A 58,056-nucleotide genomic window follows, 5' to 3' on the forward strand; every position below is an offset into this window, starting at 1 on the left:
CACTATTAATTTTCGCAAAACGATTTTTTGGACAATTTATTTTTTTATGTCCACTTTCATTACAATTAAAACATAGTATTTTTGAACCACCAGATCGTTGTTTAAGAGTGCTTTTATCTGGTTCTTTTGATGCATAATCGTTACCGCGTAAAAATGTGAATAACTGATCTAAACACTTATAATTATTGCTAAAAGCTAATTGTTTAATTACTGGGTTAACTATACCACTAGCTATGATATTAACTTTGTCACATTCCGGAATGTCCCATGAAAGTTTATTTATTAATAATAATTTTTGTTCAAAAAATTCTATTAAGTTCTTGCTAACAAAACTTACAAATGTTGCTGCATTTTTAAATACTACTATGCTTTGCGGATCAATATCGTACACTTCACGAAAACGTTTTTTAAAATCGTTAAAAGATATTCCGGCAAAACTAGAGTTTAAAAACCAATCACGAGCACGCCCACTTAAATTATTTGTTACGTTTCTCATTAAAGTAACATCGTCCCAACGACAAAAATATGCTTTTTGTTCGAAAAGTCTAAGCCATTTATTGGCGGAAATGTTATGGGCCGGATCAAATGGTGGAATTTCTTCCCAGGTAAAAGAATACTGTTCATCGCTTACCTTATTGGTTTGTTTTTCTTTTAATGCTTTCACTTCATTTACCAAAACCTTTATTTGATCCTGTAAGGACAAGCTCTCCACCACTTCGACAACTTCCACAGATTGATTTTGTGAAGGGAATGGAGGTGTGCAACTCCTTTCCAACATCGTGGCTGAACTTCACAATCACTACACCACAACAATAAAAATCTTTTGATTAGTACTTATGCACACCACTCACACACAGGAGCGTCCCGACGTCAACGTCACGAACAAATTAAATTTTTAAACGCTTTTCAGTCTTATTTCAAAATTTTAAAAATAAAATTCAAATCCCCTCTTCTGATGACTCAATAATACACGGATGTGCTTTTTAAGACTCGTCTATTAAAACTAAAACTCAATATATTTTCTTAGCCTGTTTCTAAACAAAATCATAGAACTAAAAGTCTTTCATCATCACATCAATACGATTCCATGAAACCCATCTTAAGTACCGAAATTAATAACCAGCCTAACTTTCAATAAATATCGGGTTACCACTTGAGTACCGTGGGTCGGTGTCGGGCCATATTTTACTTTGCCTGACATACTCATAGCCAAAAAAATTCCCTGGAAGACCAAAAATTACCTCAACTGTACACGTGCTAAAGTAAATAAAAACAAGTTCAATTGACCGGATAAATATCTGGAAAGGACTATAAATTACCTCAACTGCCTGGAATAAACAGAAAATTAGTAATAGTTCAATTGCCTAAAAAATTCCCTGGAAGACCAAAAATTAACTCAACTATACACGTGCTAAATTAAATAAAAGTGAATGGAAAATAAAAACAACTCTCCTGGAAAATATATATGTTTTATATTTAGCGCAGGTGTCTTACAATGCAAAACTATTATCTGTAAATAAATATTAAAAAAAAAAATGAGGTTACACTTAATACTTACTGAAAACCAAATAAAAAATATACCAAGATATTTCGAGAGTATATCTACTTACATAAAAATTGACCTACTTAACCTAAAAAGACATAAAGTATAGTATAGTATTACATTAAATTAATCCCAAGTTATGAGACACTAAAATTGGTTAATAATAAAGAAAGTATTTGCCTTAAGGAGCACCTAAGAAGTTCCTGCTTAGATAGAAGTAAATAATTATATTTAAGTACTGACCACAAAATATGGTAGAAAGTGGTTCGATATTCGAGCGAATTTACATAGCAAAAGCGTAAATATTTACTTTAATCATAATACTTTACGTGTTAATATGGCACCACGTGAATATAATCATAGATACTGACATTAAATAGTGATAAAAAATACTAAGAAAACGTGTTGGTTTTTCATACAAAAAAATATTTGTATAGATATGCATATAAGGCAATAAATTGCGTATTCGCGCCTTAATACCAATTAAATACAATAAGCAATAGATACGTTAAAATAAAATCTATATTTGGAATAGCTTCCAACGACCCTGATAATGAAATAAATAATTATTATAAAAACGTTAGTGTATATATAAAGTTTGGTCTGCGCTGTAGGACAACCTTAATATTACATCACATTTTTTCTTTGTTTTTATGGTACAGTCCAACTATTGATCCTTTTTTTCGGTTGTATTGCCGTTTTGTACTATCAGCTCGGTGGTTTCTTCTTCTTTTGTAACACTGTAAAAAATTTTGAAGAAATTAATGGTTCTGTAGGGTTTTTAAAAATTAAATAAAAGTTTATTTTAATTTAAAAAATCATAATTTGTTTGTAGTTTAAAACGATGCTTACTTATTAAATTTAAAAATATACACACACCAAAATAAATTGTGTCTAATATTTGTTTAACATTGTTTATCCCATTCATAAATTTTTAGTTATTCTTGTTAATATGAAATAAATAATTAAAATTTTTTCAAGATGTCTTATTTGGGAAACTGAAAAATGTATTCAGTGGGTTAAACGTAACAAATCAATATGTAAAGAAAATTTCTTGAAACGACAAAAATCATTCATACATTTGATAATGCGACATAAAGCAAAGAGTTTCTTGTTTCCGTACACTCTACACCAAGTCCTATAATTTTCTAACCTGTTTCAATTTTTCACATCTCTTAATTGATCAATTTTCAATAATAATATTTATATTTTAGGTGACTTTAACATGCCAGGTTATATTGATTTTATAAATTTCAATACTGAAGAAAAGCGTTCTATGATTCTGTAGGTCGTTCTTTAAACATAATTCAAATTAACAATTTCTCATATTCTCATTGAATACTGCACTGTTAAAAAATCACTTGGCCTACTATTATCTAGAGATGACCATCATCCGGCCCTTAAAATTTTTTCAAGATCTTTATTGGTAATTAATGAGATATTACTGAAGTAACAAGGTGGTGGCATTACTTCCATTCAATACATTATTTGTTCAAATATCAAATAATGTTTATAACTCCTGCTTATTACTTGGTTGGATGTCTAGAATCTATTGTACAACTAAAAACTGTGGTTAGCAAAATCAAAAAAGCATAGATTTTCCAACCTATTGAAAGACTTCTCAAGTTTTGAGAAATGAGTACAATTAACAGGCAATCAAGTTAAATAAAAACAACAAATTCTGACAAAATGTAGAATGGTTCTTGAGTATCTTCAGATCACTTTGAAACAAATAATTTTAGTCCTAATAATGTGCTATTATAATCAGCTTTACCATCTTTAAACCTACCTAGTAAGTATCAATATACAAATGCAATGTCACAAACAGGTTTGGTCAAATAATTTTTTTTTATGCCTTGCAGAACCTTTGCCAAATGTTAAATTTGGAATAAACGTAGGTAATACAGGTGAAAGCAAGGATAAAACGAAAACACTCTACAGAAACCTCTGGAAATGCTACTCCAGAGCCAAATGGATGTCAAACTGTAGAAAAAAGAGAAATTTAAGTCCCATTAGAGAAGGATAGTTTATCTATGACACTTCTAAGTTTAAATGATTTTTTTCTGGGTATTATGTTCAAGAATATATCAATACATTTAAAAATATTTCTGTTTAAAGTTATTCATTTTTTAGGATCCTTCTGGATTATTAAATACGGTTGACGTCAACCGGTCAGTACAGTGGACACCAAAAGCTAAGAATCTTTATTTGACCGCCCAACATTAAAAAAGCGCACAGCTAATCTGACCTAAGCCTTTACCCGCATTTATAAATCACTCTTAGTAAAAAATCTTTTCACCTCTAAACATTAAGTATCGGCTAACTTGCGAGCCGAGCGAGGATGGTGATTTAGAAATATTTTTGACGGTTCAGAGACTGGTTTTTGCAAGTAAGTAATTTTTTAAAGAAAAACATCCAACTTTATATTGCATACTAATATTTTGCAGGGCTTACCTGAGGAGGAGAAAACTAATGGCGAAGACATAGAATTCATACAAATTCCTGAAGACTTGCCCTTTAAGCAGAAAGTCTTAAAATACGTATATGGATTTTTAACGAAAACATTCAAAGAGTAAAATACCTGATTGTTTTTGGTCAAAGATATATTTATTAAGGGAGAAAGAGGGTGATAATGTGGATGATAAAATAACTTTGAAGAGAGAATATTGTTCGAATTATTGACCCAATTATTTATCGGCGTAATTTGAAGAGACCAGAAGAAATAAATGCAAGCTAAGCAATCGAAAGGTCCGCGGCGAGACACTCGGTTTAGTTTTATTTCTTTTTCTAAGAACTGTTGTGTATGCAAAGGGGGATCGCGGTCGATTTTGTCACGTAGAACCAACCGTTTTTGTGGTTGTGTTTAATATTTTATATAGTCAGTATAAATTATTAGACCTTAAGGCTAAACGGAGCGCTGGGTTCTTTTTAATTAAATGACGTAAAATTGGTCAGAACTTTTTTGATTTAAGACACCTAACGCAATACTACAAGTGGCACACAAGTGGTTGCGTCAAAGTGCGTCTTACGCGCAAAACAAATATGACACTCAAAAAAACAGGCTTTATTATGTAAATAAGTATTTTTTAATGAAAATAGGAAAAGCCTACTAAATTATTAAATTTGTTCTAAATAAGGACCTACAGAAAAAAGGTATTTTAATTTTTTTATTAAAACAGCTTCAAAAAAAAGTTGCTGCTCACAAATACTATTATACATTACTCTATATTTATATTTTTAATATTAATGCCTTTAACTACATAAAAGAATTAAATAATATTTCAAAAGGGAAAATTTTAAAACCTTTACCAAACAATAGTCCTATTTATTTTCAGAATGCTAAACAAATGCAAATAAAGCGTTTTAATTATAAAAAGTTAAATAAACGATGATGATCCCTTATAGTATAATTCCTATTGTTTCATTTAAACTAACCGAAAACAAGCAGCAATAAAATTACCGTTATCGCCAAAGAAAAATACTGCTGCATGTGCGAAAACTCTTTTAGTATTTATACCTTGCCAATAGAGGCCGCCTTAATTTGGATCAACTAAACACGGAGAGTGGCCATTCTAGTTAACCCCCCTATATACAGTGTGTTCATTTAACTTCGCACCATATGGAAATGGTATGTTCTATTTGTCACAATTAAACGAAGAGCTTTGATGTTTCTGTTTGCCCTGAAGAAGGCCTAATATAGGCCGTAACGTTGGCCAATTTTTTTAAATAAATAAATTTGTCTTTATTTGGTATCAAATGCACATTACATTACATTTGCCCAAAAAGGCGAAGATTAGCTAAAACTACAATTAAACAAACTAAAAACAAAACTAAAGGCAATTAAAGGAAAAAATTTGAAAAGCTTGGATTTTATTTGACCATTTATCCAAACAGACCCTTAAAAATTAAAAAAATGGGCTGGGTCATTAAAACAACACACAAAATTATAAAACGTGAAGCAGCTGAAATATTTAATAATAAACATCCAGCGAAAAATATACACCATATGTACATCAATCAAAGGAGAACAACACAAAGTCTCGGTCTAAAATATAGGTATTTCAGTTTACGAGTTAACTACATTAAGTGACCTATAATGTTGTTTAATCTCTTCCTTGATCCACGTCGTTTTTGCTAACTTCAGAGCTTTTTCGGATGCTGTTGTTTGTGTGGTGCACTTGATATTAATGAATTTAGGTGTTAGTTTCTGAGAAAGGCATCGTTGTAGGAACCATATTTCCAGGCAGAGGTTCTTTCTTGTAATCAAGTTTGATCTGTACATCCGGACGAGTTTGGCCTGACTGGCATTTTCAAATTGAAAGAAGTCGTCCATATTCTCAAAGAGACCCTGATATAAATAAATCAAAGGAGAACAACACAAATTGATTGACCGAGACTTTGTGTTGTTCTCCTTTGATTTATTTATATCAGGGTCTCTTTGAGAATATGGACGACTTCTTTCAATATGTACATCAGTAATGAGAATGTTGGAAAAATTCAAATCACCTCGAGATGTTAATAATAAATGCAGCAACAAGCGTCAAAAAACAGTTACAACTGATGATGAAGATGAAGTTACAGTAGTGGCCATAATTATAGCAACAAGTACATTTTTCCTTCAAATTATATGATGTGGTAGATTAGAAAAAAAACTAGTATATATTATGATGTATTTTTTACAAAGATTTTTATTTATGTTTATTTTTTTGTTACTTTATAAAAGAAATAAAAAATGGGAATTTTTTTTAGGAAACGGGTTGGACAAAATTATAGCAACACATTTTAGAAAAATCAATTTATTTATTCTCCAAAGTCAAAATAAGATTACAATACAATAATATTCTTCAGTATTTAGTATAGTACCCTTTAGCCCTTATAACAGCAATGCATCTTTTTGGCATGGATAAAATAAGTTTGTTTATAACATCATGATCGATTGACAACCAAGTATCCTGAAGAGCTTCGAAAAGTTCTCCACCATTTTTGAAATTCCTGGTTCTACACCTGTTATCCACAATTTCCCAAAGATTTTCTATTGGATTTAAATCCGGAGATTCGGAGGGCCACTTCATAACATTAATTTTTTCATCATGGAGAAACTCTTTTATTAGCCTTGAAGAATGTTTTGGATCATTGTCATGTTGAAATTGATATAACAGCGGCATATTTTCTTCAGAATAGGGTAACATAACATTCTTTAATATATCCTTGTACATAAATCGATCCATAATCCCTTCTATTCTGTGAAAAGGTCCCATACCATACCCCGAAAAACAGCCCCACACTAAAACTAAACTACCACCATGCTTAACTGTAGGAGAAGTGTACCGAGGATTAAATCTTTTGCCTACAGGACGTCGAACGTATGCAGCACCATCACTTTTAAATAAATTGAATTTTGATTCATCGCTAAAAATAACTCTGCGCCACTGATCAATAGTCCAGCCCTGGTGTTCTCGAGCAAATTCAAGTCGGGCCTTCACGTTCTTCTTGGAAAGAAGAGGCTTTTTTGCTGGTCTGCGTCCAAACAACTTATTTTCAAATAGACGCCGCCTTATGTATGGATCGTTCACTAAGATCGGAACACCCACTGCCATCCAAAAGCCCTTTAATTTTTGAAGAGGACAAAAATGGGTTTTGCCTGGAAATCCGAACAATCATTTTGTCACTTTTTTTTAAAGTTTTCCGGGGACGTCCCGAATTTTTTTTGGGTACTACCAGCCCTGTGTTATTGTATCTTTCCACTATACGTGATACAACTGATCTGTGAAGAGCAAAATTTTTTGCAATGGATGACTGTTTGATGCCTGACTTATACTGATTAATTATAAGTTGCCTCACTTCAACAGACACGGTTTTACCACGACTCATACTGTTATTTAAATAAGTTAATAACTACCAAGAAATCACAATATAAATTGTTTCAATATTGCACTTCAACAGATTGAAAGAGCACTAAATTTCAAATGTTGCTATAATTATGACCAGGTGAAATATTTGCAATGACAAACATTTATTGTCAGCAAAAAAACAGGTAGGCTTTTTTTTATTTGAATGAGAAAATTTGTTTAAATATTAAGAGGCCATCTAAACCAGTCGCGTGTTTTTACGATTAAAACACACATATAATAGTTATTATTAAATATTAGTAAAATTCAGATTTGTTGCTATAATTTTGGCCACTACTGTATATGTAATGTATCTGCAGTGGAAAACCCTAAAGCGTCTCTGCGAAAAAGGACATCTTCGCTTCCAGATAAACTTGGTAAATCCACAATATCAATCATTGTTAAAGAGAACAAGTTTAATCCATATAAACCACAAAATATCGCTTTAAAACCTGGAGACTACGATAGACGGCTAGAATTTTGCTCTCTTATCCAAGGAGAATTATCGAAGAAGATGGTCTTTTTGGCTAGAAAAATAATTTGTTCTGTCTAAGCTACCGTTCGTCTAATGGAACAGTGTCTTCGCAAAATTCTCAATGGTGGACTGACTCCTATCCTCACTTTACGAATAAAACTCGCGATCCATATTATTTTAAAATTAACGTTTGGTGCGGCTTTTAAAGGATTAAATAATTGTCCCTTTTTTTTCGACAATCTATGACTTCTCAACGATATTTAAATTTTTTACAAAATCAGTTGCAAGATTTTCTTCATGACCTTCCAAGACATAAACGACAACAGGTATGGTACCAGCAGGACGGCACAACATGTCATAATACAATGGAAGTAAGGCGATACTTTGAAAATATCTTTAATAGAAGGTTAATTCATAGATATTCCGATATTTTTTGGCTAGCTAGGTCACCAGATTTAACCTCATTAGATTTTTTCTTATGGGGTTACTTAAAATAACAGGTCTATCAACACAGGTCATTCACAAACATAGAACATTTGGAAACAATTATAACTCCGAATATAATCAGAAATATATCGAGGGAGTTTTTTTCTAAAACGGAAACCTGGATTGTAAGAGAAGGCAGATACGTTAAATATTGAATTGATAATTAACTTACAAGCTTGTGAGGCAATTAACATTATTAGCACTGTATACAATGTAATTATTGTGAAATAAATAACTTGGTATTTATCAATTATTTTAATGCAGCATAGAGGTTAAGAGACGTGAAGTTTATCAAATAAGGAGATAACTGATTAAAGTTTTTGATTCTGTCAAAAATAAAGGTACTTTATTCTTGAGCAAAATTCATAATTTCTGATATACCTCGTATATCAGAAAAAAATAATATCTAATGGTTGCATGTTAGGTTCTGGACCAAACAGAACTTTTTATAAAGAGGAGAATATATATTAAGAATATATGTAAAAAAATATATTCTTTCTCTCTAATATTTATAGAGAGAAAGAATGTTTTTTTTTTAAATTAATAATAAAAAAGTTTACCATATGGTGCGAACTTGTGGACACACTGTATTCTAGGCGCCAGACTAAGGAAGCTTACTTTATGAATGCGCCCTACTAACAAAGACCTGAATATTTTGCTTCAATAAACAAGAACATATTGTCCGATTCTCTAATAACTTAAAATTTTTTTGGTTAAACATATAATTAAACAAAAAATGTTCTAGCAAGACAAATTTAATTTAACAATTATTTTATGGTTAATATTACTACGAAGGTAGATTTAGGCATCTTTATATGCTCCTTTTGATTAATTGCTCCTATTGATGTAAGTTCGAAAACTCACCCATCCGACTGTTTCATCCTCTCATAAGCTTCCCTAGCGATCTCCTTCAACTTCCCTTCCATAACCGGTCCAGTTTGCGCGACCATTTTAGCAAAATAACCGTTAGGGTTCTCCAAAAGTTCGTGCGGGGGAGCAAACTCAACCGCTTTACCCGCGTCCATCACCAACACCTTATCGTAGTCCGCGATAGTGTTCAACCTATGGGCGATCGTGATCACCGTGCAGTCTTTGAAAGCTTCCCGGATCGTTTTCTGGATGAGCGAGTCCGTTTGTCTGTCCACGTTGGCCGTCGCCTCGTCCATCACCAGGACTTTATTGTTACGGACTATGGCACGTGCGAGACATATGAGTTGTCTCTGGCCGGCACTGAAGTTTCCCCCGCCCTCGCTTACCGGTGTGTCTAAACTGACGCCGTTTTGTTTTAGCTCGACACGTTCCAAGGCTTTCCATAGTTGTTCGTCTGAGCATTTTTCGAATGGGTCCAAGTTGTATCTAGAATAAAAGATTCAATTGTGAAAGATGCTAGAGCAACGGGAACTGAGCTGTACCACTTAAGATGGATACAAGCCAATATCTTGGTTGTTTGTTGAGCGATCTTTTTTATTTTGGGAGGCTGCACGAGAGGCCTAAGGCGCACATTTTGTCCAGGGTAAGAAATGCGATACCTCACACACGTACTTTTTAATGAGGTTTATAATTTTTCGATTCAAAGGTAAACTACCTTTAGGACACTATTTATTACAAATCGGTTTGATTATATTGAATCCTCCTTACCCAAGATACTTAAGCTGTAATTTTAATAAAATTATCGATTAATTAATAATCGATTTAAATTTCAGATGGCTTTCTTAGTTTTCAATTCTTCTAATGTTCGTGGACGGGTTAAATTTTATTTTTGATAGAACCGTACAGAAAAAAATCCAGCATCATGCTACAAAAGTATTATTTGGTCGCAGATATAGAAAGTAAATGTGTGGTGTGGTATTTTAAAAGACCGTATTATTGGACCCTTCTTTTTCAGTACGACTTTAAACGGAACGAGATTTTTGGTTTTCTGCAAAATGAATTTCGGTTCGGCTGTTCATTAAATCCAAAAATGTCTCCATTCTCTATTCTCTCATCCATTATTCTCTAAGAGACCAACATACAAAATTGACGAAAAACAAAAAAAAGCACAAAGTCACGGTCTCACAACATGTATTACATGTTTACTTCGTTTATGCTGTTCATTATTTGACGTTAACTTGTATATTTAGCTAGATCGGTTGCAATAGTCCATTTGTACCAAAGGGCTCTAAGAAATAAGTCCCCCTTAAGAAAGATAAATTTACGAAAAATGCATTAAAAATTATAGCATAAAATTATAAATTACTTCAAAAATGTGTCATGAAAAGTCTTCATATTCATGGAATTAAATGAAAAATTCCTCCGAATACCTGGAATAGAATAAGACACATTTCAATTCAAAGAAAAACAGTGAAATGGCTTCAAATGTCTGGAATACAATAGGATTTTTTTTTAGTAATTAAACCGACAATTTCTCCCAAAGTGTGTAACATCGAAAAAATTTCTTCAAATACTTAAATGGCTCCAAATAGCTAATATATAATAAGCAGAATTTAAATTCCAAAAAGCACCATAAAATGGCTCTCAGATGCCTTGAATTAAAAAGGGTACATAATGACATTTTATAAGATATTAAACGGAATGTATTACTGTCCTAATATTTCTCCAAATTTTTCGCACTTTTCATCTTTCTGCAAACACCAGATTTACCATAATTGCTTCAATAAAGATCCTATAATAGTAAATATTTCACTTAAATTGTAACTTTTGAAAGAGTAATTTTATGTAAAAACTAAAAAAAAAACCTTTTTAGTAGAGCATTAAATTCCCTTTGAGAACCTACATTATTCTTTTCTATACATTTATTTGTTCATTAGTTCCAAAATTCCACAATAAAAGAGATAAATCTAACATTTAAATATACTTACAACAGAAATATCGTCATGTAAGTATATTTAAATGTTTAATTTTAATTATAACTCTCAATTTTTTTTTTGATAATTTGTTATCTCTGTGTTTTAAACAATTAAAGTTGTCATTGAAGAGTGTAAGATTTTACTTATAATATACTTATTTAGTTTGCTTTTAATGTATTTTTAGTGTATTTTAATTGGTGATAATAATTTTTTTGACCACTGTATAACATACCGTTTTAACTTGTCTATGTGTGCTTTTACTATACATACAGATATAATCATTTAAACCTCGTCTATAGGAAATAGTCTATGAGCGTAAGCGAGAGGGGACATATGGAGTCCGCATGAGACAGACAGAGGGCACAATACATCCCATTTCCAAATTAATACGTTTGGCAACACTGATATTTCTGCCGCACGGCTCTCTGCTCGTTCATCGAAAAACGAGACAATTCTTATCCCCACCACACTGCACCGCCAATATAAGATTGCATTTTAAAGTAAACGTTTAACGTTATTTTTATTCCTAGCTTCCTGCTTAATCAGCAAAGATCAAATTTAAAACCGCTTGCTACTTTCTTGTTAAAATGTGTTATCTTAAAGAAAAAAAGCAAATTAGAAAGTGGTATTATGCCGGCAGTTCTGTCGATGAAATATCAGGCAGAATTGCATTCACGTTCGAAAATCGGCCCATTCCCGTACGCCGCACAATTTTCGCAATTATCCATAGGTTTGAGACCTTTGGGTGCTTGCAAAATTGCAGGAAATGCTACGCAAATGAGCAAGCACCTATTGTTAGACCGCTAGGCGAAAAAGGGGAGCTTCGAGAGGTTAATCTTTGTGCTGTTGATGAAATGAACTTTCCTTGCAATACTACAACCATTGCCAAAGAAACGGGTATTTAGTATTTAAGGGTTAGAAGAATTTTAAAAAGAAATAAATACAAGTGCTATAAGTGGCAAAAAACCCAAGAAATTTTCCCACAGGACCATGAGAGACGGATGGAATTTTGCCATGAAGTATTGGAAAGGGCAAATCGGGACGAAATTTTTATTAGTAACATTTTGTTTTCAGATGAGTCCCCTTACTTTACTTGTGGTAAATATAATCCGTCTATTACAGTGGGTTATTCGAGGGAAAATAAGCACATAAGCATACCAACACGTACACAATACCCTCAAAAGGTTAATGTATGGGCTGGCATTTTAGGTGATTCGATTATAGGCCCTTTTTTTATCAATGGAATACCATAATCTTTTGAGGGATGAAGTTCTTCCTGCTATTCGAGGGCTCAATATCAATTTAGAACAAGTTTGGTTTCAACAGGATGGTTGTCCCGCTCATAACGCATTAGTGGTACGTCAATTTCTCGAAACGTCTTTCCCTGATCGAACAATCAGTGGAAACGGTACTATTAAATGGCCCGCCAGAAGCCCCGATTTAGCCCCCAATGATTTTTTTCTTTGGTGATACAAATGTACTAAAAGAATAAATTTATAGGCACGAAAATGAACGGGCTACTAATTTAGAAGAGCTTAGTGTTAAAATTAGGCGAGCATTTATTAGTATCTCCATTGAAATGTTGTCGAACACGAGAAGGTCGTTTTATGATCGATTGACGCACTGCACTGCTAAAAAGGGCGGCCTTTTTGAACCTATGATAATTTTAATTTTTATTTAATATTATCAAATTACCTTAATTTTGAATTAATTTTTTTATTTCCTGTCCAATATTTAGTTAATTTATGTTTACAACATTATTGCAGTCGGTTTTTAGTTTATTTTCTGCTGTTAGGACAGGCAGTAGCAAAGACTCAAACGAAACAATTTTTTTTTTTAATTTGCCACAGAGCAGTTCATTCCCGCTTAGACGCCTTTAAAAATACTGAATGTTTCCGTTTCGGGCTTCGGCGGGGTCCGCTGCTTGTCCGAGTATGTTGTCACAACGTTGCTAGACCTACCGAGATATATAATTCCTATAGGCGAAGTTAGAATGATCATAAAATTTTGTGAAATTTACCAAGATAAAAAAATCTCTACTTACTGAAAATGTTTTAAGTAGCTTTTACACAGGGTGTTACAAAATTCGGCGCAAATATTTTAAAAGCGTATTGTTGGAGTTAAAATAAGACTTTTTTTCCCTATAAACATATATCTTAAAATGCACCCTCTCAGAGCTACAGCCCGCGCAAATTGCACGAAGAAAATCGATTATTTGAAACACTGACTATAGTTATACGTCAGATCTTTTGTAAAATTGCAAGTCCTAACTGTTTTGGGTCCTCTTGACATTTTTCGTCCCGAAAATCATCTTAACCCAATTTTAGACAACAGTCACAGCTCACTTCGTTTTTTCTAATTTAATAGATTAGTCGGGTTTAATAATGCTCCCTTTCGTTTATCAGCGATTTTCTCAAAAACCTGCAATTTTCCAAAAGATTTGACGTATCATTGTAGTTAGTTTCAAATAATCGATTTTCTTCAAGTAATTTGCGCAGGCTGTAGCTCTGAGAAGGTGCATTTTAAAATACATGTTTATAGGGAAAAAAGTCTTATTTTAACTTGAACAATACGCTCTTAAAACATTTGCACCGAATTTTGTAACACCCTGTATATTAAGCTTGTTATATTAATTAGTTTTTCTTAAAAATCAATGAATGTCCACCCACAAGTTCTATGAATTTACTGTGCACCTATTTTGATATCTTTTGAATTACAATAATAAACTTGTTTGAAATAAATATTTTTTTATATGATCTTGGACCTACTTAATCTGCACTCTTTAAAAGTTCTATTCCGTACACTTTAAGATATTATTGCTGATTTGTTATTGAATTGCCGATCATTTCTTTGAAATTTTATCAGATTTCATATACATTCAAGCCCCTGGTGTATTATAAATGCTACAACAAAACCAATCTAATCTTGAATTCCTTAAAGAAAGTCTTAAATCTTTTTTTCTCTCTCCTTTTCTTACCTTAAAGTAGCAGAAAACAATATAGGCACTTGCGGAATAATTGAGATGGCAGTTCTAAGGATCCTCAATCCCACTTTGGCGGTGTCTATCCCGTCTATTGCGACCACCCCGTCAACTTGAGCCAGCCGGAATAAAGTCGCGACCAGTGACGACTTACCAGCTCCGGTCCTGCCTACCACGCCGATCTTCTCACCCGGTTTGAATTCCACATTTAAATCTCTTATGGAGGGCGGACTCTCGCTCGAGTAACGCAAGAAGGCGTGCGTGAACGTTACTCGGCCCTTTTGGGGCCAATCGAGGGGCGGCCTATCGCCCGGCAAAGGTTCCCACGGCCCCTCGTAGTCCAGTTTCGTGTATTGTAACACGCGTTCTACGCTCGTCATCGTTGAGGAAACTTCGGCCGATTGACGGACTCCGTATTGTAACATACCTGTGTAAGAAATGGCGTTTTATTTTAGTTTTTTTAGGAGATATTGGGAATAAAAGCATACTTTTTTACAAGCAAGAAAATAAAAAAAACGTAAGTTCAAGAAAATACAAATGAAAGAAAACCTAAATTTTACTCTTCTCAAGCACTTTTTTTCTGAAAGCAGTGCCCTAATGATAACCAAATATACAGGTTGTAGACTTAAGTTGGCAACACATGGGTTTTTTATTATTTCATTCACGAAAAAAGTTATTCTTTATAAAAAGTTATGCGAAACCTAAAATGCAATAATCAATTGTCAAACTTTATGAGTCGAATATGAGGTTTGTCAAAAAATGTGAGTTTTCCTCAAGAGTAAATTACTTTTATTTTTGGCAATAGCGAAAACTGTTGTTTAGAACTAAAAACTACATTCAAATATGCAATTATATCCTGCTACTTACAATTTTATCCCTATTTACAATGCTACAAACAAGGCAAATGTACATTGACAACAAATGACTTGTTTATAGCAAGCAATGTTTCTCTATTAGTTGTATTTAGTATTTGACCAAAAGTATTTATATAATTTAGTAGAAATATCAGCAATATTAATCACTCAAGATAAAATTGAAATTGTGTTAATTTGCTATCATTCTATTCGTTTTTCTATTGTGGTTTATCCAATCAGGTACGACGACACTCATTTCATAATAATTCTTCGCCTATTATTAAACTGCGTCCAGGATATAGGTCTTAGGAGAGCCAAAATCTGGACTTTTGCGGACATGTCTCTGTCTCAGTTCTTTAATATCTTCAGTATCATTCTAGAATTGTGTTTTTCTATTGTGGTTTTTCCAATCACGTTTGACGACACTCAGTTTATAATAATTCTTCGCCTATTATTAAACTGCGTCCAGGATATAGGTCTTAGGAGAGCCAAAATCTGGACTTTTGCGGACATATCCCTGTCTCAGTTCTTTAATATCTTCGGTTTCATTCTAGAATTGTGTTTTTCTATTGTGGTTTATCCAATCACGTACGACGACACTCATTTTATAATAATTCTTCGCTTATTATTAAACTGCGTCCAGGATATAGGTCTTAGGAGAGCCAAAATCTGGACTTTTGCGGACATGTCTCTGTCTCAGTTCTTTAATATCTTCAGTATCATTCTAGAATTGTGTTTTTCTATTGTGGTTTATCCAATCACGTACGACGACACTCATTTTATAATAATTCTTTGCTTATTGTTAAACTGCATACAGGATATAGGTCTTAGGAGAGCCAAAATCTGGACTTTTTCGGACATATCCCTGTCTCAGTTCTTTAATATTTTCGGTATCATTCTAGAATTGTGTTTTTCTATTGTGGTTTATCCAATCACGTATGACGACACTCCGACAATTCTTCGCTTATTATTAAACTGCGTCCAGGATATAGGTCTTAGGAAAGCCAAAATCTGGAGTTTTGCAGACATATTCCTGTCTCAGTTCTTTGATATATTCGGTATCATACTAAAATTGTGTTTTTCTATTGTAATTTATCCAATCACGTAGGAAGACAGTCATTTTATAATAATTCTGCTCTTATTTTTAAACTGCGTCCATAATATAAGTCTTAGGAGAGCCAAATTCTGGACTTTTGCGGACATATCTTTGTCTCAGTTCTTTAATAACTTCAGTATCATTCTGAAATTCTATTTTTTTTTCTATTGTACTATCGTTTTTAACTCTTTTTCTACATAAACTGAAGTGCTAATTGTTCTCAATGCACTGGTATTCATTATATTATTGAACTGTTAATTCCAAGAATGTTAGCCATTTCACAACATGATTGCAACAAATCTAAAGTACCATGACCAATGGTTTGAAATAGATTTTAAAATGTTTGCATTTAGTAGTGTATTAATAGGACATCAGATAAACTCACTAAACCGAAAATAGACACTTCGAACTTTCAATTATCATCAATATTTAAGTCAATTTCTCATAAATTAGTATGCTTTTATTAATTTTCCCAACGCTATCAATAAAATAAGAATCAAATCCCTAGAATAGCCCTCAGCTCAATAAATTTTCTTTTCTTAAAAGTCAAAAGTTTGTCTTACCAGTTAACGCTAAAGTTTGCGAAATAACCAGACCAACATCGGCAGCTTTCAGCTCCTCATTGCCAACCAATAGAAACTGGAAAGTAGTAAAGGCCAAAAATATCGTACTTATCACATCCAAGTAAAACCCTAAAGATTCACTGGTAGCACCGAACAAAAACCACGTACCGGTATGCTGATCCTAAAAAAAAAACCCAGGCAATCGGTGCAGAAACATGGAGAAATTCAACGTCAAAACTCACCTGTAGCGTGTCAAATTCCTTCACAATCAAACTTTGCGCCTTAAAAGCCCTAATGGTGGGCAAACCGTATAAACTGGCGGACACGTGAGAAAACACCGGAGCCCTAGTGGCCCCCTCTAACCTCTTGATGTCCTGTCCGGACTTTAAATAAATCACCCGGGCGTACCAGAAGATGCTTCCCAATATAACCGCCGGTATTATCATGTAGGGACTTTTGATGAACACCATGGCCAATATGCCCACCATAATGAAGAATATTTGTAACGTTTCCAATACGACTTTCGGTAAAACTTCGTCCACCGCTCCCATATCTTTGGAGAACCGATTTAAGATTCTACCGGAGGGGTTTGTGTCGAAGAATTTCATGGGGGCCTTGAGGATGCAGTTGAACATCTTGTTGTGTAGCGCTTTGGAGGCGTTCATGCACACTTTCATGAATAAACTTGACCTAATAGAGATTTAACATTATTATTAAGTTTTTTTTTAAGGTAAAAGGTGTTTCAGAATAAAGTGCGAATCCTTAAGTAATTTCAAAGGAAAGAACACTTTTTAACTTTTGAACTACAGTCATTAAAGTTTAAATTGTTCTTTATATTACAAATTATAATGATTTAGAGTGAAATGAAACTCGTTCTGAATAAGGGAGGCTACTTACATGTATTTCAGATCATAAAAAATAAGAAGCCAATACTTGCGACGCTTAATATATCGTTACATCGATTTGTCTAAAATTAAATCCCGTATTTTGAAAATTTAACATTTGACATTAATCTTCACGAGCCATTAATTATATCACATTTATTATCAAAATTTCAAGAATTAAAATTATTCTTGAGCAGCCAATCGACTTACAATTTTATTACGTGTTCAACTTAAGTACGTAATTATTATGGACCAATGGGTGTATCCCTGTTTATATGTTTTTATTACTATTAGTGATATCAATTTTCAATTTCAATTTTTCTTTCTATTCTGCTATGTAAAATGATTTTCCTTACATTTGTTAGAAAAGGTTAAGTAGATTAGCATTTGGCTTATCTTGGCCTATTATTATACAGGGTGATTTTTAAGTTGATACTTAACTGTGTATAGAACTCGGTAAAATGTACATTTTTTTCAAATAACTTTTCGATAAATTCAAAAACAAGGGACATACAGAATAAAAAAAGTGAATATGGGTTTGTTTTTCATCGTCTGTATGTTTAGTTTTTGCTCGAATTTTTGTATTATCGATCACGCATTGCACCGATCAGTTAGTCTTTTGGTTTATTGTTGTTAATTTTAAATTTGCAAATCCTAAAAATGGCACATCGTTATAAAAACAATGAATTTGTGGATATGTTGCTTATTTATGGAGAGTGTCTTCAAAGTGCTGCTGCTGCTTCGGTATTATACGCAGACCGCTTTCCTTTGCGGAATCATCCTACACCCAGAAGTTTCATAAATCTTATTCAACGGGCTAGGGATACTGGCGATTTACGGGAACATCGTGGAGGGCATGCAGGAAGAGGAAGGAGACCTAAAAATGTTCATAGGGAAGAACAAATTTTAAATCTCATCGAAGAAGATCCAACAACAAGTACTCGAGTTGTTGCAGGGCAGGTCGGATTAAGTCAAACAAAAGTATGGACAACATTGCGCGAGAATCAATTTAATCCCTTTCACGTTCAACGTGTCCAAGCGCTACTGCCTGAAGACTTCCCCCGCAGAGTTCAGTTTTGTGAGTGGCTCCTACAACATCATGAAAATGATCAACATTTTTCGAACAAAATTTTAGCCATGGACGAGGCAACATTCATCCGAAACGGAATTAACAATTTTCGAAATACGCATGTTTGGTCTGTTGATAATCCCCATGCAATTCGCAGAACCAATTTTCAACACCGCTTTTCTGCTAATGTGTGGGCAGGAATTGTGAATGGGATACTTGTTGGACCATTTATCTTACCAGACCCACAACCTTCCTTATCTCTAGCCAGGAACATCATCACATCGGCAACATAGCGAGTCGATCGACGCCGCCATCTTGGAAACCCCATAACCCCATATATTAGGAGGTAATCGCAGCGGTTTCCGTGGGTGTTTACCTCGTTTCTCTCTTAAAATTCCGGATTTTTGTGCTTAAATTTAAATTACTAACGTTAACACTCAATTTTAAAAACCTACTCTAAATTCTAGTTATATTGTTTAATGTGGATTTTGCGTAGTTATTTAAATATTCGAACTTAAAAGTCGAACAAAATTTACCAGCCGGCTAGCTAAATGACGTTTTAAAAGTGGGTTTGTTATTATTGTGTGTTTCTTGGCTTTCTTGCTTAAAATGGTTTTGTGACTTGTATTTTGAACTTGTGGTAGTTCATTTATTTGGTTAGTCTGTGGATAATAATATATTGCTTTATAGCTTAATATACATAGGGAGAAATATGGAAAATTGGTGTAGGTATTTGTCTCCCTACTTGTAAACAATAGGTGGTAAGTAAGTAGTTTAAGTCAGGGTTAGGAGTTGTAGTAGCTGGTAGTAGGTAAGTTTATATAATATTTGTGTAATATTTGTACATTTTTAACATGCCAAGTCCATGCTGTGTCCCTGGATGCAAATCCAATTACAAAACTTCATTAGATGCAGGCGAGGGAGCTGAATTGGTGTTTGGTTTTCCTAAAGATGAGCAAATTAAACGTAAATGGCTGAAAGCAATTCTTAGAGACAACTGGACTCCTACTAAGCATTCTGTTGTTTGTGCTAAGCATTTTGCCCCCACTGACATCATTCGGGAGGATATTTATCTTTTGCCAAATGCCACAACAACAAAAATACCTACTAAAACTCGATTAGTTCCTTCAGCAGTTCCTCAAATTTTTCCAAATTTACCTGGATATCTTTCAAAAAAGGTTCCTCTCCCTCGAAAGAGTCCAGAAGAAAGAAATAAAGAACATGAACATCGTCTTGAACTCAACAATCTTGAATTTGAACAATCAGATCTTATTACAAATTTTCATATGATAATAAATAATTATCTTAAAAAAATTAATATTTCAGAGTTGTGGAATGTAAAAATAGTTGATAATTTAAAAATATGTTTTTACACCTTAAATTTGACTAATACTTGTTTAAATATCACTAATCAAGTCATAGTAGAGAGCGACATGAAAGTAAAAGTATTTATAAATAGGAATGAACTGACCCATATTGACCTGAAATGGATTTTACCTTTTGAATTGACACTAAATAGGTGGTCTCAGCTAGAGAATTTGTTGTCTAGATATAAATCTCCTAGCTGTGAACCATCAGCTCAAGAATCACTTAGCGATATTCTTAAAAAAAGCGTAAATTGCTTAAAGAGAGGCATTATTTTAATTAATAATAATTGCGATTTGGAATCAGCTTCGGAATTAGCAAATTGTTATAATAATGAGGACTCGAATGAGGACGTATCTGAGAAAACTAACAATCTTTGTAACAGGCTTTTACTTTTAATTGATCAAATAAATCTCCTGTCAAAGCATAAACGTTATTCACCATCAACCATTGTGATGTCTTTTATGTTATATACTTCCTCGCCTTGCACTATATGCTATGCTTGCTTGATATATATTGCTATATATGCTTTGATCTGCCCTGTACACTGGCTATTTTATGTTCAAAATCACCCAATCTCATACTTATTTATGTAAGTGTTTTTGACGACATTTTTGATGATACTTCCAATTACTTTCAATTTAAAAAAATCATTGTTTCACATTTATTATGTACCATAATATGTAATAATTCAGGCTTTGCATGTTAATTTACAATGTAACACTTTGTATCCACCATTTATTTACCATATGTAGAATTATTATTCGAAAAAAGCCAAAAAAAAATATTTGATCGATAATAAGTAAACATCCAGAGGTAAATATTTTTTTTGTTGTATAAATTGGGATATAATCTTGATATTATGAAAATAAAGTTAAAAAATCATATCAAATCTATTTTCCAATGAATAGCATAATGACTTCAACAAAACGGGCATTTCTGTTAGTAAAAAAACTTAAAATCATTGCCGAGTCCCGTAAAATACGGCTATTAAATCGATCCGGAAGCATAAGCGGTTTGCGGTGTTGCCTTGCGATGTTCGCGGCTAGAGTAAAGATGGCTGTGCCAGACCGTTTAAAGGGCGATGTTTATTTGGACTTTTTGCAAAATAATCTGCTTGTTCTGTTAGAAGATGTGCCACTGAATATCAGGCAAGCTATGTGGCTCCTGCAGGATGGAGCACCTGCCCATTTTAGACGAGAAGTGAGCGAATTTTTGGATATAAGTTACCCAAATCGGTGGATTGGCCGAAATGGACCAGTTGCATGGCCACCAAGGTCGCCAGACCTAAATCCATGTGACTTTTTTTTGTGGGGGTATATGAAAAGTTTAGTTTTCAAGACGCCTATCGACACATAAGAAGAACTAATAGCACGTATTGAGCAGGCTGCGGCAACAGTTAGACAAAAACCGATTTCTCTATTGGTTACGTCGAGTAAATCGTTGTGTTGAAGTTAATGGTGACAACTTTGAACAACTTATTTAAATTAGAGAGGATCGTATTGGACTCATTTTATAACATTTTGGCAATGCAATTTTTTTATTTTTCGGTTTTTTGAATAAAGTTATTTGAAAAAATGTTTATTTTATCGAGTTCTATACACAGTTAAAAAAAAAGTATCAACTTTAAAATCACCTTGTATATTACTATTTTTACATTATTAGAAAGTACAAATAAAGCCATTATTTATTTATTTATATTTATTTTATTTCTTGTTCCAACAATATTTCCAATATACCAATTGTCAGAAGAAACCCTTACCTAAATTTCACAAAAATATACATATTAACGAATGAAGTTTCTCTTCATGTTCCTCAAAAATTATTTTTTCAAACAATTTCTCATGTTTTCCAGATTTTTTGATCAATTTCTTATTCCTTCCAGGTATTTAAAACACATTTTAATATCTCGTTTAAGACATTTTTAAACATTTAAAGTAATCTTTCATTTCATTTGCAGCAATTTTCTCATTACATAATTTTCTATATCTTAATAATATTTCATGTGTCGTTCAGGAATTTCAACGGATTTCTCATTTTATCTTAGGCTTTTGAAATAAGTATTGAGGTCTTCCAGGGATTGAAACTAAGTTTTCTGGAATCATTTCACTTTTCAATTCTTCTACATGTTCTTTAAATCTGACATTAATTGATCTTCTTATTAGCCCTATGTATTTCTTGTCATAATCGTTACAATTAATCTCATAGATCCCAGACTTTCCATTGGTCTTTATTTTATCGTTTGGGATTCCTAGAAGATTTATTAACTTTGCCAAACTTTGATACACCTTTCTTAGACCAAACCCTATCAAAGCCTTTTGTTCAGTACAATGAAAGTTTGCTTAAATATGAGAAGAACTTAAAGAATGTTGGTTAGTGGTAAAACTGTTTTCTGATTTGAATTTAACTTTATATTAACAGTGTCATGTGGTTATAAAGTCAAAAAGATTGTAAAATAGTTTAAGTAAATTTGGTGGCAGCTGGTTTGCTGCTGTATTTGTGTACTCGTGAAAGTACGTTTTTTGGTAAAAATTCTCTTTTGCTATTATTTCCACTGAAGATTTTGGTGTAGGTATGCATGGGCTTGGTGAAGTCAAAAGTTTATACTGGATAAAGGATGGTGTACCATATTCCCTAAAACTTGCCCCAGCAACGAATACGTTTTTGTTATAGACTGACTGATTAAAATCCCTAATATGACAGACTAGAATTACCCCAAAAAGTAGGGTCATATCAGTTTGGTCTGTCATCAAGAGTAATGCAAAGTAACTTAATAGAATCACCAGTTCACAGTCATAGATTGGATAAAATGATTGTTTTCTGAGCATTGCTTAATTTATTAAAATTAAACCACTCTCCAGTTTATGTAATCCAGTAACAGGAGGCTTGAATTCATCCATTTTCACAAAGATACTGGTCATATGTGTTATAAAAAGCAACAACACAAAATCTACAGCATCACATAAACATTTAATGAAAAGACAAAGGTTACAGACCTACAATAATTACGATGATGTAACACGAAGAAATTCAACAAAAAACTTACTATAACATTCACAAAACACCTAACTTACAAATAAACAAAGCTTACTAGTGGTACTATCTATGTATAAAGTAATTTGATTGGTGAGTTAATTTCTTTATACATAGATAGTACCACTTTATTGTAAGCTTTGTTTATTTACATGTTAAGTTTTTTGTTAAATTTTTATATCTTCGTGTTAGATTATCATAATTATTGTAGGTCTGATGATGCCCTAGTCGGGCGAAACATGTAACCTTCGTCTTTTCATTAAATGTTTATGTGCTGCTGTAGATTCTGTGTTTTGTGTTGTTGCTTTTTATTGAACTTGTGTCGCCTGAATACACGATACAGGAATTGTAGCCAAAATAATAAGAGATCATTTATTTATAAAAATAAATAAGACAGAACCGAGGCTTTATCGGATTTCCCTAAATAGATTTCCTCTCTGGCCCACAACTTGTTCTATTCCCTGTTAAAAAAATATAGACTAATAAACTGCAATGGCAAGCCCTTAAAGTTATATAGTTGCTTCTTACGTTCAACACAGTCAAATGCCCTGCTAAGGTTACAGAGTGTTAGGTATATCCACCCACAAGTCCTATTATAGCCTGTGGATAGCAAAATGATCAGATCTGAATCCAAATGGATTGGCAAAAAAGAAATTTTGGATATTTCAGTTCAGTTTATTTACTTGCTGCATTGTATTTTTTAGATTTTTTATATTCAAATATTTGAATCAATTTATCTCTTATACTTTAAAACAACTAATTGTATCTAGGTCTATTTTTAAAATATTTTAATTACTTGATAACCACATAATATACGGCTATACTTCGGCGTGTTTCCAACACGTTTTGACATTGTTTTTACACACTAGTATCTACAATAAAAGTATTTTAAGCTAGTGAGTATTTTTTTTTTAATATTTAGTAGCAGGAAGAGTAGTGTAACATCTTTTTTTATTTATGATAATTGTGACGGTCTGTAATTCCCATTCATTCAAAAAGTATAGTAGCAACACACTTTGTTACATAAAGCTGATGTTTTTGATAATAGACATGGGGCTTTAATATGTTGTCCAAGTACAATATTTGAATCAATATTGTACAGCAAGATTTATAATCACGTAGTTTGTGTTATCAACACGGTTTTATAAATAGGAAATTAACAGTTACAAATTTGGCTACATTTTTGGGAGAGACAGGTATATAATATACATACAGAGTTTTTCAAAATAAAATTTAAAAAAAAACGCCTTTTTATTAAAACTTTAAAACCTTGTAACTCAAAAGTCACATAAAGATTTATCTGAAATTTTCTTTTGAAAATCACACCTTAAGGATAAGCTTTTTCTTATAAACAATATATTTACCTTGCAGTAGTTAAAATAATGGAAGAAAATATGAGGATAGTATAGATGTAAATATAGCTGGTGTTATCCAAACCGGTTGCATAAATAGGCTCGATGTTCAATGAGTTATTATAGACGCTATAAGTTGTGTTTTCGATTATTTCAGTTGTACTTGCTGAAGTAGAAGTGAAATTGGACGGGTTTGTGTGATTTTGTTGACGCTTGTTGTCTTCCTCGGTCGTCCTGAAAAGTAACAAGGACTTTAGAGTAAAAAAGGACAGAAATATGGACGTTATCAATTAGTGAATGTGTATTTTTCTGTTGGAAATACTTAACTATGAGTTTATATAATTTTGTTTCTATGTTAAAAAAATATAATTACATATTATTTAAAATACATTTCATCTTTAGATTTGATTTAGTAGAAGAGAATAAGTGATTCTCATGGTTAAGCTAGAAAAACTGGCTAATTGTCTAACAGGGCATTATTTCAATATAACTTCGTTGCTTAACTTACCAATAAGTGATCCACATGTCAGCGGCATTACACGAAACCTGAGCAATGATGAACAACAATATCAAAATGATCAACACACATATGGAAGAGCCCGACTTGTAATATTCAACGTAAGTCGAGGTCTTTAGTGCGCCTCTTTCTAACAGCTCGTCGGTTTCTTCCGGTTCATCCCAACTCTAAGAGAAGAAAAATAAATAGAGCAAGAAAATTAGTAATTGATCTTAATTCAGGATTTGTGTATAAATGAGACCTTGTATAGTTTACTCTGGTTGCAACTTAAAAGTGCAAATAAGAATGATATAGTCGATTTTCAAGGTCTACCTATAATATTAATACCAATAAATGCTTATTATATTTTACAATTTAGCAAACAGGCTACAATGAATAGAGGGACCTCTTAAGTTAAGTCAAGGATCTTTTTTTATAATTCCATGCAGTTGACGATGACAATCTTCTGATTCAACTGCCTGGAAGAATTTTTCTACTAGTTCAAGGAGTTGATTTGATTAAATAAATTAATATTAGGGTGATTTAACAAACACATTTACCTGTCCAGAAGATTATTAATTCCATAAGACGTTCTGTGTTAAATTTTGTTTTAATTCCAGGCAGTTGGCAAGGTCACTTAAATGAAACACATTTACCAGATATTAAATAACTACTTCTGTATATATGCGGTAATATATAAATTTATGCAAAAATTATTCACGAAGATTTAAACAATGAGACAAACACATTTTTTGTCGTCTCTCCTGTATACAGCTATTCTAAATAATTTTTTTAATTACATATACAATTAATAATTTGTATATTATAATGATTAACATTGAACACAACTTGTATGTGCAAATTAATTAAAATAGAATTATTATAAAACAAAAAAAAATATAAATATTATAATGTTAAATTATTGTAATTAACATATAAATTGAGGTATTAATTATTATAAGTTGAAAAAGTAGTCCATTCTTGCAGTGGAGTTAATATGTCAATAGGTACTACTTCGGTCATCCTCCACTAAATTTATTTAAAAATTATTAATCCGACATGTTTCGGACATATAACATGTCCATCATCAAGGATACTACAAAAAAACCAAGGATCTTCTATAATTTATATTTTATAAGTTTCCATGGTTTTTTTACATAAGATTTTGATGGTAGATTTGTAGTAAAAATTCCTTTACGTGACACAACACTTCTAAACTTAATGATTCTAAGCAATATGCATTGGATAGGATTGGATTTTCGGCATTGGAAAAAAATTAAAAATGTAGAGTTGAAAAGTTTGTATGTGTCTTTCTAGACAAGTATGAGAAAATGGAATGGAATCATTATGATCTAAATCCTAACTGATAACATCTAAAATTCTACTTACAGCCAACGAAGCAATGGACTGCAAAGCCAACGACAATCCCCGATCCCTATCATCAACCTTTGGAGTTTGTTCCCGATCAATTTTGTGCGTTTCCGCATGCACTTGATGCTGCTGTTCGATTTCCCTGGACAGAGCTGCCAATTCGTCCTGGAGTTTTTCGTAAGAACCCATTTGCTCGATTTTACCCTGCAAAAAAACCCTGTATAAACCGCAACAAACACTAAATGCACCCTTACATTATTCATAACAACAATCAAATCCGCCCCTTTAAGGAACTGCACTTGATGCGTTACCAGGATCCTCGTTTTCCCACTCAAATGACCCCGAATACATCCTTCGAATAAATGTTTTGCCACGTGGGCATCCACCGCACTTAACGGATCGTCCAGCAAGTAAATATCGGCTTCGCGATACACCGCCCTGGCCAAAGCCACTCTGGCCCTTTGTCCTCCGCTTAGGGCTGCTCCCCTTTCCCCAACCAGAGTCCTATCGCCATGCGGTAATTGTTCAAAGTCCCTTTTTAGGGCGCACGCCTGCACCGCCATTTTGTAACGTTCTTTCACGTACGGGACTCCGAAGAGGATGTTTTGTCGTACACTCGACACGAAGAGCCACGGCTCTTGGGATGCATATGATACTTCTCCTATTACGTTCAGAGAGCCACTGTTTAACGGCAATTCTTTTAATATCACCTGAAATAATTTGTTTAAATTTGCTTTTAATTGAGATGGATTTACGGGTTTACTTGTAAAAGAGAGCTTTTTCCTGACCCTACAGGTCCGACCACACAGCAAAGGGTGCCTGGCTTAAGCTCCATATTGACATCGAAAAGGGTTTCTACTATAGGGTTGGGTAACCAACTGGCAGTGGCGTGGCTTAAGTTAATTAGACCTGCGTTTTCTTTTACACCTATAAAAATAAATGTATTGCTAAAATCCAATAATGAAATAATATTTAGTGTTTAATTTCTAAAACTCTTATTATCATGATCATCATCATTGAATAGAGAAATTGTGGGGAATTTTAGTCGCAATATTCTTCACCATCAGTATCCAATCAGAACCAAATAACAATTTACTTCTACCTGACCAAAGAAATATTTTTTATAATGGAAGCAAGCATTAATAAAATCAGCGGTTATACAGTTTTAAATTTTATGGAAAAATGTTATACGAACATGTCGAACGATGACCTAGGATGCATCAATTAATACGATGCATAATTTAATCTTCTTTTGATTTTGAACTTTACCTTCCAAGCATTCCGAGTCGTCATTTTCCTCCAATGAAAGAAAATCCTCGATCCTCTTCATGGACACTTTGCACTCCTCCCAAGTAGCCAGTGCCAACGGGAAGAATATCGCCATATACAACTGTACAGTGTTTAAAAGCTGAGCCATAGAAAATACGACTTCACCTAAAATCAAAAATTTTATGAAAAAAATACATAGCAGAAAAATTCGAGTGAATTACCTGTAATAGAACCAGGAGAACCATCCTTGTTTAATGGGCCCATTAAGACCCACGTTATCACAGCAATATACAGGGTGGCTCGCTCGGTAAACAGCATCAAAGCCAACGAGAACCCTTTTATGTAGGACGTTTTTTGTACTATATCGATTTCTAATCTATAAAATTAAAAAATATGAATTATTGAATTTTTATTCTTATGCCCTTCTACAGGTATAAGAGCTTTTATGTCAAAATATTTAGAAAAAGGCATGACAGCCACGTGAAACAACTTAATAAGTCATCTCTTATTGCAAGCAAATTGGCCGGAGGCGTTTTTTTTTGATTCAACGCTATAGAAGGGTTAATAGTATGTAAATAAATTTTGTCTCTTAAGTTTATAGCTAGTGGAGATTGTAACGTTATAGAGCTAGTTTTAGAGCAGGGTACATTTCCTAACCCTTGGAAAATTGCTCGAGTTTTATCAGGAAAAAAAAACAGTGATTGTTCTAAGACCTTTGAGAAGTTTATTTGCATTCAGATGGAGTACATAAATCGGTATTTAAAGTTCTACATGGCTGCTTAACAACTTTGTATTCAGTCATGTATGATAGAATCTAGTGTCAATAAAAAGGGAAAATCTAACTTTATTGGGCCTTGTTGACTATATACACAAAAGTGTTCAGGCGACAAAATCGTGACAATCGTGATTAGATTTATTAATTGCAAATTTATTGGCTTCCTTGATAGTTCCGTTAAGAAATAGCTTGAAGAACTTGGCTATCACAATACCAACTCTACTCAACTTTTATTGGAAAACGGGCTCTTCTGATAGAGATGAAACGGGATCTTCTGGTAGTGCAGAAATAATTTTCCAATTTAAAATATTATGTATAATAATAGAACCACATTTAGTAAAAGAACGCAAGCAATTTTATGTGAAATATTAGTTTTTGTTTGACCCTTGTCTGATACTGGTGCAAAATAATCATTGACAAACGATACAAAATAGCTGTACCAGGTTTGTGATAAACTTCAATTAAAGAACATCAATAACTAGGAGCCTTGCGAATCTATCCAGGTTTTCAATAAATAAATAAAAAAAATGTACGTTTATTTGCCCAAATTACATCAACATAAAAAGGGCAATCACATAAGCTGCACTAATTTGCCACTTCTTTGTAAAATTTTTGACATGTCCGAAAAAATATATACATATTTTTAAGACACATTTGGGTATAGGACACTTTTCGGTATTGTAGTCACATTTCAAAGTTTTTTAACATTTTTTTTTTACTATTTAGTAACAATACTAACACAATAAATAAGCCTAAAGTTTTATAATTCCGATGAAGATAATACTTGAAATACATTTCAAGAAACTATGAAATATTGATCTTTCTGTTTTTTACCTCCAATTTTTAAGTTCATTTTTAAACGACTTATGTTTCATATTATCTTCTAGGGTTTTAAGTAGTATGTTGAACACTTTCGGTGCGATATATTTAAAATGTTTTTGATCAATAGCTTTTTTATTTTTCGGAATTTTAAGTTTATTTTTCTTTTTTCTAGTGCATGTGCTAGAGGACTCATTTGAATTTTATTCCTTTTTACGGTCATGAAAAGAGTAAATGAATAAAACTGTCGTATGTCCATTATTTTTAATTTATTAATTATAAATTACTCGCTCCCAGTACTGAGTAGAAAACTGCTAATCTAAGATTGCTATTTGTTGAAATTTTAACTGTTTACTAGATGACGTGCAATGTACCATTCGAGAATTATTTGTCATAGTTTATATTTTGTGAATGTGTTAAGGAACTTCCTGTAAGTTTTTTTAAAATTTTAGTCTGTATTTTTCGAAATCATCTGTCGGAAAAAATGTTTGTAAATGTTTTTGAACTATTTGTAATATATTTTAGAGTTTGATGATGGCAAGAACGCTTGCCGAAATGCATCACTCCTGAAATTAGGAAGAGCATTTTATTTGTGGAGAAAATACTTCTCCTACTAACTTTTCTATGTTACATTGACTCCACTTTAGAATGGACTTTTTTCTTAATAATTTATTTCTTCTATACTTAAAGAACAAATTTATTAAAGGACAACGTCCACATAATACCAGGTACAAGAACAATTTAAAACAGATTAAACGAATTTTACGTTTGTGAAGAGAAATGTGGTGTATGATTTTGAATATCTGCAATAAACTCCCAATAAACTTTAGGCAAAAATCTGATAAAGAGATAAAAAGGGATGTAAAACTGTACCTGCAAACAAAGCCTTTTTATTATATTGAAGAGTAGTATATTTATTTATTTATTTATTTAGCAGTTTATTTCCAACAGGCAAAGCCCAGTTACAGGAAAATCTACAATTAATGTTTTGAAAGTGTAAACAAGTATTAAATTACTATAAATTAAAAAACAAAAAGAAAGAAAAATAAAGAAACATAAGGAAAACTTAAATTACTATAGTAACATCATGTATATATCAAAATTAAAGGAGAAGTAAATTAACATTAGAATGAACAAAGAAAGGGATTCATGGGACAAGGGAAAAAAGGAAGAGAAAAGGAATTATGATAACTGTTGGTTTGTCAGAGACTTTATGGAGACTTTATGGAGATCTAGATCCTCTATGGAGCATACAAATATGTCACAGGTTGATGATACTGAATTACAAATTCTGCACGTTTGATATACGGGATCCTGAAACCTAATGTTAGTTCTAGGCGCGATCTAAAGCAAAAGTGATATTTGCTCTAGAAGCAAATCGTAGTACATGAAATAGAACATCGTTCAAGAGAGGAGGAGAATTTATTTGATTATTGACCAACTTCCATAAGAATGTTACAAAATGAATTGTTCTCCTCATGGCCAGAGATTGCAGATTAAATCTACCTAACATCAGATCATGATCATGTCCCCTAACAGGATATATTCCATCCTCACGAAACATAAGAAACTTTAAAACCCTTCTCTGAACACTCTCGATGTAGCCAACATGGCATTCATAGAAAGGACACCACACCAAGGAACCGTATTTCAGTCTTGATCTAACAAAGGAAAAGTACAATAGTTTTATTGAGTTTGAGTTGTTAAAGAGTCGGCTATTTCAAATGGCAAAACCCAGAAGTTTTAACGAGGAGGTCACTGTCTGTTCAATATGTGGCACAAATGTAAGCCTATCGTCGAATACAACCCCTAGATCTTTAATAGAAGTACTTTTACAGAGGATTTGATTGTCTATATTGTAATTAAACAAAACAGTATCCTTGGTTCGGTGAAAGGAGATCACACAGCATTTCGAGATGTTAAGACATAACTGATTTCGACTGCACCACCCCCTAATTAGGTTCAAGTTACTCTGTAAGAACAAGCAGTCCAAGATACTATTTATAAACCAGAATATTTTCAGATCATCAGCATAAGCTAGTCTAAGGCAGGAAATCAATTCTATAAGATCATTAATATAAAAGATAAAAAGAAGTGGGCCGAGATTGGATCCCTGTGGGACTCCAGAATGTGAAACAAAGGTATTAGATCTGCAACCTTCCACCTCAACAAACTGTAGACGGTCAATAAGGTATGACGAAAGCAACGAAATTAGCCTTTCTGAGAAGCTGAATTGCTTGTTCAATTTTTCCAGCAGAATGCTATGATTTATCTGATCGAAAGCCTTACTGAAATCAGTATACACCACATCAACCTGACTTTTTCTATCGAGGGCTGAAGAAATAAAATGAGTCACATTACAGAGGTTAGTGATGCACGACCTTTTAGGAAGAATTCTGTTATAAATAATAGTTTCAAAAGTTTTGGAAAAATTGCAAAGTATGGAGATAGGTCGGTAGTTGTCGATTCTGTTTATATCGTCTTTTTTGTGAATTGGTATTACTTTAGCACATTTCCAGACGCCTGGAAATTTGCCAGTTTTCAAAATAAGGTTAAAAATATGACATAAAGGCTGACAAAGGACAAACATGCAGTCTTTAGCCACAAAACTTGGAACACCATCTGGACCGGCTGTCAACTTGTTTTTTAGCCCCCGACTAGCAGCAATAATTTCCACAGTGGTAATTGATGGAAGAATGTCAATGAGGTGTAAGGAATTACAAGGAAGATAGGTTTCTGCGAGGTTGATTGGATCTTTATAGGCATTCTGAAAAAGTTTGGCAAAAGCTGGCACAATATTTTGTGTTCCTTGAAAAGAATTACCAATGGCATCGCACATGATAGACGGAAGTGAAGAGTGACCTTTCTTAGCTCTAACAAAAGACCAAAACGATGAGGGATCAGTGACAATGTTCTCCTCGGCTTGGGTCACAAATGAGTTATAGGCGTCACGGGCCTGAGATTTTACTGTCTGACGAAGCCTGTTGTATCTGGAAAGATTAAATTCAGTTGGAGAGGATCTATAATCACGATATGCTTTTTCCTTCTTATAGGTTTTAAAAATAATTTGTTTTGAAAACCATACTGGAAATCGCCGTCGTCTTCGTAGTTTTAAAGGTGCTGAAGCAGCAAAAGCTGAATCAAGTCTTTTGTAAAGTTCCTTGCAAGCGCTGTCAACGTCAGAAGACTGCAAGACGGACAACCAGTCTGCATCAAGCAACAAATTATACATGAGTGGAAAGTCTGCTTTTCTGAAGTTAAACTGCTGTAGATTATTTGAACTTATAGAAGGATTATATATATGAGGGGAAGCCGATTTAAAAGAAATTGTCAAAGCAGGATGATGCAAATCTTCGTCAATAAGCGGTGATATACTTTTAATGACACTGACGTCGAAATTTGAAAAAATCAAGTCAAGAAGCCTATTATTAACATTTGGAATATTGTTAAACTGCTTAAGACCTAGGATCTCGCATAGGTTGGTCAAAAGCTTGCACTTGACACTGCTAGCTTCGGTTGTCTGATAAGACGGAACATTAAAATCTCCAACAATCATAACGCGTTTTGTGTGGACTAGATCCAGTGACATAATTGTTTCACACAAGGTCTCAAAGTCTCTCTCGGTTGTGCAAGGAGGGACATAGATTACAAATAAATAAAATACAAAATAACCTTAAGGCGGCGTAGTCCTGCTCATTTACCGCTTTTCCGACGTCTAATCCGCTCTCGTGATTGGTCACCTTTAGCATCTTAGAAAAGTACTTAAAAAAAAAACCTCACATCAGAATGAGTTGAAAATTGGTCAAAGTGTTTCTTATTCGATTCCGCTCAGATCCACTATTTTGTTTGGCGATCCGTTATAATTTACATTTTGTGATTTGCTATTATTGGCTTCCCTCGTCAGCTGTTCAGGCTGACTTGCATCTTGATCGGGCGTTTTCACGTCGTTGCCAGTTTTACCGATGGTATTTTATTTACAGTTTATTAAATTTTAAGATAACCAGATCGAATATCACAAAACAAAATAGTGAATCTGTGCGGAATCGAATAAGAAACACTTTAACCAATTTTCAACTCATTCTCATGTGAGGTTTTTTTTTAAAATACTTTTCTAAGATGCTTAAAGTGACCAATCACGACAGCGGATTAGACGTTGGCAAAGCGGCAAATGAGCAGGACTACGCCGCAAGTGAGCTTACAACCTAAAATATCTATAAGTGGTGTGGAGTTAAGGATGTCTTCCAAGTTAACCCTAGTTGTATATGATGACAAATTTAAATGAAGTTTAGTTCAGTTGTGAATGAATGTATTTTTTTGTTTTTTTCTTTAATATTTTCATATCTGTAAGTGTTTTACCCTTTAACAATCTTAAAAAACAATATAAATAGAGCTATGCAAGAATAGTAATACTAGAAATACTTTTATTTTATACTTACTTTATGTTAATTTCAGACTACTGACATAACCCACGACTTGCATAGGTTAAAAAAATGTATACATAGTGATTCTTTGATGTTCTCTTTACGCTTTATGTAATTTTAAACTAATTAGAATTTGCATACTTTAGGTTTTTGAATTGATTACTATTCCCATTAAGAACGCCAGTTATTAAACCTTTCTATATACTATTATTACATATTTAAACTTACTTTCTGGCAAGCTCCACAATTTTTTCAAACGGCCTCTCCCACGCGTACATTTTAATCACTTGAATGCCGGAAGTGATTTCGCTCATGAGTTTCACCCTGTTGTCGGTCAAAAGAGCGATCCGCGCCCGAAGTCTTCCTTGCAACTTGGATAAATAACCTAGAAAATCCAAAATATTTTAAAGAAAACTCTGTAAACCTTCCCAGGACTTACCTTGAGCTAAAACGGCTTGTATAGTGATCGCCCCCATCGAAGGCAATGCAGCCAACCCCACGTAAGTGTACATAATGTAAAAAGCGATAACGAAAAGCACCGGGGTGATCCAAAAATAGTGTAAAAACCAAGAAATCATGTCGAAACGAATCACGTCGTTCGAGAGGAGGTTTACTAATTGCCCGGCCGCTGTTTTACCTAGGGAGGCTTGGTTAAGTCTCAAGAGCTGTAAAAAGAACTTTTTCTCTTATAGTTTCTGCGTTAAATTTGGTTTATTAGTACGGACCTTTCTGTATATTAAGGAACAAGCCGCTACTCGCACTCTCATACCGATCCTTTGTACCCCCATGTTGCAGTAATGTTCCAAAATTACTTTGGTGAACGATAAGCCAACTACGGCTCCTCCTAGGAGCCAACCGCGTTTAACATCTTTAAAGCTTTCTCTGGGGTTTTGATAAAATTGAATGTAATAGGCTAGGAAAATAGGTATTAACATTCTGAAAAAAAACATAAATTAGTAAATTGTAAGAAAAAATACAATAAAACTGGGGATGGTTCGATTTATATGCGGTTTAAAAAAATAAGGTCAGAACTAAAGCACGAAATAAGAACAGCAGAAAGTTTATATTTAAATAAAATTTAAGACGATATTGGTAGAGATTTGATATCCTTTTGTACATTTGTTAACAATGAAAGAGGAGACCTTCACATTCCAAATAAAATGTTTTGTAGGATATAGAGGTCGAGAGGAGATCTGTAATGCATTTGCAGAATATTTTGGCAGTGTGTATTATTATGTATTACTTAATGACGAAAATAATCCATATATTGTACAAACTGTTTATCTCTCAACAGTATCGCTAAATAATAATAATAAACGTATTTTATTTAACAAACAAATAATTTACAGTTGTGATTATCATACATACATTTCTATAGGGATATAAGAGAGGCGAAGTCTAGCCATGTGGCTACTCTTACTTAACCTACCTAATCCCTCTGAAGTGAAAATAAAACAATATCATGCAACTTATTAGCGAATAGCTCTTTAAATGTACGCACACATTGTAGAAAAAAAAAGTTACTTAAAGAATTATTATACACAACGACAAACTGTGCGATACAAAAGACCGTAATATAGCTTTATCCAGTAGCAGGTAGAGATTTTCTTTAAAAAGTAGTTATAGTTATATTTTGAAATAATTTCAAAGCCTAGTCCAGTTCAGCATACAATGCCAATACCTGTTTATAAATTCTTCAAATATATTATCAGGTTGGTTTATTACACAAGTTAGATACACTTTTCCTGGTTATTCTCCCATTTTTTTATTTATTTTTTTATTAAGAATTGCCTCAACATGCTCATTTTAAGTGTCTTTTTGTCTTTAATAAGAAATAAAAAAAAATCCTTTCTTATTCATGGTGAGTTTGTTGATTAAATAAAAACAAACGCATTTTGTATTTAAATTTATTAATATTAAATATTTTAAAATTATCAGGTATGGAATTATATAAGGTGATTGGATTATATGAAAAGGATCTTTTATACATCGATGTTTTATGTAACGGGATGGAGAATTTGTTTTTGTTTCTAATATTTTGTCCATGCATGCTTGTCCTTGGCAGAAATTTATTTTTAAGAGTATTCGAGGTGTTAGTGGTATTGAGAAGCTTATGCACAAAATTTGAAAGATGTAGTTTTCTACGGCTTTCCATATTTAGCCAGTTAGATTCTACAATTTTATGAGTAATATGGTCATGCTTCCTGATTTCATATATCAATCGACAGCATGTGTTCTGTACCCTTTGTATTTTTTGTTTATCGAGAGCTGTAAGACATGGACCGTATATAAAGTCACCATAGTTGAAAAGTGAGAGTACTAATGTGTCGCATAAACTTTTTTTCAACGAGTAGTTAAGAATGTGCCTATTATTATATAATAATATCAGCGCACAATATAAATCGCATTAAAGGTAATGATATCTTAGAATCCCTACACAATTTAAAAGATGGCAAAGCAATAAGACCGGATGATATACCATCATTCATTTTTAAAGGTTTAAATGAAATTGTTATCTTTGTTTAATCTAAGTCCCAAAACCAATACTGTTCCAGATGAATTGAAAAAGGCTAAAGTATGCCCAATTTTTAAAAAGGGAGATTAATCAGATATTACTAATTATCGTCCAATTGCCGTGTTGTCAACACCTGTCAAAGTTTATATATATTTATTTGATATCAATAACACAAAATATATTAGATGTTTTTGTTGTCTATACTGACTTTCAGAAGGCTTTTGATAGGTTTTCATTTATTACTGAAATGAGATAAAGAATGTGGAATGCCTAATAACTAAATTGAATTTTTTTAAACCTTTCATGTTGGTATAAACAGAATTTTATACCAACATTACCAATACCTCAGAGATCCAAGCACTGTTGTTTTTCCTTTTTATAAATACTACCACTCAGGATATCAAAGCGGCATCTTTTTGTTATACGCGAATGATTTAAAAATATATTATTATAATATTAGAAACACAAATGATTGCTTAACCTTACAGAATGATATAGACAATATCAGGTGGTCCTTAACCCTGGAATGCTACTTGGGGTACATCTGTACCCCATCATTAATCATATCTCAAGTTAAATGGAAGTGGCCGGGGGAACGAACGCCGACGTCTTATTAGTTTCAAGATGCGGCAAGTCAGTTCGCGTGCGACAATAGGTTTTTTCTTTTCGAGATTTGTGATATTTGGGGTTAGCGCGTACCCCAGTGTAGCAGTTTCGGTTAAATATACTCTGTGATTATTTCGCTTCTCAGTAGATTTTGGTGGTTATTATTATATGAGTAAGTATCTTTTTTTTGAAAAATATTTCTAAAATATGTCTATAATACTTTAAAAATATTTTAGTTATTTTTTTAAGTTATTATATTTTTCTTTGATTTTTAAGTTATTATTGATTTTCTTTGTTAGGCTGCACGAATAATGGATGGGCAGAAAAAGTTCTTCGACCTAACAAAGCCTGAAGATGTCGGAGAAATTCATCGCATTCTCTATGAATCTGATTCAGACAGTTTTTCGGATGACAGCGAGGAGGAAGATGCCGTTATACCTGATTTTAGAGAGGAGCCAGAAGAGGATGAAATACGCGGCAATCAAATCAATCTTAATTCTTTTATTGCACCAGAACAGACTCAGGATACCTTTCCATCTGATACAGATTCGGAAGATGACAATATACCATTGGCAGAAATACAGGCGATCAACAGAGATATGGTGGAAATTTTACCAGTGCCTACCAAATTAAGGGGTAAAAATGGGTTTATGTGGTCAGGTAAGAAAGGCGCAATTCATCGTACACCAAAACGAAATTTGGTTTTGCATTTACCTGGAAACAAAAACGAAGCAAAACGTATAACATCGGGAACTGAAGCTTGGAAATTATGTTTCACTCAAGGAAATCTCGATAAAATTACCCAATATACTAATAACGAGATCCAAGTTCAACGATTGAAATATTCAAATAAGATGACCAAGATACTGATGCACCTGTTATTACACCAGTAGGTAAGAGACCCTCTTGGACTAAGGATACAAACAGCATTGAACTCCAAGCACTTTTCGAGCTATTTTATTATGCCGGTGTTATGAAAATGGCCGAGTTTTGACCAAGGAACTATTTGATAAAGACACAGGAATTCCAATATTCCGTGCTACCATGCCCGAGGCACGTTTCAGGTTTTTGATAAACTGTTTTTGCTTTGATGATAAGCAGTCCAGAGCTGAAAGAAAAGAAACTGATAAGCTTGCAGCTTTTCGAGAGGTATTTGACAGGTCAATCGTTAAAATGAAAAACCTATATATTCCTTCAGAATATATTACAATTGATGAACAATTGGTTGGTTTTAGAAGGCGATGTCCTTTTAAAATGTACATCCCTTCAAAGCCCAATAAATACGGAATCAAAATTGTGTTGTCCTGTGATGCCAAAACAGCTTTTGCACTTGATGCTGAAATTTATATAGGAAAAGGTTCCACACCAACTGATGTTCCTGTAGCTCAGTATTACTGTAATAAGCTAACCAGTTCTGTCCAAGGAACAAATAGGAACTTGACCATGGATAACTGGTTTACTTCTATTGAGACCGCGAAACATCCTTTGGAGAGGAAAATTACCATTGTTGGTACTGTGAGAAGAAATAAAAAAGAAATTCCTGAGTCGTTTTTGGAACTCAAAGAAAGGAATCAAAATTCTGTCATGTTTTGCTACAGTGGACATCTGACACTGTTATCATACTGTCCACCCAAGAGTGCTAAAAAAGCAGTAATTATGCTTTCGATAATGCACGAAAAAGGTGATGAGCTATTTACGACCAAGTTACCAGAAATTATTCAATTTTATAATTCTACAAAAGGAGGAGTGGATACTTTAGACCAGTTGTGCCACACTTATTCTACTGGTAGAAAAACATGTGGCTGGCCATTATGTCTGTTCTATAAGTTGTTGGATATTCTGGGATATAATTCAATTATTCTTTTGCGTGGCTCTGGTGAAGTGAATAAAGAAATTGTAAAGCACAGGAGAGAATACCTCAAGAAGCTTGCCCTTGACCTGGTCAGACCGCACATGATGAGTCATTTGGAAGCTCCAACTTTGAGGCACGAACTCCGTGAAACTATATGTAGGGTCCTCAAGATAACCATTTCAGAAGAAGTACCTACTAGGCTTACAATAATAGTGGGTAGGTTTGTCCCAGAAGAGAGGATCGAAAATCGAGAGTAAGCTGTGCTGTATGCAAAAAGTTCGTGTGTTTGCAACATAAAAAAAATATGCTCAGTGTGTGCCGCATGAACATTTTATTATGGATGTGCGTTAAAAGTGTTCTTAGAGACTCGGTTTAAGTTATTATTTTTCTATAACTTCTGCTCTAACCTCAGTAACACAAGTGAAAGATCTGGGAGTTATTATTTGATTCAAAATTAACATTTAATATTCAGGTACCAGATACAGCAAGTAGAGCTTATGATAGTGCACAATATATGGATTTATTGTGCAAAATACTAGAAACAATAAAAATCCACACTGCTTAAAACAGTTATACTTATGTTTTATTAGAAGTATATTGGAATATAATATGGAGCCCTTTTTATGAATGATTATAATTAAAAGGATTTAAAATAAAATGTGATGCATATGCATTTTAAGGAAACAGGCATTATGACACCACCGCGCCATCCTTACGAATTTGTCAAATTATTTTTTTACAAAACAACATTCACCTCTATTTAATATGTGTAGGATTTACAATAAAATTCAAGATAATGTAGATATTCATAATATTAGTTATAAAAACTTTATAAGACTTGCAAGAACCTTGGTATAATTTCTTTGTTGCAGTACTCTGAACTTTGTAAAATTATTTATTCATTTTGTAGTAAATCTCTAAGTACAATAAATAAATAAATAAATAAATAAATAAATAAAGAAGGACCAACTTATTCTCTAAATTAGCCATCAATCTTTGATGATTACACAAGTTATTATTGCTCTTGGGTTATGGCCTCAAGGGCTTAATAAACAAAAACCTGTTGCCTTATCATATTATAAAAAAAGACAATTCTTTTGACGACAAAACACCATTAGGGATCAAGCCGTGTAGATAAGAAGGTTACATTAGCTAACAATTTTTAATCATAGATGACCCAACAAATCAAATTTTTGTTTAACAAATACATTTTGGACAAAATTTATCTGAGCGTGCCACTTTTAAAAGTTCGCAAAGGTTATTTTTAAATAACCAGTTAAAAATATTGATCTAATAAACGACAATGAAATAAATCATGATAAGAAATCTTTATTTCTTATTATATGTAACGTGCATGACTTTAGGCTGTTTGGGCAAGAAACGAGAGAAAAACCAATGAAGTAAACATGTTTAAGATTTGGTGTAATACGATTTCCTGTTATTTTTCTTAATAATTTACGTTTTATAGGGGATAAATCTTCTTATCAGTTCCCAGAACAGTTATCAAGAGATCTCAATAGAAGTCTAATTAAAAGGTGATTTAAAGGGTTTTTAGTCATCAATGTTTAAAATTAATATGCATAACATAAAAACAGCAAAGGTAATGAGTTTCATTATCATGTTGAAACGTTAACTAAAACAGCACAGTTGTGCATAAATAAAATTGCGAACAAATGTTTTTTTAATTTTTAAATAAAAACAAATAATGTAGAACTCACCTTATCACCACACTTTGTATAAAAATGAATCCGCCATAAAAAAAATACGATTTAGCAAATGTTTTAAAAATAGCCCTCTTCAGTCGGGGCTTCTCGCCCTTTTTCTTCTTAGACTGTCTCGTTCTCTGCACCTCTTCATCCCAATTCCTGTAAAATGACTGTTAAATAACAACAAATTCTTTATAAAATCAATCTCACTTTTCCAAAGCATCTCCTAAAGGCCCCGAGAGGTCTGGGCTAGTGCTGTTGTAAATGTCCTTAACTTCCAAGTCCTTTTTATATCCAGTTTTGAAAAATGGCAGAACCCAGCTGCAACAGAACAAATAAATATTCAATAAAACAATTCGATATTTAATTCCAAATATAGATAGAAAACGATTAAAGTTCTAAAAAAGGCAAGGTTATTCAATTAAGACCATAAGTGCTATTGAAAGATCCCATATAAATAGGATGGAGTCAATAAAGCAAGCAATTAAAAATTAATAACATGTTGTGAGAAAATGGTATTGCAGCAAAATGTTTATTTTGTTCTTTGTTGAATTAAATGAGTTTTTTTAGTACCCTATTTGCTGAACACATGAAAACTTTGTATTTAAAATCCTTAATAATTTTAATAGAATACTATTATGATGCAATAGTCATAAAAAGGTTTTAATAACTTTTTTTAATTAATTTTGCAAAAAATACAGTAAAACCTCTCTTAAGCTCGCTGTGGTTTTTCTGATTGTGATAATTAAAATAATTGTTTCTTTAAGCAATTCTATTAAGTACACCCAAATAATTACCTATATTCATAAATCTGGGAATAGAAGTTATATGACCAACAATGGTGCTGTATGTAACCAATTAGTTACCAAAATTACTAGGTTGTCTTGTTACTAAGAGATTAAGCTGGACTTATAAAACTGTGTTTTTTACTGTTTAATCTGGAACAGTTTGGATTTATAAAGTGCAGATCTGCTTATGTCAATTTGGCTTTGTATGTTAATCACATATAAAATAGTTTGGAGGGAATTCCAGGTTGACTTGATCTATATTACACTTCCCTAAAGTCCTCCCTGGATAGGGAGGAAACTGAAGGATTTAGGTATTGCAAATCCTCTTATTCAGTGGATATCTGAGTTTGTTAGAAGAATAACTCAAGTGGTCAATCTTACAGGCTCATTATCTGATGAAACAGGAGTGCCATGGGTTCCACAAGGTTCCCATTGTGACTCTGTTTTGTTTTGCCTTTTCTTAACTGATCTGACGAAAACATTTTAAAATTCCAGTGTTCTAATGTGTGCTGGATGATATCACACTCTTCAGAATTATTGGTGTCTGTCAATGATGCTATTACTGTTCTGCAGGAGGATCTTCAATAATTTTTTAATTGATGTGATTTAAACAGGATGTCTACTTTTTCAAGGCAGACGAAACCTCTAAATTTTATTTACTCAATAAACAATCTTCCAATTAGCTTTAAAAGAAAAGTTTTGTATGGACTCAAAATTATCATTCGAGAGCCACATCAATCAGGTACATCAATGAACATGAATTGCTGAATTTAGAACTGGATATCACAGAGACAAATATTGGTCTCTGTTCACAGAGCTAATGGCCTGCTAGGACAAATTTGTTTGACTCTAGATTTAGTACTAAGTAAAAACTAAAACAAATTTTTTAAATTGTTCTTTCTTCAATGATAGGTTTGTTAGTAATTTGTGTCTGCGATTTACTGCGTTGGTGATATGATATGAGGTTTTTTTATTTAGTGATACTTTTCACTAAACTTGATTGTAACTTATTATATTTTAATAATTACAAAGTAAATGGATTCCATTGATACAGAAGTAAATAATTAATATTCTCAGTCAAAGTAGCCAATTCTAAGCAAATATACCACCTCAATTATTCAGATGCAACAATAATCTCCACTTCAAGCCTATTTAAGCCATTGTGAATCCGTTGAATATGTATATAGTAGATATTCAAGTAGTTTGTTTGTCTCGGCAGGTGATTACAATTTACCACATGCTAGATGGGAGAATGATGATCTTGGTTTGGTGGTTGGTGGTTGTCTGGAGAATGACAGAGTCTGTGCTTTCTCTGGCCAACTGCTTTAGCTTCTATAACTTTTTCCAGGTAAATGGGGTTTTAAATACCAACGGGGTTGCCTTGGATCTCGTATTTAGTAGCTCAGATTTAATTAGTGTTGAACGTGCAATAGACAAAATTTTTGAGAATAGCTTACACCATACAGCAATTAGTTTTGACCTTTGTTGTGCAGAAAATTCTGATGATATGATATATGAGGAATATTTTTATGATTTTGGTAAGGGAGATTACATAGCAATTAACGATTGTCTTGCTGGTATAGACTGGAATCAATTGTTTATGGGAGAGACATCTATTGATGTCATAGTTTCAATTTTCTATAATGTGATCTACTCCTCAATGGAAAGGTTTATTCCTCTAAAGAGGTACAAAAGTTCTTCTTTTCCATCTTGGTTTTCTTCAGAACTTCGCAGTTTGATCATAAGAAAGAAACAAATTCACAAAAAGTTTAAAATTAGTGGTCAACAGCAGGATTATGATGAATTTATATTGTTGAGACAACAATGTGAGTTGTGCTATCAACAATACATTAATAAGGTGGAAATGAACTGGCACTCCAAGGTATTTCTGGTCATATATTCAAAATAAAAGAACTGGTTTTAGTCTTCCCTCCAGAATGACATACAATAACAGGATTAGTATGAATATCTCGGATACTGCGGATATGTTTGCAGAATACTTTTCATCCATCTATTTGGATGAGCAAGTCAATGACATACCATCTTTTGATTTTGATAAATCAATTTGTCTGAGCACTTTAACTCTGTCAATGCAGGATGTTTATGAGGTTATTACTTCCTCTGAGAATAAGCACTGCGCTGGACCAGATGATGGGATTCTGGCATTCTTCCTAAAGAAATGTGTTTGTGTTCTTACAAAACCAATACTGTTCATTTTTAACAAATCTCTAGGTACTGGTTCTTATCCCACTCTCTAGAAGAGAAGTTTTCTAAAACCCATTTTTAAATCTGGTAGTAGAAATGAAATTTCCAATTATCGGGCTGTGTGTAACCAATCTGAGTTGCCAAAGCTGCTTGACTGCCTGGTCAGTCATAGGATTGCCTGGAGTTTTAAATCTTTATTTAATCCTGAGCAATTTGGATTTATAAAAGGCAGATCTACTGATGCTAATTTGGTGCTGAATGTCAACTACCTCTACCGCTGCTTGGAGAAGGGACTCCAGGTTGACTCAATATATACAGATTTTTTCAAAGCTTTCGATCGGGTTAACCATGGGGTACTCTTGCAGAAGCTTAGGGCTTTAGGTATTGTGGGGCCTCTTCTTCAGTGGATCTCGGGATTCATCAGAGGTAGAACCCAGATTGTTAATCTTGGAGGTACATGTTCCTCTCAAATTTTGGTGCCATTTGGGGTGCCACAGGGCTCTCACTCAGGCCCTGTTTTGTTTTGCCTCTTTTTGATTGATTTAGTTTGGAAACTTGAAAATTGTCATGTGCTAATGTTTGCTGATGATGTGAAGCTATTTAGGCTTATCACATCCCTTTCTGATGCTGTGCTCTTGCAACAAGACCTCAATTTGTTCTTTGATTGGTGCCACTTGAATAGAATGTCCCTTAATATCAATAAGTGCCATAAGATTACTTTTTCTAAGCAAAGAAACCCTATTGCTTTTCTTTATAAAATAAATAATGTAGCAATTGGTGTCAAAACAGAGGTTTCTGACTTAGGAATATTTATTGACTCCAGGTTGTCTTTTAAAAGTCACCTCAATCAGGTGACTGGTAGGGCAATGAAAATGCTGAGTTTTATGCAACGGTCTACAACTGATTTGTCTTTGTTTACTTTTAGATTACTTTATTGCTCTCTTGTTAGGCCCATCTTGGAGTATGGCTCAATTGTGTGGTCCCCGTCATATAACTGGTACATTGAGCAGATTGAAAAAACTCAAAATAAATTTTTAAGGGTGGCAGCTTTTAGATGTGGTTACAGGAGACAGGAGTATTACTATCAGTGGGTCAGGGATAACCTGAACTTACCCACATTAGAGTCACGAAGAACATTACTCGACTTATGTTTTATGCATAAGGTTTTAAATGCTACTATAGATTGTCCCTTTTTAAACTTAGGGTGCCTTCCAGATTGAATAGACAATCAGAAATATTTTCAGTCCCATTCCACCATACCAATTATGGCATTAATGAGTCAATTACACGAATGGCTCGAAGTGCTAATGGTCTGTCAGGACAGATAAACTTTTTTGACTCTAGGATAACATCTTTTAAGGGGCAGTTAAAGAATATTATTTCATAGGGGCTTTAATTAATTAACCATCTACACCTTTCATTGATTTATAGATAGTTTTGTATCTGAATATATATGTTTGTATGGGTATGCTATGTAACACTTTTGTAAATGGATTCCGTAAATAAATAAATAAATAAATAATCTATTAAAGGAAAATGAAAGCCATCCCAATTGTAGTTATTAAATTATTAATAAATTAAATTATCACATCTTATAAGCATGATAATTGGCAATGTGCACAAATATCAAAACGGATTTCCAGAAAAGATTTTGCAATTACAAGTAATAATTGGTCTGTTGACAATAAACTCGTCGACTTAATCTTGAAAGTAATCTAGGCAATTGAGATGATTTTGCTGATGATAAACATGTTGGTTAATTGGTGGTTTCCCAAAGGTGAATCAGGTATCACACACAGTTGTCATGATATAATTTATAAATAATTAATAGGTTTGGGTTTATATGGGTAAAGTACTGGAACATGGGCCTATATAAAATACCAATTTCATGAGTGAGTGCTGTTACTATTAGTAAAGTAGAAAAATATTTATTATTGGACACTGATAAATTGAAAACACACAATAAATATACTGAGTTAATGTGTGCTTTTAAAAAAAATCTAAAATTAATGCCTTTATAAATGGCTTCTTAGAAATAATAAATATAAATTAGTACCAATTAAGAGTTTGGGAGAAAATATTTGAAATTCATCAGGAAATAGTTGTTAGGAAGTAGACCATTAGGATTTTTTTTAATAAAGCTTTAATCTAGTTTGTGATAAAGCTCTAAGGGCTCATTAGACAAAATAATGTTTTCATCAATATTTTCTGTCATATCTTCCTAATGATTGAACCAATGTTTGAACAACAAACTACCCTTTATTTTGAATGTCATCAACTTTTTCTTATTTTAAACACACCTGTATGGTAATTAGAAGACAATGATAAGAATGTTAATATTTAATATGATATATAAGTTGAAGTGAAAAACACAATACATTCTTGTAAACTATAATTCTGAATAAAAATGCCTTCTAATAAAGGAAAAGAGCTTCTTTTTCTGAACATTACATTTTATTGAACCATTTTTTGCCTTTAATCTTATGAGGAATTATGATTAATAGCGTTTGAGAAGCACATGTTTACTGGTGAAACTTATTTTCACTGAATAATAAGAAAACATGTACAGGTTCAAACACAATATGTGGGATATAAATAAAGGGTAGTCTATAATTAAACAAAAAATCTTTGACAAACAACTTATATAATTAATGCTAGATAAACATGTTTTATGTGTGCTTGTAGTACATTTAAAGTAACAGCATAATGTGATTTAATATGTATTGTCTTTATGGAAAATCCATTTTATGGATCAATTGATTCCTGGAATTGAATCTTTAGGATAGGGGCTAGAGATTAAAAACTTACCAGAAAAACAATCTATTGCAAAAATTCGCTTTGATTTCTGGACTAGGGTTATCAAACTTCTTACTAGTGTCCATTTCACTGGTTTTCAGGTAAGGCTAGACAATAAATCTGCCCGGTTTGCTTTAAAGGTGCACAGACATACTATTATGTGTGATATGGAAAGAAACGAGGCAATTACGCGAGTTCGCCTAATAAAAATTATGCACACCGCAAGTGCGTGATTGCTTACAGCGAAATATTATGCTATTAAGTCAATTTCTCTCACAATCCGCGGCTAAAAATAGAGAAAATGGGATTTCCCTAGGATCGGAAAAGTCGAACCGAGTTACACAAGGGCCGAAGTGAAAATGTAAAATGTTGAGGTTAGAAAGAATCCGTTTGACAGTATACCTGATAGATAGGTGGTTGTGTCGAAAAAAATTAATTGTACAAAAATATTATGCTAGTAATGTGTGTGAAGGTAGCGATCGATCGATATCCAGCGATGATTCTAGAACGCAGCATATAGCTTCATTCTGACTAGGGCGAACTTCGCGGATTTTTAACAGAATGTGTCAAATAGTGTTGTAAAAATCCGGATTAATTAAATATCCGGACAGCATTGATTCGGATGAATTGAAAATTCGGTTTTTTCATCCGCTCGATGTCTCGCCCGTTCGGCAAATTATGCCATGTTTCGGGCTTGATGCTCGACCGTCCGATAAACGTTTTTTATAGCTGTTTTTCGAATATAAGGTATGCATTATGCAACCCATTAGACATTTCGTTTTTACGCATTTCTACATGATGTTAAAACTAAAATAGCTAATTATGTATGTAATAAATCAAGTGTATTTTAAAGGATGCAAAATATCACTACAAAAATGCTTTGTTTACAAAAAAACTTCTGAAGGTCAGGCGACCCTTAAAAAGTTTGGGCGTTCTCATATTGTCTCTTATGTTTCTAAATGAGTACAATAAGGATAGATAAAGCAATAGGTTTACACAAGGCGACGCGACGATATTGCCGATTGCCGGACGATTAATCCGGACGATTAATCCGGATTCTTCGCATCACTAGTGTCAAATCTAGATTTAAAAATATTGACGGCGGGAAATTTTAACTTTTCTGCGATGTTGATGTTTATCATGGGAAACATCATAATCTAAAATTATTATTTGTTGATGTTTTGTGCTGGGTTACACGGTTACTGTTAGCCGTTTGCAATTATAAAAAGATAATTTAGTGATGAATGGTCATCCTTACTATAATTATTATTTACGAAGATATTATTATGAAATTGTTTTATAAAAACCGTAGACCTGCCACCTCCTGGAGTCTCATCCTCAGTCTGCTGTACCTGAAAATGTTTATTGTAGCGTACCATTTTCTCACAAATGTCACAATAAAAATCTACAAAACACCAGGAATTATTATTTATAGTGTCCTTTATGTTACTTAAGTATCACTATCTAGGTCTTCGTATTCCATTATTGATTATTGTTCCTATACTTTGTTATTTACGTTAGTTTATGCACAAAGCAAATAGTTAACATCTTTGAATAAAAAACAACCGTTTATTGTTTTCTATTTAAAGGTTAAAATAAACAAATCATAACATAACAAAGAAAAAACTGACAATTAATGACAGCTGACAGAAGAAATTCGCAAAATAGTTGAAATCGTTTTAACTTTTTTGCGAATATCCGCTTTCTTACGTAGACAAATTTCGCTTTTATGTATGGCTTGAACTTAATAAATACATATACCTGGACTGCTAATGCATATGGCCACGATACCCAAAAATTACCGCTGCCTAGTGACCGCCATTTTTACAGTGAATGTGTCCTTTTGATGTTGGTCACTCTGAACAGTTTCAGTGTTGCCAACAAAAAATATATTAAATAATGGTAATGAAGTTGACGACGCTGACGTTTGACGTGTGACCTGTCACGAACTAAATTTATTTTTTTTATTGACATTATTTTTAAATTATCATTGGGATTCCAAAATGAGACACTAAAATCTCGACACGATCATTATGATATCGATATGACTGATTTTAAATAACATTGTCAATTGTGAGTATAGAGGATTGCCTAGTTTTTGGCGTTTTGTCAACGACACGCTTGGGTATATACTATATGAGCTGCATCAGATAGCTTCCTCCTTATTTAATACATGGATAATGTATCAGCATCCTTATTTAAACGTATGCATTTGGTTCACTGTTTCTCAAAACCGAATTATTGTGAATTGTCTGTCTCTGTAGTTTATCATCGAATAATATTTAGAGTTTATTTTTACTATATAAACCTTTACTTATTTCAAACCCTTATAAAATCATCTTTTGTAAAATGACAGCTAGTAGTGGTCATTTACTTTTCATTGAATTGGCAGTCCAGGTATATTTATTAAGTTCGTGGTGTATAGGTAAAATTTGCGAATGTGCGAAATAAAAATAAACTGTCAAAAATCCGCGAAATTCGCCCTATTTCGCCCAAAATGAAGCTTATGTCGTTTGGCAGCAACCTATTTACAATGTTGCCAACACAGCAGATTGCCCGCTACATTTAGCGGAATAATTTGTAGCTTAGCGGGTTAAACGTTATTTTAGCGGACAGCGGATGTTGCTGTAGGTCACGACGGAATAACAGTAATGGATCTGTGGCATATCAAGCATTCTATTACCAAAGTGCTTATTAATTTGGAATTTGAAATTTCTATCGTATGTTAAATCGGTTGAGTGGTGACAGGTGTTTACACCGGAGTTTAAAACCGGATCATCCACTTATTTAAATCGATTTAAGCTAAACCGGTTTACGATCGCTAAACCGGTTTATGGGTGTTTATACATGCAAATTATGTTAAACCGATTTCTACTAAACCACTTTAAGGTGCTTGTATGAACTTAGTAAATAATTGATAAAACATAAAAATTGCATTTTCAAAAAAAAAATAATTTTCACAAAAAAGACATTAGTTTGTAACCACCATATATATCGATTTAGTTATTCATTGTTAATACTTTGACAAAAAATTATAAAAATCCATTGGGAATTTCAGGAAATATGTCGATTAAATAACAGCGAGCGCGGACTATAAAAGCTGACAAACGACCTCTATATGCTGCGTTCTCGATCGTTACTAAATATCGATCACTCGATAACTTCACACACACTAGTACAATTTTAAGAGTACATTTGTCTCACTGTTTGACACTTCGTTGACAGATGACAGGCCACATGCGGCATATTATTTGACACGTCAACTTTTGGTGTTTTTTCGAGAGGGTCGATGTGGACGTGAAACATTTTCCCGAGAAAAGGAAAAAATGTGGAAATTACTGGTTTTCTTTGCGTTTCTCGCCGTATCGCGCGCGGCGGAGGACGTAAACCCCAATTTAATTAACAAAAACGTTGTGAGAACCATCGACTTAAACTCACAGCTCGTGAAAATATCCGGGACCATCACTATCGAAAACACCGGCAAGACCCCAGTTAATTCCTATTTAATCGGGTTCGAAAGGGATTTGGTGGGCAGCGTTAGCTACATAGGGGTTCAAGAGTCTCAAAAGAATCCCCTTAAGGTTTCCCAAGTCTCTGTGATTGGTCGTGGTAAGTTTATCAGCTATTATTCACCCTTGAGGGTGTTTCCACTCCTATCTTCTAGGTACTAGCGAACAGTTTTATAACGTGCAACTGCGTCAAGCCATAGAACCCGGAAAAACTTCCACTATTATATTCGAAGTAGTTTTGACAAAAGCTCTCAATCCTTATCCTACTAGTATTGCCCAAAAGGATAAGCAACTTGTAAGATATTTTGGAAATCACTACTTCTACTCCCCATATCCTACTAAAACCCAAAAAACAGAAGTCTTGGTAAGTGTGCCTGCACATAAACCTCCTAAGGTGAATTTTTTTTTTAAATAATATTAATTCCAGGTGAGTGCGAGATCATTGGAAAACTATTCCAAGCTAAAACCAGTGAGCCAAAGTGATTCCACAATCACTTACGGACCATATGAAAACATTGACCCATTTTCCATTAACCCTCTTACAGTCCATTATGAGAACAATGCACCATTTTTAACAGTGACCAAGTAAGTAAAGTATTTTTGAAATAAACATTTTTAATTAATATTGTTAATAATAGGGTGGAGAGGACCATTGAAATATCCCACTGGGGCAACATTGCAGTGGAAGAGAGCATCGAAATCAGACATACAGGGGCCAAACTGAAGGGCTCCTTCTCCAGATATGACTATCAAAGGGATTCAAACACAAACCACCACAGTATTAAGAGTTACAGGACCATTTTGCCTGCATTGGCTCATAACATTTACTATAGGGACATGAATGGTAATATTTCAACATCTTCTGTTAAACCTCGCAAGGATTATATTGAGTTGGAGCTGAAACCGAGATTTCCACTGTTTGGTGGATGGCAGAGTTCATATATCTTAGGTAAGCCAGAAAATATGTTAATTTAAATTCAGAATCATTTTATAGCAATTTAAATTATATTATGACATTCCATGTAGCACAATACAATAATCGCTTAAGGTTTTTCAAGTAAATAAGACTTCTCTTGCGTTTGATTGTAGGTATTTTTTTCTACTATTAAAGCTATGATCTAAAGACAGATTGAAAAACAGATTTATACATGTAAGCAAAAATGCATAAGTTCATAATATAAAAGTCAAAAAAAAATCTATTTATTTAAAGTCATTATTTCCAAGTAAGAACTAAAATAGAAGCTTATAAGGATCATAACCAGTCATGCTAAATTTAATAAAATGCTTCATAAAATATGTTTAAGTGGGTCTCTATAATAAGATAGAGCTGGATGATAATTATGAATCATTTTTTATTTGCATTCAATAACAATAGACCAGCAAATTAAGTAATATACAGTTCCCCTGGAACAGTGCATCCTTATTGCATAATATGATAAGTAGTGTAGCCAGATTAACCATGATTTTTAAATTTATATCATTTCATAAAATAAATTTGTAAGTAAGTAAGAGTAGGTAATTTCTAACATGGTTCCTTTCCTGATGGACCCCAGAAGCATGAAGTATCCCTGTTTGTTAAATGTTAAATAATTCTACTTTTCATCACTCTATCATAAGATAATTGCTCCAGGTATTATATTATAAGGTATATATTTGATTTTTTAATGAATAATAATAAAATTATGTTGACAAAAAAATAGGTGTACTATCTTTCTTGATTTCCAGACAGGACAATAATATGATTTAAGTGCCCAAATGTTTTGGCTCCAAAAAAGTCAATCTACTACAAAAAGAGAAACAGTTACAAATTTAACATACACATAAAAGAGTCTTGGTTTAACAAATAAAAATATGAAGAAAATAGTTAAAATACTATATTGTTGCCCATTAAGAAGCATTATCGCATGTGTCTGTAGAAAATATAATTTATTTGGAACATAAAAATATGATTAAGAAATTATTTCTTCCTATAAAATGTATTTAAGGTAGTCGGTCTTGGCATTTCTCAAGTAGAGTATATGAAAACTGAAATTAGGAATGGACAAAGTTCAATGACTGTAGAATTTATATAAAATATGTTACTATAATCTACAGATTTCTAGTTAAGTTCTGGTTACGTCTAGAACAGTTTACATACCAACCCCTTAATATAAATTTATAGAAAAGAAAATTAGTCAATATAGTAAATGGACTAATATTTTTCTTGCAATAATCTGGCTACACAATTGAATTTGAAAATCTTTTCTCATGTTTAAACCATGATGATACACTCTTGAATCTAAAAAGTAAATAACAAGGCTATCAATTATATTACATTTATGTAATAGGTTCTAATTCAATATAAATGAAACTCTTATCATAGTCACTTTTATTTTTATCAATCAGGTTCATATTGTTATCTAAAATCCATAACAATCCATAATCTATTATAAAATTTGGAACCTAGATAAGAGATATGTCTTAACGAGATTGTTAGTTTTACCTGTGGTTTCTAATGCTGAAATTATGTTGGATAATTGATTTCAACTATAACTGTTCTGAAGTAACAAATTGAGATTCATAAAACAGATGATTGCAGGATATATTCTAATTATAAAAAAGATTATTTTAATGATATACTTTTGGGCCAACACACAAAGGTATGAGACCACTTTTACATGTACTTTCCCACACAACCAGAACATATCTCAAGATAGACTCAATCGCAAAGTACACCATTCTAAGGATTTTTCTTAGTTCATAAAACTTATAAATAACCTTTCTAACCCTAGTTTGTAACTAATTCAATCTTTATTAATTTATTTAGGAAACAACCTGTCAGTAAACAATTAATAGGGTTAGTACAATATTACATGAGTCAATAAACAATAATAATTCATCTAAAAATCAGTAAGTGACAGTATAATTATATTTTCATAACTAAATTGTATAGTTACAACAATTACCTCTGCACATTCTCCATTTTATTTACATATCTCTGTTATATAGGTTACCAAATAACAGAGTTAAACTCTACTCAATTCTCTAACTAAAGAAGAGTTAAAACGAGCTGATTTTTCCCTATTCAATCTTTCATTCTCAAATACTTAATACAATTTGTTCTTTTAATTTTATCCCAACATTGAGATTCTTATTCCATTTTACATCCATCTCATTCCATTTTATAATGAATGAACTGATTTCTTCAAAAATTTGGTAAAACAATTATAGTATATTTGGCTTTTTGTATTTAATGAAAGTAAACCAACCTAAACCAACCAGTTTTTAATTTTCATGAAAAATTTGTTTAGCCTTTACTAGCACAGTACCATACATAAAGCATCTTAGTATTCTCTTTAAATGCATCCAGCCTTTTGGATCCAATGTTATGTTGTCAAGAAATTTATCAACTTTATAAATTTTTCAACAAGTTTGCTTATAGTGTTGGTAAGAGATATTGGCTTATATTTTACATGCTTAAATATAAGGACAATTATGATTTCTTTTAAAGCTGTTGGTAATGTCCCAGTACAGAAAATAAGGTTAGATGATATGATTTAATGGTTTTAAAAGCACTATACGATTGGATTTTATTATTTCAATGTAATTCCATCTCCATATAAATTCCATTATTAATTCCTCATTCAATAAACGTGTAAGGAAAAGAGATGACAAAATATTATTCCTTATCTAATAAACTTGATTTTATTTTGCTTGCCAAATGTTTCCCTGCCCCAACATTATATTGATTCAACTCATTAGCAACGTTGAAAGAGTATGTTAAAGAAATGTAATTTTCTACTTAATTTATCCAGGGCCGTAGCCAGGTTTCTGTTTGTATCAGGGCATTGCTGGTTATCATCAGGGCGAAATTTTTCGGCTCTACTTTTTTTTGCAAGCGAAAAATGCATTTTTTTGTTTTGCAACCTTTTTCTACTATGAAGGCATATTAAACAAATGTTTTTTAATAAGACGACCTTTATTGAAAATTATTTTTTGAGTTTCCATAACTACCGAACACATCATATAAAAAACATAATACCAAACACAAACTAACCAATATAATTCTAATAAATTTCTGTAAAATAAATGGGATCTTGTAAAAGTAAAATTACAGTAACAAAAAAATACAAATAACAAAAACATTCTTTATATTGTTTGTTATATAAAATAAAAGGTTGACACGAAAAAAATAGGAATCCATAAAAAAAAATCTAAATTTATTTTAATTTAATTTACTAAAATAGGGAAATCTTTCTATTAGCAGAACTATGAAATTTTCGCAGAAATAATTCCATGTCTATTTCTCTAGCTCTTCTTCTCTCAAACGCTAGAAAGGAAAGGTCTGCCATTCGTTGGTGTTGCATTGAATACCTTTGAGGTCTATTGATTGCTGTCAATGAAGAAAGAAGATGACTCGCAAAGTGCCGTGCTGCAACCGAAAGTAGCGACTGCAAATAGTTGATAAGTTGCTTTAAAAGCTTCTCTGTGTTTATAAAGTTTAGGAAATATATTATCCTTTGGTTCCATGCCGACCAACTCTTTGACCACCGACAATTCTTCCGCAGATGGTAGGGCGATACCTGAAATAATAACAATTATAAGTTTGGTTAAAACAAATTGAGGTAAAATAATTATTTTTACCCAGTGGTTTTAAGGGTTGAAGTTTAACCAAATTGAATTCTATCCATTAATATATCGTTATTGTCGGAGAATCTTTCGTCCAACTGAAGAAGTGTTAGATCCATAACCTCGAAATGTAAACTTTTATATTGCAAGCTACAATCTTCGGTGTCGTCCTTGTTACTGGGTAGGGTATCCATAAAAAGAAAATCATTCAAGCTACGATTACATCGCTTTTTTCATTTTTCGTCGGAATTTGTAACATTAGGTTCATCATAGGCTACCAGATTTTGTGCTTCATTGAAAATATATAGAAAAACATTCCGATGTTCGCAGCAATTGAATTTTATTTTTGACGCAGGTTATTATTTCCATGGCATCTTTAAGACTTGTCGATTTTCCTTGCAATGCAGGATCAGCCGGTTCCAATAATCCCAGAATTTTTTTCATTAATATTAAAGTGAATCTAAAGTCTGTCTTTAACATGACCGACTTTATTCCAATACTTTTAGCGATGTCTTTTCCAGAAAATGATTTACTTTGAATAATTTCGTCTAACGTTCTAATTATTTCTTTATAGTTATCTAATATTACATTAATAATCGCCAAGTGGCCGGACCATCTTTGTTGTAGAAGTCGGACAATAGCCTTTCCTTTATAAATACTTGAAACTTTGCCATGCTGAAAGAATTCGTGCAGCATTATACACTGGTCAAAAAATACATTTATTACATTGACTTCAGAAACAACCTTTACTACAACTAAATGAAGCCGGTGGTTATAACAGTGAATGTAAGGAATACTTCTTTGAATCTCTTTTTCTATAAGAGCAGAAACTCCACCTTTTTTACCACTCATGACGCTGGCTCCGTCATAGCACTGACTCAACCAACGCGAACGTTCAATTTCATATTTATCAAAAATTTTAAGTGTCATATCTGTAAACGTCTTAGCATCCATTTTGTCAGTTACGTAAATACCTAGTAAGGATTCATTAACGACCCCATCTTTTACGTAACGAATTCCTATAGACACATTTTCCCTGTTATTTTTTTCTCTAGTACCATCTTCTAGCAATGTAAACCATGGTACATCAGAATTTTTTACATCATTTACTATGCTTTCACTTTGCGTTTTTTGGGGATATGTTTATTAGCCTCTCCAAGAAGTTTATCCTTTTTAAGAGTATAATCAAAAAGACATACAAGTGCAAAAAATACTGAGAATAGGAAATGTATCTTGTAATGTATGTAGAATAGGAAAGGGAATTGCAGTGTTGGCAACTGGGGAATTACCCCTTTTGCGCAATTTTTTTAATTTAAAAGGGAAAAGTAAGCTTTAAACAGGAATACTTTAAATTTAGTTTAAATTACCAACAAAATTCAAGCTTTTTACTAATAAGTTCCTGGTATGTAGACAATGTTTTTTTTTTATTTTTTAAATTTAATTTTTGTATAAATTTTTTACCAGGGTGGTCGTTTTGCCTGCCAGGGCGGCGCCATATTGTAGCTACGGCCCTGAATTTATCTATACAATCATCATCTGTGACTTCACCAATTTCTTTCCATGTTTTTTTAATATCATTAAGTTTTTGTTATTTCTGTTTTAAAATGCCCATATTTACATTTTTTTAGTATTTCTATTGATTCCTCTTTCTATTCATTATAGTATTCAGAGCTAGGCAGTTTGTCAGTTAATTACATATTATTGATATAATTCCTTTTTATATAAGAATTTAAAACAGTACTTGTTATCCAAGTTTTTAGTCTGGCTGTTATTTAAAATTTGTTTGTTTTTTGTACGTATTGCTAATAAATTTACTTGTACTTCATCGCTATTAATACACTAACCTATAGATGTACAGTATACCCCACTAAAGATGCAATAACTGTCTTAGATACACTATAACTGAAAGATTCTTTCTGAGAATATCTCTTAAAGTATACAACATTCTCAGACATTAACTCATCTACACTAAAGAATAACTCATAAAAGGCTGTCTGTAATGAGTGTTCTATTAATTTATTATAAAGACCAATGGGCAATGAATTATTATTTAATTTCTGTAGTTTTAAATGTCTAATGGAGTTTTCGGAATCTCTCATGTTATAACAACGATAATGAATGACTGGGAACATGAAATAGGTTAAAAATTAAGTTATAATAACCCTTGCATCTACAGAATTTAAGCTATACAAATCAAAATAATTTTTAAATTTTAGGCTACAGTGTTCCAAGTTATCCCTACCTCTTCAAGAAGCCATCAGGCGAATTTATTCTGAAAATTCGTCTCTTAGATCATATCTTTGATGATATGGCTGTAGATGAAGTGGAAACCAACATTGTTTTACCTGTGGGAGTATCGGATGTGAAAGTAAAAACCCCTTATGAGGTTAAAAGGCTGCCTGACGGAGTTACTTATAAATATTTAGATAATCTTGGTAGAAACGTTATTAGGGCTAGTAAAAGCAACCTTGTAGAGCAACATATCCAGGACATCGAGGTGACTTATACATGGAAGAGCCATTTCTTGCTCCATGAGCCAGTTTTGGTGTCGATAGCGTTGTTTTTTATTTTTGTGGTGGTAATTATTTATGTACGGTTAGATTTCTCCATTGGCAAGCCGGAACACTCTAAAAAGGAGTGACCCTTAATTGTGTTTTTGTGATATGTTCATAGTTTTTTTATAGAAGAGGTTTTTAAGAACAGAGGGTGGCATCCTGGGCAAGATTTTCTATAAAAACACAACACTAAAAAAAAGTACAATAAATAAGGACATATTGTTTTAGGATAAGATTGCATTTCACTCTTTTGTACCTATTTTAAATAGTAATAAATGTGAATAAATGTTTTTTGTAAGACTGGCTTAAGTGGTGAATGTATTCATAAAATGCATAATTTTTCCTTAATAATTTATATTAAACCTTTTGAAGTATCACTCAGATTGTTTTAACATCTAATGTTAGCCACTTTGTTGAAATAAAGTTGAAAAACTGAATGTGAGTGTTATTTAATTCGTAAAACGTCTAGTGCTGCTGAGGTAATTTATACATTTTCAAAATAAATATTAAACGAGGCATTCAAAAACTCTTCCCGAAGTTTGGGCATCAACATCATTAAGAATTTATGGAGTTGTTTAAAAGTCCTAATAAGAAAATTGGCCACAAAAAAAAATAAGTTTATTTAAACAAATAAAATTCGAATTGTCTACAAACGCCATTTAAGTACCTACATAATAATCAAAGTTTGTATGTGTACTTATTCAAAGGCTCAATCTAAAAATGTTTCATTCTTACAGTAGAAGAGTACTGACTAAAAAATAAAACTTATACCGTTACCTTTCCTTTCTTCTTTCCCTGGTTCCCTTTCCCTTCTTCCTGGTTTCCATATGTTGTTTGTTTTTTTATTAATAAACCAGTCAATAAGTGGTCGCTTTATTTTAAAAAACTGTTTTTGAACTGAGGTGGTAAAATATAAATTTTTGGGCAACAAATATCAAACTTCTCTACAGAGGTATACAATACTTGAGCGTTGGGAGTCATATTACTAGCAGCAAATCTAGTTGAGAAATTATGATTTGGAGTAGTCAGGTAATTTATTATTACAAAAGAGCATAACAATGATTTTAATGTAAAGTTAAAAAATCTGCATAACATTAGCTTCCTATAAATTTTCTGTAGAAGAAATGAAAACGCTTACTTTTAAATAAAATAAAAACCCCATACACTTACATATCCCATAGTTTAATACCGATTCAACGAAAGCAAAAACTAAAAATTATGCTGGAGAAGAGTGGTATTACACAAAATCGTTTAAATGCTGTCTTAAATATTATAAATTTTAGTTAGAGAATATTAAACTTAGCTTCAAATAGACATTTTGCAAGTGTACA

The 58,056-nt window shown here is 32.7% G+C and overlaps 2 protein-coding genes across 2 annotated transcripts; one reads left to right on the forward strand and one right to left on the reverse strand.

Moving 5' to 3' along the window:
- Positions 1 to 1,455: 1,455 nt before the first annotated feature.
- Positions 1,456 to 46,420, reverse strand: LOC126735052 (ATP-binding cassette subfamily C member 4-like). The gene is made up of 18 exons (XM_050438934.1): positions 46,066 to 46,420; positions 40,475 to 40,585; positions 40,277 to 40,423; positions 34,311 to 34,521; positions 34,025 to 34,250; positions 33,814 to 33,970; positions 27,792 to 27,946; positions 27,571 to 27,735; positions 27,065 to 27,228; positions 26,556 to 27,011; positions 26,320 to 26,505; positions 24,943 to 25,118; positions 24,447 to 24,668; positions 16,974 to 17,421; positions 16,732 to 16,912; positions 14,216 to 14,645; positions 9,257 to 9,748; positions 1,456 to 2,283 (listed from the first exon to the last, which is right to left on the reverse strand). The coding sequence occupies exons 1-18, from the start codon at positions 46,137 to 46,139 to the stop codon at positions 2,211 to 2,213; spliced, it is 4,074 nt and encodes a 1,357-aa protein (XP_050294891.1). The 5' UTR covers positions 46,140 to 46,420; the 3' UTR covers positions 1,456 to 2,210.
- Positions 46,421 to 49,294: 2,874 nt separating this feature from the next.
- Positions 49,295 to 57,162, forward strand: LOC126735385 (dolichyl-diphosphooligosaccharide--protein glycosyltransferase subunit 1). Its single transcript, XM_050439352.1, has 5 exons — positions 49,295 to 49,662; positions 49,718 to 49,926; positions 49,990 to 50,147; positions 50,201 to 50,511; positions 56,387 to 57,162. The coding sequence occupies exons 1-5, from the start codon at positions 49,380 to 49,382 to the stop codon at positions 56,809 to 56,811; spliced, it is 1,386 nt and encodes a 461-aa protein (XP_050295309.1). The 5' UTR covers positions 49,295 to 49,379; the 3' UTR covers positions 56,812 to 57,162.
- Positions 57,163 to 58,056: the final 894 nt, after the last annotated feature.

Source organism: Anthonomus grandis, chromosome 4 (assembly GCF_022605725.1).
Source record: "Anthonomus grandis grandis chromosome 4, icAntGran1.3, whole genome shotgun sequence".
Classification (NCBI taxonomy): domain Eukaryota; kingdom Metazoa; phylum Arthropoda; class Insecta; order Coleoptera; family Curculionidae; genus Anthonomus; species Anthonomus grandis.

What these genes read in the sequence shown, in the direction of transcription:
- LOC126735385 (XM_050439352.1), top strand. Translation starts at nt 49,380, where the DNA reads ATGTGGAAATTACTGGTTTTCTTTGCGTTTCTCGCCGTATCGCGCGCG. An exon ending in AGTCTCTGTGATTGGTCGTG is followed by an intron (nt 49,663 to 49,717) that starts GTAAGTTTATCA and finishes CCTATCTTCTAG; the next exon opens with GTACTAGCGAACAGTTTTAT. An exon ending in GCAGAGTTCATATATCTTAG is followed by an intron (nt 50,512 to 56,386) that starts GTAAGCCAGAAA and finishes TTTAAATTTTAG; the next exon opens with GCTACAGTGTTCCAAGTTAT.
- LOC126735052 (XM_050438934.1), bottom strand. Translation starts at nt 46,139, where the DNA reads ATGGACACTAGTAAGAAGTTTGATAACCCTAGTCCAGAAATCAAAGCG. An exon ending in ATACAAAGTGTGGTGATAAG is followed by an intron (nt 34,522 to 40,276) that starts GTGAGTTCTACA and finishes GTTTTTTTTCAG; the next exon opens with AATGTTAATACCTATTTTCC. An exon ending in CGACTCGGAATGCTTGGAAG is followed by an intron (nt 27,229 to 27,570) that starts GTAAAGTTCAAA and finishes TTATTTTTATAG; the next exon opens with GTGTAAAAGAAAACGCAGGT.